The following is a 72,089-nucleotide window of genomic DNA, read 5'->3' as shown; positions in this document are numbered from 1 at the left end:
CTTTCAGGTTGACAAGTTATTACATGATGGGTGTCAGGGGTTCTTGGCTTTCATGGTGGATGAAACAAGGGAAGAGTTGGAGTTAGAAGAGATTCCTATTGTGAGAGAATATCCGGAGTGTTTTCCTGAAGATTTGTCTGGATTGCCATTCGAGCGGGAGGTAGAGTTTGCTATTGAGTCAGTCCCAGGCACAGAACCTCTTTCCAAAGCCCCTTATCGAATGGCACCATCAGAGTTAGCCGAGCTCAAAGAACAGTTGCAAGACTTATTAGACAAATGTTTCATCAGGCCCAGTGTGTCACCTTGGGGAGCTCCAGTTTTGTTTGTGAAGAAGAAGGATGAGACAATGAGAATGTGTATAGACTACAGGGAACTGAACCGAGTGACCATAAAGAATAAATATCCGCTACCCTGCATCGATGATTTATTCGATCAGTTGCAAAGTGCTCAGGTATTCTCCAAGATTGACCTCAGATCGGGTTATCATCAATTGAAGATCAAGGCAGAGGATGTGCCTAAGACAGCTTTCAGGATTAGGTACGACCATTATGAATTCTTGGTCATGCCTTTTGGCCTAACTAACGCCCCAGCAGTATTTATGGACTCGATGAATCGAGTATTTCATGAATTTTTGGATAAATTTGTAGTGGTGTTTATTGACGACATATTAATCTACTCCAAGAGCAAAGCTGAACATGAAGACCATCTAAGACAAGTACTGGGGACACTCAGGAATAAGAAATTATTTGATAAGTTGAAGAAATGTGAGTTTTGGCTCGAATCTATTGCATTTTTGGGACATGTAGTCTCAAAGGATGGTATTTCAGTAGACCCCGAGAAAATTGAAGCAATAGTTAACTGGACCCAACCAACCAGCGTGCACGAGGTTAGGAGTTTCTTGGGTTTGGCTGGTTATTACAGTCGTTTTATATACAATTTCTCAAAAATAGCAGTTCCTCTTACCGCCCTTACCAGAAAGAACATTAAGTATGAATGGACTGATAAATGTGAGAAAAGCTTCCAAGAATTGAAGAAGAGATTGGTGACAACTCCAGTTCTGACAGTCCTTAGCGAAAGAGGAGGATTTGTAATTTACAGTGACGCTTCACGATTGGGATTGGGGTGCGTATTGATGCAATATGGGAAAATAATAGCATATGCATCTCGACAATTGAAGACCTAAGATCAGAATTACCCCACACATGATTTGGAGTTAGCCACTGTTGTCTTTGCGCTTAGAATCTAGAGACATTTTTTATATGGTGAAAGGTGCGAAATCTACATAGATCATAAAAGTTTGAAGTATTTCTTCACTCAGAAGGAACTGAATATGAGACAGAGGAGATGGCTTGAACTAATCAAGGATTATGACTGCAATATTAACTACCATCCAGGCAAAGCTAATGTTGTAGCTGATGCACTTAGCAGGAAGCCAATGGGACCAGCAGTTGCTACTCTTACCTCTCAGCCCCACCTAATAATAGACTTAGAAAGAGCTGCTATTGAAGTTTTTACTGGTGACCAGTAGGCATTGATAGCCAGTTTAGCAGTTCAACCAGTTTTGATAGACAGAATTAAGCTTGCTCAAAAAGAAGATTCTGAGGTAGTGAGATTAATAGAAGAAGTAGAAAAAGGAAATAAACCCGAGTTCAGTGTTTCTAAAGATAGAGTGTTAAGGTTCGGAAATAGGTGTTATGTATAGGAAAATGATGAAATAAAAAGGCTTATCCTCGAAGAAGCGCATCGCTCTCCTTACACAGTTCATCCAGATAGTACAAAAATGTATCGGGATTTGAAGGGATCTTTTTGGTGGGATGGCATGACGAAGGAGATTGCCAAATTTGTGGCACAGTGTCTGACCTGCCAACAAGTGAAAATAGAACATCAGAGACCAGCAGGGTTATTGCAACCACTACAATTCTAGAATGGAAATGGGAGCATATTTTTATGGATTTTGTTACAAGCTTACCACGAACACTGACTGGACATGATGCAATATGGGTGATAGTGGACCGTTTGACGAAGATAGCTCACTTTGTACCTATCAAAGTTTCTTATAAGTTGGAGAAACTAGCCGAGCTATATATATAGGAAATAGTGAGATTGCATGGGGTACCCGTGTCCATTGTGTCGGATAGGGATCTTAGTTTCGCGTCAAAATTTTGGCGAAGCTTACAGGAGGCCATGGGCACTAAGTTAAATTTCAGCACTGCTTTTCACCCGCAGACAGATGGTCAATCAAAAGGACCATACAAATTTTGGAAGACATGTTGAGAGCGTGTATGTTGGATTTCAAGGGAACCTGGATACGACACTTACCTTTGGTCGAATTTGCTTACAATAACAGTTACCAGGCTAGCATTAAGATGGCACCTTATGAAGCACTTTACGGTAGGAAGTGTAGATCTCCTTTGTATTGGGACGAGGTGGGAGAAAGATAAATTTTGGGTCCAGAAATTATACAGAAGACAATAGATAAGATTGAGACCATTCAAGCTAGATTGAGAGCAGCTCAGAGTCGACAGAAAAGCTATGCCGATAACCGTCATCGCCATTTAGAATTTGAAGTCGGGATTAAGGTATTCTTGAGAATTGCACCCATGAGAGGGGTGATGAGGTTTGGAAAGAAGGGCAAGCTGAGCCCTAGATATGTCGGGCCTTTTGAGATCCTTGATCGGATTGGACCAGCGACTTACAGAGTAGCCCTACCACCAGCACTCGTAGGTGTACAAAACTTATTTCATGTATCTATGCTGAAGAAGTATATACCTGACCCCACCTACGTTATCGATTATGAGCCTTTTTAACATCAGGAAAATCTGACTTATACAGAAGAGCCGATACTGATTATAGAGAGAAAAGAACAAGTATTACGGAAACGGACTATTCCTTTGGTTAAAGTGGTTTGGAATAATCATACTATCAGTGAAGCCTTTTGGGAATTGGAAGAGGAAATGCAAGTCAAGTACCCATAGTTGTTCGTCAGTGATCTTGATAACTTGTGACAAATTCCGAGGACGGAATTTTTATAAGGGGGAGGATGTAACACTCGGGCTCTAAGCCCAGGTTCCGTTGAAGCCAGCCCGATTGCACGAAGCCCGACGCATGGTGATCACTTGAAGGGAGGCTCGAACGGCGTCGTTTGGTGAGTGCTTTTTCCCCTTTCTGCTGCACTGTTTCTCTTCTCCGTGAGATTTTATTTTCCTTTGCGGTGTAGTTCCGCAAACCTCCCATTCCGTGTGTCTCTTCCCACGTTTCTACGGTTTTTTTGCAATTTCTCACACGGAAATTTCCTCACCACATTTGAAACACTCAAACTCTCCCTTTACATAGATTTTTTTTGTTTAATCCTTGGTTGGTGCTGCATTCTCTCAGTGGGTCCTCAAAACCTCATTGCCGTTGGCTGGTTCCGCAACGGTGAGCCATATCTCTCTTCCTCCCTCTCTTTCTATTTCTCTTGCCTCTCCCACTGCTGCGTGACTTTCTTGGGTGTTTGCTCTGTATAGTCGACTCGTGGGTCTCAAGATTCTAGTGTTGCCGTTGAGTCTCGGACTAGAAGTGCTAGTTTTGGTAAAAAAAATCCTTCCTTCCACCGTCAGATTTCAGTCTTGATATTTTCATTTTACCCATTATTTATTTTCACGCACACCCTCTTTGTTCCAGTTCATTGTGCACACACTCAGTTTATTTTTTTCTCGTCTTCACAGATTGTTTTCCATAGAGCAATGCCCTTTGTGTCTATCAGTTGTTGTCATAGAATCCAATGCCGGTAAGCCACATTACTCTCTCCTTCTCTTTTATTCATCGCTTTGTAAAATGGAGATTTTTTTTTTTGTGATTTTAAGTTTGGTTATTTTAATTATTTATGTTAAAGTGTGGTGTTTTAGGTCGCTGTGTGTGGCGTATGGAAGTGATTGATGGCTACTCGGGGTGGTTTATTGACTGTGTGTGCAATGAGTGTTTGAGCTGGTTGTGTTGGGTGTATTATGAGTGGCGCAGATACCCAAGCCTTGAAATGTTGAATGATTAAAAAAATATATGATGGTTGCGTTGAAGTTTTACATTGAAGGTTGGAATTGACGTGTTGTTTATGTTATGTTTTAAACATAGGAGTTGTTGTAGTTGATTTTGGGAGATGTTTTATGGTTGGTTTGGTGTTGGTAAAAGGTGGCTGTATGGTTTGAGTTTGGCTATTGGGTGGAGATGTTAGTGGCTGTATTGGAGTTTAAATGCTAATGGTTTGAGGAGGGGACTATTCGGGTTTAATTTTATGAGAGTTATTGAGTTAAAAATGGGCTGTTTTGGATTATTACACAATAAATAGTATCTTTCTAGATTGGTTTATTAAATGTTGGATATATGTTTTGTTTAGGTGGTGTTACTACTAGAGTTCCGACTCAAGGCATTGATAATACACAGAAGTCAGGTAAGCGGGGTTCATATACTAGTTTTGTATAAAAGAAATGAAATGAGGTTGACTTTGAAAATAAGTATGTTTGTTTTGAAAAAAAATTTGAAAACGACCTTAGTTGTTTATTCTGCATATGCATAAATTCTATATCAAATAAAGCATTTCTGTCATGACTGATGTAGACATCAGCCAATTTTGTACATTTTGTTTCTGAACTATGCAAAAGAGCGAATATGAAAAATCTAAAGTTTTGTTATGAATAAATGAAAATATTTTAATTTTGTTTATTTCGAACATGTGAAATGACCTGAAGCTATTTAGTACTTTGTTTTGATATGATGTGTCATTTGAAAACCTTGGCATGAAGTTCTGATTATGTATATGAATGTGATCTGATTCCGATGATATTTCTTTCTGTTTTCTGTTAAGGCCTAGCTACGGGTATAATGGTGTTTTATAACCCTACCACGGGGGTGAAACATGAAATACGGCCCAACCACGGGTATAATAGTGGTTTATAACCCTATCACGGGGGTGAAACATGGTATATGACCCAGCCACAGGTATAATGGTGGTTTATAACCCTACCCTGAGGGTTAAACATGGTATTAGTCCCGATGTGATGCTATGAAATGATATAAATACAATGTTTCAGTTCGGATATGCCAATAGATTTTCTTTTTGGAGAATAAGTTTGTCTTTCTACAAATTTCGCTCTGATGTTTTGCATCAAGTTTTGGTTTATGCATTTTGAAAGTAAAATAGGTGTTTCTACATTCAAGAAGAAAATATTTTGTTTAGCATATCAACATTATAAATGTTCATGTTTATATGCTAGTATATGCTCTCTGCTTGTTGAGTTGTTGATAACTCACCCTTTACTCTTCATAATATTTTCAGATGACATTGATGGTTCAGCTGGGGATCAGTATTAGAGTCTGTGGGCAAGATCAGCTGTGAATAGTTTTGGGTATCTCGCAATATTAGTATTGTTGTTGGATGTTATTTATTTATTGTTGATTTCAATGGATTTAGACAGTTTATGAGACTTATGTCAATTTTTATTTTATTCTATTTTGTTATTTGAGACATGAAGAAAAATTGATATTTTATTTGGGTTGTGATATTGAAGATTTGATATGTGGGTATGTACGGTTTATTAAATTGAAGTATTTACATTTTTTTGAAGATTTTTGGAAAGATATATTCTTGGTTTTGGAAAGATATATTCTTGGTTTTGGAAAGATATTTACATTAGTATTGTTGGAGTTGTTATTCAGATTATGTGAGTTAACTCTCCGGATCCTCAGGATCGGGGCATTACTGACTTGAGGGATTTTACACAATGGATCTAATTCTAGTTAGGAAAGTATAGACGTGGATCCTGAATAAGGTTTATGTGGATGTTTAGTTTCCTGACCTTACGTCAATTAAATATAATGTTGTCAAAGTCGATTCTGTACGTTGTATATTATGAAGAGAGGATTGGTTTTCAATGGCTTCCCTTCGTGTCCCTACATAGCTCTTTTTCCTGTATTTGATTTTTGGGAGGGTTGCAACCACTCAGTAATTAACATCATAAGCTTTCTAATGTCAATATTTTCTGAATGATTTTATACTAAAGAAAGCTTTCTAAAGTCAATAGTTAAAAAACTAAAAAAAAAAAAAATACAGATGATTGTTGATTTACTTTTCGATCATCGGTATGACTAGATGACTTTCTCACCTTTTTACGTTGGTGTTTGGTGGGATAGAGATTGAAATATTCAATATAATAATTTACATGATTCACACTAAAGTGCTGTTAAAAATATTTTTAATCTATTTTATTTTATTTCATTTCATCGTTATAATTTTTTTAAATTTTTTTTATATAAAATATAATAAATAATTTAATTTTTTCAAATTTTAAAATAATAAAAATATTAAAAAATAATATTTTAACAATATTTTATTTAACTTATTAAAATTATTTCATTTTATCTTATCTCACTATCTAAACAACTCGAGAGGAAACCATAACTCTTTGTCAAGAGGGGCCAAAGATTGGATCGGACGGGTAATACGTTACCCGTTTCAAATTCAAAAATTAAAATAGTGGCTTACGCTTTTAGGCGAAAATAATTTTATGTTTTGACATGATATTGTTATCTTGCTACTCTTTATAACTTTATCAAATAAAAAAAAAAAAAAACTCGCATTTCATTAAAAAGAACATAAAATATGTATATATATATATATATATATATATTATTTGTTTGTTCTGTTATCTAAATCATCTCTCACCAATACCATATATATACACTCCATGAATCATAAGGAAACAACTCTACAACTCTCCAAAACTCCTTTAATAAAAATATACATACTTCCACAAAACTAATATTGACGAGATCCTTCAATACATTAAAATTTTAAAGAACTTCACAAGGTCTAACAACATTGGCAAAGTTTAAAAATACTAGAGACTTTACTAGGTCTAATAAATCGACAAGGTTCCAACAAAATAAATCAAAAAACCGGCAGTCTCAATAAAATATCATCCCAATAAACCAATCTATAGAATAACATCCAATCTAGTAAATAAAATCCTCCAATAATCGTAGTACCCTTAGGTCCTATGTCTACTATCCTCAGCTAATTTTGCACATGCTTTATATTTTTTATTTCCTGCTGAACTATCAAAATCATCTAAAAATATTGAATGTAATTGATTGAGTTATCAACAACTCAATAAGTATGGAACATATACTAGTATGTAAACATGAGCCAGTACAGGATGTAGAACAAAACAGATTATCAAATTATCAGAGTGAACTTCTGAAACAATTTATTTACAGCGCTAAAATCTACAAAATCTTTTGGCATAAACATAACTGAACAACATCATAACAAAATATAATCTAGGTTTAACCCTCGTGGTAGAGTTGTAAAAACCCCGATGGCCAACCGAGCAGAAATAAAATGTAAAATCTTCCCTTTATTATTCTCAAAGCCCTAAGTGTGCACGCAAGAAAGATCACGTAGAAAACCACTTTATTTCTAAAGTGCGTGCACCAAAAAAGAGATGTTGGTACTAACATTATAATAGAGGCCACAGTTTTATATTCGTGGAAAGGTCGGGACGGAAGCAGAAATAGAAATTATGTAAGAGGTTTTCAGATGCAACATCATATCATAACAAAATACTGAACAGAAATAGATAACCTTCATATAATTATGCACAAAATTTCAGATTTTCATAATCCCTATTTTTATACAAATGAGAACAGAATGCCAAGTATAGTTTATGTCTACACCAGTTATGATAGAAAATATTTTTCTCTTCTTATGTGGATATCGTGAATAATGCAGATAAAATGATTGACGTTGTTTTCAAGTGTTCATAACAAAAAAATGCATGTTTTCATAAGATCAACATCAGTTCATTCTTTTTATGCAAAATCTAGTACTTACTTGACTCTCGTAATTTATTAACTACGCTTCAAGCCCGTTCAATAGCAGTATCACAGCAACCTAAACATAAAGATATTTGCTAATGTATTAATAACCCACGCAAGTCAACTTCAATCTAATTAGCAAAATCCAATAATTCCAAGCTATATTTCAACAAATACAATTTCATCAACATGTCTCGGTTATTTGAAACCACACAACACGGCTTCCAAACAACAATACACCAATAGTTTATGCCATCCTCAAATTCATTTAATCATTCAAAATCTGCACATCAATCAAATGATCACACGGTCAAAAACACTTAGCCAGTCGCGAATTAGCAATTGTTTTGAGGTGGACCAACTTTTCTATCATGTGATACATTTATGTAAAATAAAAAGAGATTAAAAAATAAAAAATAACTATATATAAAATTAGGTCTCGATAATTTGCTTCATAAATGTAACAAAAATTCTAAAAATATAACTTAGTATATGTTTCTAATTTATGATGATAAATTTTTATTGAAAAATATTCATCTATTATTATTTTTGTAATTAAATATTTAGAATTTATTTATTTTCTTAGAAACCATCAAGTGATCTTTAGAATGCTATCTTTCATTCTAGTGTGTAGACTAGTTTTTTAAGCGTCATGTAAAATCTAGATATTTTTGTGTCACATTAAACATATAATGATATAACTGAGACCTTAACTAATTTTTTTATTGCTCAATGAAGTTTAGAGGATAAAATTTCTCAACTATTTTTCATATAGATCATCAATCGTAAATGATTTTTCTTGTATTTTCACTTTAGATTCCATATTAAGAAGCCAGCCTCATTTGTTTTCACAGTTCATCTCAACTCATTTAATCATTACAACTTTCTCAAATTCTCACGTAAAATAAAATAAACCATTCAACTTTTTCAAATTTCAAAATAAAAATAATATTAAAAAATATATTCTAATAATATTTTGTTCATCTTTTTAACTTTAATCTCAACTCATCTCATCTCATCTGCAAAAACAAATGAGACCTTTGTATAAGAAAAACTTTGAAATCCATATTAATAAATTTATTATATTTTCTAAACTTTGTTTAAATTAATGTTAGTGAGGTCACATCCTTAAAAGTAGATAATATATAGAAATTATACAAAATTTCAAGACTATAGAAAACAAATTGGAGACAAATATTTCTAGGTATATTGAAATTTTAGAGAATTTTAGAGAGCATATGGGGGTTATATATATATATATATATATATATATATTTTTTTTTTTGGGTGGATTCTCTATATTTATAGAAATATAAATAAAATTTAGGGGCATTTTGAAATTTTAAAAAACTTGGGTGGTGGAGGGGGGAAGACATGTCCCCTCCTAAGGTCTACATCCGCCACTGCACTTACCCCTGACTTTATCAAACCAATAACCAATCTACATTTGCCCGACACGTCAAATTGACATGTCCAACGAATGATCAACAACACATAAATCCCCGGATAACCACACATCAACCCAAACAGCCATACAACTCAACCCACACAACCCCACATCAACCCAACAACCACACATCAACCCAAACAACCACACAACTCAACCTACATCGTCACACATCAACCCTGTAGCCACACGTCAGCATACATTCAAGAGAAACTCCACATACCAACCCAACCATGCATTCACAATCTCTACAACCTCATACATAAACATAGACTATAAAACCTTCTAGTAGACACCAACAAACAAGTCACATAATAATGGTGCGATTACGAGGCTGTAACTCACCCAATTCACGTTCCGGTGACCTGTCAAACTCGAGAATGAAGGACGCTGCCTAGGGTGACTTAAATGCCCTATGTTAGAGAAAATATCAAACCGAATTCGTATGGTGGAGTATTACATAGTAGGGGCCATAAAGAAGTTAGACAACGAGGAAGAGGAATTACCTTAGCAGTGAGAGGCGTGCGTTGACTCTGGTGGCCTGAGTTAGTAGTGGATTAAAATTTAGAGAGAGAATGCCTCTGTGGGAGGAAAAAATTGAGGGTCTTGCTATGGGAAAATACACACAACGAGGAGAATGAATCAAAGAGGGAAATAAATATTGGGAGATACAAACACAAAGAGAACAACCATGGGCTTATTGGCTTGGTCACGCATGACGGAACACGATGGTTGAAACCCAACAAAGGGGAGGGAGCGAAAAGCCATGAAATTCACTACGGCACAATCATTATGGAAATTATGACAAATTGAAAAAATAGAGAATCAAAGGAGATAGAGAGAGATGGACAAGGGCAGTGAGGCTTACTGGTGTCGAAAATCACCAAAAATGGTGGAAGAGAGACGTGTTATGGTATTGTCACCAACTGAATAAAGAACGAGAGAGAGAAAGTGAGAACCTGTGAGGGTATGGAGAGACAGAGAAAAGGGAACAGAGGGTGTGTGAGGAGTGTACGAAAGCTTACCTGCGATGAGGGAAACCAATGGTGGCATTGACAATGCTACTGGGGCTCGTCAGCAACCAAAACCCTCAAATCAACGACAACGGCTAGCAGTACTAGCCCTAATCAACGCGAGAGAGAGAGAGAGAGAGAGAGAAATGGATGAAAACTAATATGGCATGGTTGAATAGGGGAGAGAGAGAGAGAGAGAGAGAGAGAGATGAATGAAAACTAATTGACATGGGTGAATGGGGGAGAGAAGAAAACCGAAGGGGGAGGGAGAAACTGTCGAGGAGAGGGGGGAGAAAAAGGAGAGAAGAAGAAAATATTAATATGACATCATTCTTCCTCAGGGCTGGGCTTTATCATGGGTATGGTTGTTACATCCATTTGGAACGCTCCAATGGAAGACTCAAACTATATGACCTATACTTCAAAAGAACTAGTTAATGATATAATTGGAACCTCATTGGAAACTTATAAAGAGTAAAAATTTCTCATTTCCAAGCAATGTGAGATCTCATATACCACCTACCCTTACACACAATATGGGGTATCACAATCTTCCCCATTAAATTTCCAACGTCCTTGTCGGGCCAATTCGGTCGTAAGTGACACATCTCAAGTTCCACATTTATGGTTATGGTAGGCTCTGATACCATTTGTAACGTCCAAATGGAAGTTTCAAACCACACGGTTTATACTCTAAAAAGACTAGTCAACGATTAAACTGGAGCATCATTGGAACCTTATAAACAATAAGAACTTCTTATTCCCAAGTAATATGGGATCACATACACCACATACCCTTACACATCATATGGGGTATCAAACACACACACACACACACACACACATATATATATATATATATATAAACCTATCAAGTCCAAAGTCATGATTAACACAAATTCAAAACCAACTCACTTCTAAAGAGTCTACATTCAATGGTATTAAGTAGCAATAATAACTTAACAATTCAATAGAACCAAAATTCATTTAAGAGTTTTAAATAAAGAAGAATACTATATACTAGATTGATTTTTTTACATAGTCTATTAAAATAAATAGACTCTAGGTTAGTTGTGTTGAATTTTTTTTTCCTTTTTTTTTTCCTTTTGGTATCAATTTATCAAGATGGTTTTTAATTTTGATTGGTAATATATATATATATGTAATAATTTTATTTAAATTAAAAAAATCAAGGGGGGCCATGGCCCTTGCGGGCTACCCTAGTTCCACCTTTGACGTTAAGACCTACATTCACGAGTCTTGAATGCCAAATCCACTATAAATAAGGTCAAATACAAGTTTTCATTCTCTCTAAACTTTAAAGTGGCTTAAAATGGAGGATCTTAGATTGAAGATGTTCGTCTTGCTCCTCTTCTTTTCCCCCAAGTCAAAACCCTCCTTTTTCCTTTCCCCCCTCCTTGTCTCTCTCTCTTTTTCTCTTTGCTTCATCAAACCTTGCATGTGGACTTATATCACCCCTAAACAATAATGAATCATGGCATGACGTAGGTGAAGACCTTCACATTCTGCATTATTCTCTAAGAACCATACAGATTTTGACCCTTTTTTACGAAAGCTACTAAATGTTCTTGATCTCGATAAGGTGGCAAATGTATCCTTCAATGTTTTTTAAGCATAGTTATAGAATTTAATTTAGAGGATAAAGATGAGTCATTAGGCTCCGTTTGGATACTAATAATATTTAGATAATTTGTGAATAGTAATAAATAGTTTATAAATATAAAGTAGTCTAAGAATATCTAATAACAGTTGTGTCCCCAAACAGACAATAGGAAAATTTCTTCTTGTTGTATCATGGGAATTGGTCTTGGACTCTTGGATGGTATTTGTTTTTTCATTGCGTGCGATCCTACTCAATTCTAGGGTGTCACACTGGTTTTTTTCCCATTCATTGTGAGTTTGAATGATTTGAAAGTCTATTATAATTTTCAAAAAATCTTAGGACTCAGAAGATGGGGGATAGGTTTGATAAGACCAGATCATGGATTCATGATGCTAGTTGTGGATATCTACCATACATACTTTTGGGTGTCTGCTAATTATATGTTACATTACTACCCTTTGAACTTCCTCTTTTCTTTTTCTTTTTCTTTTTTTTTTCAATGTTTTGATCTTGTACATATATCACATGTCAACTTCCTCAAGTTGATCTTTGGGTTGATTCACATTTCATACTCTACCTCATTCATCAAGGGCTAATAAAACCTACTTCAAAAGTATTTTAAGGCTGAAAACCGATAAAGCATGTGACATAGATCTTCGAGCGAAAGAGACTTCAAAGTGTTTCATCCTTGAAATATTATATATATATATAATAATTTTTTATTAGTATTAAATTTTGGGTAATTAAAATAAAGATACTACTAATTGGAAAACAAATGGCTACATTCTTTGATAAAAGGAAACAACTCTTAGAAAGTTGCAGATAGGCCAAGATGATATGCCGAGTCTTGGCCTATCTATATAAATGCATGTGTCTCGATCAATTACAACATTAACGTAAATAAATAGGCTGAAAATCTCTATCCAATACTCTCTATATAGAAATCTGTAAGAGTTCACAATCCAAAAATAATCAATTCATTCAGATACTTGATCAACGATGACCAGAAGTAAGTGTTCTAATGATTCTTTTATTATTAAATTATCTCCCAAACTTACAATAGTGGTATCAGAGCTAACTCTTGTTCCACATTATTTAGTATGGATATCGATTGTTATGTGGATTGTTTGTTGAAATAAATGTTTGGGTATCTGCGTATATTTTGTTTTGTGAGTTATTGTTAAAGTTCATCTTTGCGATTCAAAATTTTTTTAAATTCGTTTAAATCTTAAATATATCTTTTATTTCGACTTTATAGATCGAGACTTATGTGAATTTGTTAACGGTTAAGAGTGGATTTACATTTTGGGTTTACGATTCAAACTTTTAAACTGAGTTTACGTTCAACATTTGATCTATTATTTTGAGTGTCCATATATTTTTAAACAAATAAATTAAAAGTTTTTTTTGTTATTTGTCATTTTGTTATCTGTCACTAAATCTTTTGCCAAAGAAAGAAAAATGGTGAAGAAAACTAGAAGAGAAAACCTGCAGACCGGTCGAGCTTATTATTTGGAGATAACAGTCCACCAATAAGGTGGTGACACATAGGCGGTCTAGTGAATGAATTGTGTGATGGCCTGAGTGAGAACCGCTTGTTCCCCTATGTTTCTCCTTGCCCTCCAATTTTCCGAAATCCCCTCCCATTTTGGAACTCCCCTCCCTCTGGTTTTCCTTTCCCCCCAGTTTCCCCACTTCGCCTTTCTATCCCTTCCCATTTAGCACCAGGTTTGCCTCGACCACCCTCTCACCTCCATCGTTATGGGTATGGCAGATGGGTGTCATTGAATTAAACCGATTAAAAAATTATTAGCAAAAAACATCTGGTGGATGATACCACGAGTTGGAAAATCTAGTTGTGAAATTCCCATGGAAACGCAAATGCTTCTCTTGGAAGCAAGACAAGTATCTGTTCTGAACAATGAGACTTCTTCTTATCTAAATATTAATTTCTTCTTCTCTGACTTTGATTCAAATCTTAATCTCTTTCCCAAAAAAAAAATCCCAATCTCTTTCCCAAGTTTTAACTTTTAATAATTCACATCCTTACTATCAAAAGCAAGTTATGAGTGGTGGTGTTGTTTGGAGCTAAAAATGACGATCACAGCCACATCGAGCGTCAAGGATGGATGTCTCATGCTTGGGGGAAGGGTGGTGGAACTACGCTTGCGTAATGGGCGACGAACTCGTGGGTCGAAATTGGGAGAAATTGGGTTGGACGAAATCGGCCAAGGAGGACACTGGTGGCGGTTGCCTCTGGACGTGGAGGTGGACTGGTGGCGGTGGATGCTAGCGGTGGAGGTTTGCTCAGCGTTCTAGAAGCACATAGTCGCGAAGTCTGAAGGAAGCACAAACACGTATGTTGAGCTAAAGTGTTTATCCCTTTTTATCCCATGCACACGAGTCTATCGTGAGTTTACTATATTTGCTAAGATGTCAAGACCTAAGTGGTGGGCTGTTATTTAACTCTTATTGGACCAACCGCTTAGAAGTGATTCTGATACTAGAATTCTTCATTTTCGGCTATAGGTTAGGGATGAATTTTTACGCTTTTTGTCAAGCCCAGTTGCATCTCATGCACATGTAAAGAATATTATAACATTTGAATTTCTAACGGGCTGGGAGCCTGGAACATATGGGGCCGTTGAATTTCTTCTAGATGAAGTACTTTTTGCTCCTGAACCGTTTTTAATTAAGGATAATGATAGGCTTATTACTTCCTACCACTCTTTTATTATTTTTTTTTAATTTTTTTTTACTTAATAGTTAATGAAATGACTATTAGTAAAATTGTATATTTTTTTAAATTTTTTCTTAATAATTAAGGATTTTAAAAATAATATTTAAAATAAAATAATAAAAAAATAAAAATTTTAAATACACTATAAAATAATAAAATAGTAATAAGAGAGTAGTAAATCTATCATTGTCTTTTAATTAATTGCCATCAAATGATATTGTTTCAAATCGCGCCTTTCAATGCGTGTGCAGTGGTTTTAATTTTTGGAATAGTTAATAAAAACTAATTTTTGCCCTTTTAATGGGAGATTTGAACATCTAATGGTTTTTATTGAAAAGAAAACGATGACTCTTATTTATAAGTTATTATTTAAAAAAAAAATCATGAGTTTGTCTGACCATTGGGCTAGCAGAATTATCTACTATCTAGATTAATTTGTTTGGTTCAAAAACTTTGTACAGAACACAAAGACTCACAATTAGATTTATGTACAAAGACTGATTGGTAAGAATATATATATTTTGAATCATCTTGATCTTTGATTATTTGTTGATGTAATATCATCATGGATGGGTATGTTGTAGTGATTTTATTAATTAAAGAATATTCCATTTTAGAGTATAAATATACTTGTGTATTGAGAATAGCCACAACATCTTAAGACATAATATATTATCTTAATACATTTAATTGTATGATTTTATAATGGAATTTTATATTGCAATTAAAACATTACAGTAATTACTTAACCCTACAGGGAGGCAATTATTATTAAAAAATGATGATTTATTGCAACTACTATAACTTCTCTTTTAAATAGTGAATTTTCTAATATTCCAATTCTCAATGAGAATAATTTTTCGGATTGTAAATAAAAGGTTCTTTTAACATTAGGGTGCATGGACTTAGAGTTGGCACTTTGTGTGGACGAACCAACCCACTGAATCAAGTTCATTGGTAGATGAAAATACCTATGAAAGGTGGGAGCGGTTTAATCGGTTAAGTCTAATGCTCATCAAGTCACATGTGAGTAAGAGCATTAGAGGTTCAATCCCACAGTGTGATAAAGTTAAAGGATACATAAAGGCTATTGAAGAGTTAGTTCTGATAAGGCATTGGCTAGCGCCCTAATGAACAAATTATCAATTATGAAGTATGGCAAATCCAAAAGCATACATGAGCACATAATGGGAATGAGGGATATTGCAGTCCAACTAAAATCTTTAGAGATTGAGATCTCAAAGTAATTTCTTTTCCACTTCATACTTGACACTCTTCCTACAAAATATTGACCATTTAAGATTTCTTAAAACACACATAAGGAAAAATGATCAATTAATGAACTTTTAATCATGTATGTAGAAGAAGAAGAGAGATTGAAACATGAAAATATTGAGAGTGCTCATTTTGTTACTCAAAGGAAGGGACAATGGAAGAAAGACAAAAACGTCAGTATTAATAAGCGGAAGAAAGATGGAAAAGCACCATTCAAACAGTATAGAGACAATGATACATGCTTCTTCTGCAAGAAAAAGTGGCATAAAAAGAAAGATTGCATAAAGTATAAATCATGGCTTGAGAAGAAAGTAATATCAATTCTCTTGTGTGCTATGAGTCCAATTTTCTAGACTCGCATCATAATACATGGTGGATTGATTCGAGTACTTAAATTCATATTGTCAATATCATGTAGGAGTTTCTCAATCTAAGGAAACCGATGGAAAGTGAACAAGGTATATACTCAGGAATGGGATGCGTTCAAACATGGAGGCTGTAGGAATTTTTAGACTTGTTTAAATAATAGTTATATCTTGGACCTTGAAAAGACATTTTATATACCTTCATTTTCTAGAAACTTGGTCTCTATATCTAAATTAGTACTTTTGGGATTTGAATTTAATTTTGTGAATTCAAATGTTTATATATTTAAAATCTTCACATTTGTAGGCTCTAGGACCTTGATTAATGGTTTATATAAATTAAATTTAGATTCTTTTTATGAAAATAGTCTATTAACTCTGCACGATCATATTGGCATTAAACGTAATATTATTGATGAGTCCTCCTCTATATTATGGCATAGGAGATTATGACATATCTCCATAAAGGAAATTAAAAGATTAGTTAATGATGGAGTCTTAAAGACTTTAGACTTCTCAGATTTTGGTACTTGTGTAGATTGCATAAAGGGTAAGCAAACCAACAAAACCAGTAAAGGTGTAAAGAGGAGTGAGGAAATTCTTGAGATCATATACACGGACATCTGTGGACCATTTAGTACCCCTTATTTGAATGGTCAGAGATGTTTATCTCATTTATTGATGACTATTCTTGGTTTATGTATATTTACCTCATTTTTTTATAAATCTGAAGCACTAGATGATTTTAGAATATATAAAAAGGAAGCAAAGAGACAATTAGAAAAAAAAAAAAAAATCGTAAGATCTGACAGGGGTGGAGAATATTATAGTAGATACAGAGAGTTAGTGCAATGATCGGGTTCATTTGTAAGTTTTCTCAAGGAATAAGGCATTATTGCTCAGCATACAATGCCAGGTTCACCTCACCAGAATGGTGTTGCTAAAAGCCGAAGTTGTACCCTTATGGATATGGTAAGAAGTATGCTCAGTAATTGTAATCTTCCTCTATATTTATGGATTGAGGTCCTAAAAATTATTGTGTATATCTAATAGGGTAGGGTTCCATCTAAGGTTGTTTCCGAAACACCATTTGAATTATGGAAACGATGAAAACCTAGTTTAAGACATGCATATGGGGTTGTCAAGTTGAAGTTAGGGTTTATAATCTACGACTAAAGAAATTGGATCTGAGAGCATTCAATGGTTATTTCATTGGATATGCAAAAAATTCTAAGGGTAGCAGATTTTATTATTCCTCACATACACCTAGAATTGTAGGAGCCAAAAATGCAAAATTTATTGAGGATTTTGGAATAAATGGGAGTATAGTTCCCCGAAGGATAAAGTGAGAGGAAACATGAAATTCAGATATTACATCCGTGAATGAAAATTAAATAATTGTCATTCAAGGAAACCAATCTGATACCCTTGAAGATTAATCAATTTAAGAACCACCACCACCTCATGAGGAATATACTAAGTTTGACTCTACAGTCGAACATCCACATAATATGGATGAAATTGTAGAATTAAGAAGATTCTCTAGAATAAGGAAGCTTGCTATTTTTTTATGATTACTATGTGTACCTACTAGAGTCTAACTTTGATGTAGGACCTAAAGATGATCCCATATCATTTTCACATGCCATGAGTGGAGAAATTTCATGAAGTAGGACTTTGATGTATGGACTAAAACAAGTATCCTATCAATGGCATTTGAAATTTCAGGATGTTATTATTTCATTTGGTTTTATAGAGAACATTATGGATAACTGGATATACCATAAATTTAGCAGGAGTAAGTTGCTTTTCTTAGTCCTATATGTTGATGATATTTGCAACTAATAATTTGGTTCTACTACATGACACAAAAAAATTTCTATTCAAAAGCTTTGAAGTGAAGGATTTAGGTGTATCTTCTTATATTTTAGGTATAGAGATTCATCAAGACATGTCTAAAAGAATTTTAGGACTTTCTTATATAGGCTACATTGAAAATATGATGGAAAAATTTAGAATGAATGAATGTATATCCAATGCAGCACCCATATTAAAGGATAATAAATTTAGTTTAAATAAATGTCCGAAAAATGCTTTAGAAAAGAAAGAAGTAGAAAACATTTTATATGCATTTGCTAGTGGTAGTTTAATGCATGCACATGTTTGTATAAGACTTGATATTGTATATGCTATGAGAATGTTAGGAAGATGCCAAAACAATTCCAGAATAGAACATTGGAAGGCTGCTAAAAAGGTTTTGAGATTTTTACAAGGAAACAAGAATGATATGCTTGCTTATAAGCATGTTGATTGTTTGGATATTCAGACTCAAACTTTGCGGGTTGCCAAGACCAGAAAGTCCACTTCAGGGTATGTCTTCATGATAGTAAGAGGTGTCATATCGTGGAAGAGCACCAAACAAACAATCAATGTATCATCTACTATGGAGGCAGAGTTTATAACATGCTTTGAAGCAACTTCACAGGTGAAATTGTTGAGGAGTTTTATTTCAAGATTTTAGTTGTGGATTCGATATTTAAGCCTTTAAGAATTTACTTTGATAATTTGGCTGCGGTTTTGTAACGACCCGATCTTATATTTTTATTTTTAGGAATAAATTGCAGATAATTTTTTTGAAGCTCAATAAATAAGTTAAAGCCCATATGAGAATTATCAGATAATTTTTTTTTTTTTACACCTAGAGTTAAGGCTCCATTATTATTATTTTATTTTTTTAGTTTTTATTTTTTAATTTTTTTAACTCCAAGCGCATGAGTGTTAGAGTCCAAACACTATTACCATTCTTATTTCCTTTTCATAATAAAATTCCTCTCTACCGGATTTTCTTCTATGAATTTCAAACAGTCCACTCACATGCACATTCATGTCTCTTTTTATCTAGGGTTTTCTTTTGGGTTCTCAATCATATATATATATATGGTACACTCACCAAAACTGCAAGCCGCACTCCCTAAGTCCTCCAATGTGAGTCTTCCATTCACGCATCAAACCAATGCATGCACGGCTTCATCCGTTTCCCCCGCATGCACGTCACTATGTCTATTTATACACTTCATGCACAACCTTGCACATACTGCCTTTCATATATCCTAGGGTTTTCAGAACCGAAACTAGCCCCTCTCATCCCGAGACCATCACGTCGTTCTCCCTCCACCGTGAATACCAAAGACAGCCATGTTTTCTACTCAATCCTCTATCGACCATTAGAAGAGTTGGATCACCTCACTGCAGCCACCAGATAGCCGCCCAACAAACCACCTGCACGACAAAAACCTGTACGTTAGCACTTCCCAGCCCCACGTTTAGTTATGAAGCATGGCTACCCCACTGCACCACCTTGCCGAAGCCAAGCAAACCACGTCTCGGCTCCTCCCTCTGTCCACCTCGTTGCTCAGCTAGCAGAATCACTACACGACTGCCCTTGGAAAAGCCAACAAGCAGCTGCCATCCTCCCATGTTTTTAGCCCCTCGAAACAGAGTATTTATACCACACTGTGAGACAAAAATCACTGCACCTAGCCAGCCCCTCCACCTCGTCGCCACCTGCACAGAAAGGGCTGCCAGGCACCTCAAGCCACCCCAGACCGTCGCACGCCTCCTCTTCGTCTCACGGTAAGTTTCTATTTCCCTCACGCCATGTCCTCCCTCTCTTGTTCATCTCATCCCTGTCACTCTCTCTCTCTCTCTCTCTTAGTTGCATAACCGCCCACTCGCCGGAGTTGCCACCTTGCCCAGTCACGAGCCGCCATACCGTGCCGCTTCCCCTCAGTGAGTTTGTCCCCTGTAAACGCATGCCTCTCTTCCACTCTCCCGGTACCCTCTGTTTCTGTACAATTATAAGATGTATTTTAGGTTTCAGTAGGTTAATTGATACAATTATAAAAATGCCCCTTTGTATTGTTTTCCCAAAATGCTCGTGCCTAGTATGTTGTTTTTCCAAAAATACCCATGCCTATTTAGGATTAAAAGATGAGAATATTTTAGTGTTAGGAAGAATCTAGGTTTAGGAAATATAGACTATTTTAGTAGTTTAGGTTTTAAATAAAGTCACAGGTTTAATTAGAAATTTATGAAAAATTGTGTTTATTTTTTATAGGCGACCAACTACGTGCTGAAAATAGTAGATTAGCTTTGCAAGGTAAGTAGCATGATCATACCCTTACACGTATGTACGGTAAACTGCTTTTTTTTTTTTTTTTATAAAAATATTATGCATGTATGCCCTTCATTAGAAGCCCCTTTTTATGTACCTTAATCATGATTTTATGTGAGAGTTATTTCATAAAATTATTTATGAAATGCATGATTTTATGGAAGAGTTATGCATAAAATTATTTATGAAAAATCATGATTTTATGTGAGAGTTATGCATAAAATTATTTTATGTGAGAGTTATGCATAAAATTATCTATGAAAAGTCATGATTTTATGTGAGAGTTATGCATAAAATTATTTTATGTGAGAGTTATGCATAAAATTATCTATGAAAAGTCATGAATTTATGTGAAGAAATATGTATCACGATATTTATGAAATAATGTGATTTCATTTGAAATCTATAATACGATATGACAAGTATGTATATGATTTCTTTTGAAATCTATAAAATGACAAGTATGCAAGTATGATTATGATAAAATATGTAACAGCCTATGTTATGATATGAAACGGTACTTATGTTATGGGCATATTGCATTGTCAGGTTGTGCATGCTGGTAGTGCACCCAGTATGTCTTTCTTATGTATGGATTCCACAACCCGCGGCCATGGGCGGAATCAAAATCTATTTAGATTTGCTAACCCTAACTCACGGGGGTCAACAGTGGGTAACGGCCTATGATAAGTGAAAGATAAGTCCATGTTCATGTTAATTACATATGTATTTGTGAGTATTCACGTTTTCCAAGAGACCTTATGTTTATTATATTTACTGTATGATGTATTGCTGATTGAGTATTTGACTCATTTTTATATATTTTTATGTTTTTAAACCACCCAGGTGATGACATTTATGAGGATGAGATTGCAGGACAGGACTTGATCCCGGGAGGCAAGGCAGAGGCCTAGACAAATTATGTTGTGATTAGTTTTATGGTTTAAGGTTTAAATAAATTATTTTGATAAGCACATGAGACTTTCGTATTTTTTTTAAAATAAGTGTTTCCGTAGACTTTATTTTAGATTTTCAGTATTTATTGAAGTTTTTTTATTTATGGAAATCTTTTGCATCTAGCGCTTTGTTAAAAAGAAAAGCTTTTAAATTTAAGTTTAGTAGTAGCACACTGGCTTCCCGAAAATTCTAAAATGTCTTTTTAGGAAGTAGGGTGTTACAGGTTTTCTTTTCAAAGAATTAAAAAAGTGGGAGCAAAAACAAACATATTGATATAAAGTATCTTGTGTTAGAGAGAGTTAAGAACAAGAAGTCTCAATAGAGCATACAAGTACATCCTTTATGATTGCAAATCCCATGACAAAAGAGCTCTCAATAAAAGTGTTTTTGAAACATGTAGAGAGCATGAGGTTAATGAGCTCATTGTCAAGAATAATATTTTTGTTTGTGCACATAAAGTATTTACTCCTAATCTATGACATATGAATCCAAAATGACGTATAGGAAGTCATTCATAAACAGATATATCACATATGAAAATTTATTTAGGGAGACTAGTACAGTGTAACACATGGAAGGAAATGTTAATATAAAAACATAACCGCCATGATTAATGTATTAAATTTTTCTTCTAAATGTTATGGTTTAAGTAGTTTTAATTGTGGCCATATTTGGTTTTGGTAATCTGGATGACTTTAAATAATTGTCATGTAAGCCAAGTGAGAAAATGAAAGGACATGCCTCTTTATAGGAAACTTAAGGTGGCTTACGTGCCACATATTTTTAAATATTATATATATATATATTTATTTTAATAATATTTTATTAGTATTAAACTCTGAGTAATTAAAATAAAGATATTACCTATTGGAAAACGAACGGTTATATTCCTTAATGAAAGGAAACAACTTCTAGAAAGTTATAGATATGGGTCTTGGCCTATCTATATAACTGCCTGTGTTTACATCAGTCACAACATTAACGTAAATAAAAGATAGGCTAAAAACTTCTATCCAATACTTTCCATATAAAAATCTATGAGGGTTCACAATCTAGAAATAATCAATTCTTTACACTTAATCAACGATGGTCAGATGTAAGTGTTCTAACGATTCTTTTAGTATTAAATTTACTCCCAAATCTTATAGTTTCCTCTCTCTCTCTCTCTCCCCGCCCCCCTCTCTCTCCCCCCTTATGCTTTGCCTACTGATGTTGTAAATTGATTCTTCTTTGGAAAATAACTTATTTTTCAGAAGTCCTACATTTTTATGGGGTTTTGGCAAATAACTTGTTTTTCTTTAGCCAATAACTGGTTTATAAATACTAGTGAGATATTTGAGTTGAGATGAATTGTAAAACTTCTTAAAAGAATAAAGAGATCCATATATAGGATCTTTTACCTCTAGCCATTTGCGTTTGAGAACTGAAAAACCTACAAAAAATAAAAGAGATTTTCTGTAGAGTATGGACTTCTAATATTTTGCCTTATAACTTTTTGGGGTGAGTCTAATGGAAAACACAAGCCCCTTTATATTGGCAAGACTAGAGATCATTACTTATTACTCCTACAACCTTTGAGCTACCCCATTATTTCATCCATAAAAAAATAGCAAGGGTTAACCACTTTATTTATTAAGGGCAATAACCTATGCTTGATAGATGAAGTGAACCACCTTAGTGAAGAATGGTTTTCTAGAAAAATCAAGTCTAACATTCTCCCACTTGGTTGACTTAATAAGTAAAACTGAAATGACAAAAAATAATATCCTCAATTTTGTCAAGGTATCCTATACACGAACCATGGTGGTATTGCTCTCTATAGTGAGCATTTTCCCTCCATGCATCGCAATACGTAGTTTTCCTTAAAATACTTTATGAACAACTAATAAAAGTCATGCGGGTCCAACTTAATCACCTAATGGATATAACGAATTCGTTACTTTATTCGCAAAACTGAAACTGAATTCAACTTTATTCTTTTTGGAATATATAGCAACTTGAGAGAGATTACACTTTAGATATGCCCATGTGATTCACATGATCCTAAAGTTGTTTTATCGATAAACCTTTCGTCATTGGATCGGCTAGCATCAAATTTGTACTGTGTGCTCAATATACACCACTTTATGTTTGATGCTCTCTCTCACACTTAAATACTTTAGGTTGATATGCTTGCTTCTGCTTCTGCTTTTATTGTTCTTTGAGAATAACACTGCAGTGGTGTTATAAAAAATAATCTTTATTGGATTTTGAATGGAATTGAAAACTTTAAGACCAGAAATAAAATTCTTCAATGACATGGCTTGTGTCATTGCTTCATAGCATGCAATAAATTATGCGTCCATAGTAGATCTAGCAACTATAGATTGTTTCATACTTTTCCAAGATATAGCTCCTTCAGGAAGAAGAAAGATATCTAGAAGTAGACTTTGTTGTGTCTACACAACCGGCAAAATCTGAATCTAAATAGCCAATCACATACAAATTTTTTGTATGCCTATAGGTTAGCTTGTAATCCTTGGTTCCTTGCAAATACCGCATTACCTTCTTTGTAGCTATCCAATGGTGAAGACTTGGGTTACTTTGATAGCAACCCAGTAATCCAACTGCTAGACATATGGTTGGACGGGTGCAAAGTTGAGACCTTTATGAAATCTATCACCTTTAATTATCGGAGCTACAGAGGCTTTACAATCTTTCATATCGAATCTCTATAAAACTTTTTTCAATGTAGGCCTTTTGAGACAGTCCTAAGACTCTTTGTTTCCTGTCTCTATGAATCTCTATGCCAATGCATAAAAAGCTTCACCCATATCCTTCATTTCAAAGTTTGGGGAGAGAAATTGTTTAGTCTCATGTAATTAGCCCAAATCACTGCTTGCAAAAAGAATATTGTCTACATATAGGACTAGGAAAATGTATTTGCTCCCACTAACTTTAAGGTATATACATTGATCAACAAGATTCTCGATAAAACAATATGAGATAAAAATCTTGTAAAACTTTAAATACCATTGATGGGAGCCTGTTTTAGTCCATAAAGAGACTTCTTCAACTTACATACTTTCTGACTTTCATCACTGAAACCCTCAGGTTGTTTTATGTATACCACTTCATCAAGATCCCCACTAAGAAAAGTCGTTTTCACATCCATTTGATGTAGCTCTAAATCAAAATGAGCCACTAAGTCCATGATTATCCTCAAGAATCATTCTTAGAGATCGGAGAGAATGTTTCGTGATAATCTATGCCTTCATTCTGAGTGAATTCTTTAGCGAAAAGCCTAGCCTTATATCGTTCGGCATTACCAGAAGAATCTCGTTTGGTTTTATAAACCCATTTGCAGCCAACGGTTGCCACCCCTTCTGGTAATGCAACGAGATCCCAGACTTGGTTCTTATAAATGGATTCTAACTCATTCCTCATGGTATCCAACCAAAATGTAGATTTATCTCCACTCATTGCTTGTGTAAACGTAATTAGGTCTTATGGAAGTCCAACATCAAAATCAGATTCAGTTAGGTATACAATGTAATCATTTGGAATAGCAGGACTACGTATTCTTGAAATCTTCTTATAGCCACTACTTCGTCATTTGGTGATGACTCAATTGGCTCAGACTGTAAATGCGGAATAACTTCAGGTTGAACCTCATTGATGGTAACATGTTATTCTTGAATTGGTGTCACCGCATGATCTTGCTATCTATTTTGTCTTATGGCAACCATTCTTCCTCCGAAAGAAGGCAAAGTAGCATGTTAAGGTGTTTCCTCAAAAGTGATCTATTGAGGATTGACACTCCCACTATGTTCAACATCTTCAAGAAACCTTGCATTTTTAGATTCGAGAATTCTAAGGCTATGACTGGGACAATAAAATCTATATCCCTTGGAGTTACTTGGATACCCAATAAAGAAACCCCTAGTTGTCCTTGGGTCTAACTTATTTATCTTAGGATTATAAATCCTAACTTTAGCAAGACAACATCATATGTGTATATGATTTAAGCTAAGTTTCCACCCTTTCCACAACTCAAAATGTGTTTTAGAGACAGATTTGGATGGAATCCTATTCAATATATACACTACAGTTTTAAGAGCTTCACTTCACAAGGAAAGTTGCATGTTAGATGTACTAATCATGCTCCTTACCATATCCATTAGCATATGGTTCATTCTTTCTATAACATCATTTTGTTGTGGTGTGCCAGGCATTGAATATTGGGCAACAATGTCTCCCTCCTGAATGAAATTTGCAAATGAGCCCTTCATTTGTCCTTGTTCTGTGTACTTGCCATAATATTCTCCTCCTCTATCAAATCTTACAATCTTGATTTTCTTTTCACTTTGATTCTCTACTTATGCTTTATAGACTTTGAAAGCATCTAATGCTTGAGCCTTCTCATTCAGAAGATATAGATACATATACCTAGACTAGTCATCAATAAATGAGATAAAATATCTCTGACCATTTAGGTAATGGATAGGAAATGGTCTACAAATATGTGTGTATAATCTCAAGAACACTTGAGCTCCTTCTTAAATCTTTAGAATTATTGTTGGTCTTCTTGCCCTTTATGCAGTCCACACAATTCTTAAAGTTAGTAAAATCAAGATCTTGTAGGACCTTTTCTTTTATTAACCGTTTCATCCTTTCTATAGAGATGTGTCCCAATCTCTCATGCCATAGTAGAGAAGATTTTTCATTTAAAATGTTTCTCTTGATGCCAGCTGAATGCAAGGAGAGATAATTCTCCTCAAAATCGGGATATATATTTAATTTAAACAAGTTATCAACTAAAGTTTCAAAACCAACATGAATTTTATTCTTAAAAATAGTTATAGTATTCTCAAAAAGGAAAATGTAACCTTTGATAATAAGTCTGGAAATAGAAATTAAATTTCTACTAAATTTTGGAATATAAAAGGAATTATTTAAATCCAAAACATGTCCTGATTTAAGAATCACTCTAAAAACTTCAACTGCAACAACTTGTGAACGCCTTTTATTTCGGGTGAAAACTCAAAGTTCACTTGTTGTTGGTTTCCTTCTAGTGAGAAAACCCTACAATGTTTTCACAATATAAATTGAAGAACCAAAGTCAATCTACCATGAATTTTTAGGAGCATCAATGAAAAAAATATTCATGACACACAACACAGATAGAGCTACCTTTCTTTTCAAGTCACTCTTTATACTTGATGAAGCTCTTCTTTACATAGCCCTCTTTCTTGCAAAAGAAGCAAGTCACCTTTTTGCCATTAGATCCAGTGGATTTTGATGGCACGTTATGCTTTCTTTTCTTTTGAGGTCCACATTGGCCTTTCTCGGTCTTAACTTTATCATTCACGATCATATTTGCACTTTCAGGTCGATCATACTTCATCCTTTCCTCTTCTTGTACACACATGGTTAGAAGATTTGTAACTAGCCAGTTTTCCTTATGTGTTATAAGAGATCTTGAAAATCCCATACTCAGATGGCAGTGAGTCAAGAATAAAATGGACCAAGAACAACTCAAATTTCTCTATCTTTAAGCCCTTCAGTTAAGAAACAATGTCTCTCATTTCCGTAATATATGCACACATACCCTTAAAACTATTCAAAGCTTTAGTAGTGAATTGCCTGATAAGTGTGCTAGCTAAAACCTTGTTAGAGCCAACAAACTATTCCTCAATTGCCTACATTAATTCCTTAAATGTAGCGCAGTCATCAATAGAACCTCTAATGCTCTTACTCATACGAGACTTTATGAGCATTAGACTTAAACGATTAGATCGCTCCCACCATTGGCCACATTTTCGATGACTTCCTGTGTATCCGTATCCATGGCAGCAGGTGATTGCTCCACACGGAGTGCATGGTCAAGGTCCATATACCCCAAGGTAAAATGAACCGAATATTTCCCGTCAGAATAATTAGTGTCATCAAGCATTGGAATAAAATAAACACCATAAGCTAATGATTGTGGAACAACAGTTGCAAAAACCAAGCAAAACTTTAATGGTATGAATTCAAGTAAATTTTAACCTTCCTATAGGAAAAGTTGCACAATAGAATAAATTTACATATATTTATTTATAAGACAAATTATTCCGAATATTAACAAATAAAACTATCCACACTTGTAGGCAGAAGACTAATTTTATCGTCAATAGCGAAAATCATTTTCTTATACTAATTAAATCACTGAAATTAAAGATTCCTCTATAGGGATAAATCCTTCAAACTTATGATTTCGTTACAATAAGATTCTAAATTTATTTATGTATTCTTTTAAATAATAAGGATGTTGTAGCATTACCATCATTATTCAAAAGAAATACATCATGGCATCTACTAAAATAGGTAAAAACCTATTAATTATAAATTAGCCCAAAGGCCCATTAATACGTATAAAGCTTGAAATTAAGCCCAAAGTCAAAACATGACTTTGAAATCGATTAATATAGTTGTGAGTGCATAACCATCGAACATGAATTCAAAGACAAAAACTTAAAAGCCAAAAGTCAAGCCCATCTCCGAAATCATTAAAGACTCATTATATGAACAAAATTGAAATGCTAATAATTCAAGCACAAAGCTGAAATGTTTAGCTCTGATACCAACTTTAAAACTTCTTGAAAGAATAAAGAGATCCATATGCTCTTTTACCTCTAGCCATTTAGGTTACCTTAGAACTTTTTGGGGTGAGTCTATTGGAAAACACAAGCTTCTTTATATAGGCAAGACCAGGGACCTTTACTTATTACTCTTACAACCTTTGGGCTATCCACATTATTTCATCCATTATTTAAAAAAAAAAAAAAAAAAAAAAAAAGAAGCAAGGGTTAACCACTTTATTTATTAAGGAAAATTACCTATGCTTGATAGATGAAGTGAACCACCCTAGGGAAGACAAATGGTTTTCTAGGGAAACCCAAAATCTAACAAAGATGCGTTAGAAATTATTTGAGTTAAAATTTTTATGGGGTTTTGAAAAATGAGAGAGAAAAAATTGAATACAAATATTATAAAGTTAAAGCATTGCTAGAATATAATTTTTATTTTAGAATTTGAAAAAGTTGAATTATATTTTGTGTTTTTTTTTTAAGTTTATGAAAGTTGTAATAATTAGAATGATTAGATAATGATTAGATGAAAATTTTAAAAATTTGAAATTAAAAAGTCTTTATATTTGTAGTATTTGAATATTGAGATTATATTGGATAAGATTGAAGCTTCTCTCTATCCGAACCAAGCCTTAGATTTTTAAACCATGGTTCATAGAAGTTTTGGACCTTCGGTCCATTTCTTCATATAGTTTGGATGCTAACAGTATGGTTGACTTATCCACAGTAATATTTGAAGGATAGTGCGCTGCTTAGAGTGCTTATACATAACTTGAAATGAAAATAAAGTGAAGAAAATAGAAAAGGAGAGACACCAAGATTTATATAGTTCGACACTTAGACTTGCGTCCACAGGTTTTTTGGAAAAGAATTCCATTATGTTTAGTGATTTTACAAGCTCTTAGAACTTCACATATCTCTATTTTATATTACTAAACCGGGTGGAGAAGAAGGTTGGGGACGATGACCTGACCTTGAAGACCTATGCCAAAACATTAGAGGGGAAAAGAAAGAGAAGTAACATATAACACTAATGTAGAACCTCACAGTTCTCTCTTTCCCCGTATCTATATACAACCAAGATCTTAAATCTCTGAGAGGAAGCTACTCTATAGACTTTTGGTCACCTTTAGCTCTGCAGAAAGGAAATAAAAAATCCTAGACATATGATAAATCCATTCCTCAAGCTATACAAATATGACAAGTTCCGTAATAAATACAAATGTTGCATGATATTTCTGTCACGAACAAATCCTGGGCAATGATCTTGGATGACCATGTCTTGATACTCTAGATTTTATGACCTTAGCCATCTGAGTTTGCATTTTCCTACAAGCTTTCTCCAATTCCATAACCCTCCACTGCATTCCTTGCAATTGTGCTCTGAATTTCCCACAATCAGACGAAACATCAAGTTTCCCGTCATAAAGCACAACTTGTCCATTGGCTTCATCTTTCTTTCCCTTGCTTCTGACTTCAGTAGAAGTACAGAACCGATCAGTGTATGCTCTGCAATTGTTGGTACCATGAAGTAAGCTTTTGAGTTGGTATTGCTGAGAAATGAGAACTTGGACAACAGTTTGTGCTGGAAAGTTCATGTTCTGAGCAAGATGTATGCAAACGTCAGCTGACAGCTTCTCATAGTTTAATGCACAACATATCTTCAACTTCTCTTCTTCTGACAATCCTGCATGCACCTATGAAAATATTTACTTAGTCCAATCACACCAGATATAACAAAGCTTTAATTTTTAAAATGTTCAAAAGGTTTTGAAGCTGCAGAGATCTGACTATGGTATAACATTTATATATTCACTTACTACATTAACATTTATAATGAACATTTATAACAAATTTTGATTAAACACACTATACATTTTTTCAGTATTGATGTCGTCAAATATGCTGTACAAGGCTAAATAACTTGCAACTCAGGAAATGTTTACCTGTAGATACATGTCCACAGCACTATAAAGCTCATCATGAGAGTCCCTAGCAGAATCTGGCAGTGCCATGGCGAGTGCCTGGAACTTCGAAGGTTTTAAACAAGGATCTGGGGCTACTTCTGCTATATACAAATCCATCAAGCTAGCAACTTTCTTCAATGGGAGAGAAGATAACCCACGAAAAAACGCTTTCAAAAGCCTCAGAACAAGATTCACATCATATAAGTAGTTAGTTCCATATGCAGAAGGAACAAGCAGATTATCTAATGTTGATTGATCCAACCGTGAACCAATCATACTCTCCAACTTGTTCCTGGTACTTTTGTTTATGTTCATAGTCATGGAAAATCGAAGAATCTGAAATAAACTCTTGCAAGAAACAGAGTTCCCGTCAAGGGTATAAAGCGTTTCAATGACAGTTTCTATAATTTTGCGCCTCTCATGAGGTGTGGCAGCACAGAACTTTGACTTGTGGTAATACAAAAGGAACCTACTAATGATAACATGATCAAGTTTTTGTGCGACCATAGATTTTACCACAATTTCAACCAAAAAAGGACTCAAGATCAGAAGATCATCAAACCACCAGGTTGCTCGAGATAAACTGGTCTTTAAACTCTCAGTGCTCTTAGTATCACAAGAAAACCGAAACCCAGAGCTGTCTTGGGAAGAAGTGGATGGACATGGACTTGCTTCAGTAGCCAAAGCCAGCCTCCCGGCAAGGGAATCCAAGCATCTCTGAATTACACCTGAAGAGCTTTCAACGGTAAGTAAATCTTGCCATCTCTTCAAAGCGACCAAAAGCTCAGACCATGTCCAATAGCTGATCTCTTCAAGTGATTTCTCTGTTTGTTCTTGTAATTTATTGATTCCAGAGATAGAATTGTTCATTTCCATGAACTTGACGGGGCAATGTAGGAGGGACATGTTGGAAGGATTTATCCGAGTTTTACCGCTGTTATAACAGAACCTTGAAATAGCTCAAAAACCTCTGGTTCTCCTGGAAAGTCATGGAAAATCAGTTCAGGATTTCTTGTGCTAACTTTCGATTTACCAAATAATTTGCTCAATCCACCTAACTATGAAGCAATTACAAGCATAAATGCAGGAAGATTCAATAGAGTCCTTGAGTAAAAGACTACCAAACACTAATTCCTTCAAGAATTGATAGAAGCTTACAATATGGGGGAAATAAGAAAAGAATTACGGTATATTTATGACCAGAAAGGCTACTGGAAATTTAAACTAGAGCAGGTTCACGCAGACTAACAAGTAACTGCAGACAACCACCAGTCATTTAAAAATGGAAGCTTTCACTATATCTTAAATAAAAAAACGTGAGATTACATGGAGAATTCTCAATCAAAACCTGCAAAAGAGCTGGGAGAGGTCGTTACAGGTCATAAAAACGAGGGGCAAAAGATGTGTCTGCTAATCACCCCAGCAAAAGAAGGGCTAAAAAGAGTAACAAATGCCATGAAAGCAACTCTTTACTTTTTCTAGAAAACAGTGAATAAAACAAATAAAGGTATGAGCTTTCAGCTTCACAGCAATAGCATTAAATGATAAGAGAAGCAATACAGAATCCCTCGTTGCTAAATTGATAAGGAGCACAGCCAGAGTAGAGGTAGAAAAGCTATGCTCCACATCACTGCAATGTAGGTGCATATTAAATGTTTGCGGAAGACGTACGCTTACAAATTACAATCATAGAACCGCAACTCCATTCCCATAAAATAAATAAATCAATTTTTTTTTTTTAAGAACTTAAAATATAATATAATTTACGTGAAAAACCAAACCCAGAAGAAGTAACCAGAAAAAAAAAAAAAAAAAAAACCCAGATCAGAAAATATGTGGACAGCATTAAGAAGACGGTAGAAGTAGTTGCACGGAATAAACTCAGCCAATGTAGAGCTAAACAAATATCACAGACCACAATTTTGGAGGAAACACCAAAAAGATATTGAAAACAAAGACATGGAAGGTCAGAGCGCAGAAAAGTAGTGCCTCGTCCACCATGAAAGTCTCTTCCCCATTGACATCCTCTTCAAGGATATAGTAAACTTCATATCAGTCCAAACATAAAACACCAAAGAACCCACCTCTAATCAGCGTCTTCTTTTGGGAATTTGTATCGGAAAGAAAGAATAAAAGGAAAAGATTTATATTATCGATGACCCAGTGGAGGTTTAGAAATTAGGAGGAGCACAAGGACATATTCCGAGATGAGCAAGAAGACAAGCACAAGGGAGAAAAAGACTCAGATTGGTGGAGAAGCAATGTGGTTCTCTCGACAGAGGTACAAAGACAAGACTCGAAAAAGTGTTGAAAGGCAACGAGGTGGACAAGACAAGAAGATTGAGAAAATTGAAGAGCAAGGAGTGTGAAAACAGCAGTTGTCTGTGACCAGAGGCGACTGAGCTTTATTCGTTTGTAAAATAAAAGACTACTCGAGAAGTGATAGGTATATACGGTAAATTTACTGATTGATGTAAATCATGTAAATCGGATCTATTTTTAAACATAACATATTAAGTCACAATGACTTATAAATTTCATTGGGTAAGATTTATGTGAAAATAACAAGCTTAAACACTCAATATATGCATGAATTTTAAGATCAGTTGAAGTAAAAATCGAAGAGAGAGAGATATACACATAAACATTCATAACGTCCTGCTCCATTAAATTCAATCCGACAGACATGAATTAATCCACTCGGATAAAATCAATGGATCATGATGGAATTGTTGAGGGTAGTTAAATACTGAAACTGGGCTCACGTGATTCACATTAATTATCTAAAACCCTCTTTTACTCCAGGCAAATGGAATGAATTGAAAAATCTACCGGATAATGAATCATTTCGAAACGGGAAATGATATTCAGAGTAATAATGGATACAACTTAAAAGTGTATAAGAATTGCGTAATTTTTTTTGAAAAAGAGTATGATTAGTGTTAAAAAATTAATTTTTTATCACATGAATCTTATATTTATTATTTTTTTAAAAAAATTACGCGACGTTTCAAATTTTACGATTACAAATATTAATTTTTATTTTTTAATAATATATCTCACTATTTTTTTTAAAAAAAGAAGTTTTGCTTTTACAATCTATACTAATACTAAGAGCACTCACAATGGATGTTTTAAAATACATTTTTCTGTAAAATATGAAGAGTGTTAATCAAAATAAAGATCCAATAGATGTTGTAAATCATCTTTATTTTTCAAGTAAATATAGTACTCCCGCTATATTTATAGATTATTATTCATACATGTAAAACATTTTTAATTATTTCTCTCTCTCCTCTGAATTTCTTTTTTCCCTTTATTCTAATTTCGTTTCAGCCCATGTGTGATATTGGTCGGTCATAGTTACTTATCTCTTTGCATTTATCTGCCAGAGAATCCACTAAAGTGTATTGAAAAATAGAACTGGATTTCTCAATTTTTTCTATGTTTTTATATAAGTAATTTAAAATAAGACATAATTTTTTCTCTATTATTTTTTTTGTTATATTCTGAATCAATGTTTAGTTTGATTTAAAATGGAACATAATGAGATTGTATATGAAGAGATATTGTAAATATTAAAATATATGAAGATATTATTAATAGTTAGAGAAAATATCTTAAATGAATAAAAAATATTAAAAAATATAATATTTAATATATGGTATATTATAAAAATCAATACGTAAAATATAAAAAGTAGATTTTAATGATATATTTTAAAAGATAGAATGAATGATCTAATGCTCATAATAACCCAATCAACCTTTATAATCTTGTCATGATCATAATGAGGATGGATTAAAGATCCCTGTCCTAATACTTATAACCCAATCAACCTTTTTAACTCCCCAATTAGCTATCGGCAGGAAGCGACGTGGTTGTGTCTGACTCTCATACAGTACTGCTGAACATTCATTCTTGATGCTCCCTTGAGATTAGGGGAATAGTACTGAATAAAATTATCCTATAAACATAATTAATATTAATATCTATGACTTAATTAATTTCAGGCAACTGTAATTAAAAATATTTAAAAATAATATATATTTTACGTTTAGGGTAGACAAATTAGGGTTAAATTAAATGAATTATATCAGCATACGTACTTAAATAAAGTTCAACAAAGACAAACGGTTGGCAGACGGCGCAATCAAAATATGGTTTATTAGATGTAATGCTTTTGTAATTATGTTGATGTAACCTTCATTAATCAATGGATTAATGTAATTTGTAATTTAGTGATATCCAGACACATGACTGCTTGATATATATAATGGTATATTTTAAATTATTTTATAAGCAAATTATTTAAATAAAAAATTAATAAAATATCAGAACTAATTTGATTGAATATTATAAAATTTAGAATGATGAACGAATTTGTAATACAAATTACAAAGTTTTTTATTTTTGAAAAAATGGAAGCAAAGGTTTAGATATTTTAATTAATTTTTTAAAATAAATACCTTAGATTCTTAAATTAAATATCTTAGATTCTTAAAGAAAGAATAAAACTTAAAGGGAAAAAACAGCCTCTTTGGGAAAAAACTTGTTAGATGCTTAGATCCAATATACATGGCAGCTTATAATAAACTAAAAACGTTACAAAGCTATGAATATATAAAAAATTCAACTTATCAGTTACTATTTATGACCACCATCACACATCAGTACACACCCTATATATGAAAAAACTTTTATACCCTATGAAACACATTCACACATCCTATAAAAAAGTTATAGGTGTGGGGTGTGAGAGTGAATAGTAACTGATGCATAGTAAATTTTATGAATATATATATATATATGTATGTATATATATAGTGCACAAACACAAACGTACTAGATTATTTTGCATGTACCATTTTCCACACCGCATGTAGAAGCTGACTTTGACAGGTTAATTTACATAATTAATTTTTTGGTTTTTCTAAAATGTAAGTATTTGTATTGTAACTATATATTTAACATTGTTCAAATATCACATTTTGTCCTAAATTATATGTACGTACATACACCAACCATTCGTCGGATATCTATGTATAATGCTATATATTTTTTCAACGAACGATCATATATATAGACAAATATGAGCTGATTCATTTAAAGATATCCTAAACTGCATGAAAAGTGTAGTCACTATGAGAAATCAGACTTTTTTCAGCGCTTAAAATCGTCGCAAATATCCCTACTAATTCTTGCAATTGATTAATTGCAGCGATTTTTAATTCGATGCATGTTCAACGAAATTAAAGTGTCATTTTTTATCAATTTCAACGATAGGAAAAAATCGTCGCAAGAAACTACTATTTTTGGTGATATTTGTCCGCCACAACTGTCCCAAAATCGACAGAAATGGTCTTTCTACTTACCATTAAATCGTTGAAAAAAGTCAATTGAGGCGATATATCGTCGCAAAAAAGTGTTAAAATCACTACAATAGTATTTATATTTCCCAACGATTTCAGTTATTGTCGCCATAATTCATTTCCAGTAGGGTAATTGTCACCCAAAAAATCATTTCCAGTGAGTAAAGGTCGTCGCAAATAATTTTTTGTGACAAAATTATTTGCGGCGACCTTTACTCGCCTCAAATTCTATTCAGAAAATTAAAAAAAAATGCACAAAACATAATACATAAAAAATATAATACACATCTAAATTATATTCAGTGTGAAATTTCTGGATGGCCACACAAAGCTCAAGGTAATTGCAATTTAACATTTATATCAAACAATAATTAAGAACTTCTAAATAAAAAAAATTACCCAAACAAGAAAGAGAGTGAATGAGAGAATAAAAAGTACCTTGATTTAATATCCATACCACTGCTTTGCCGCTGCAATCCTGCAATGTGCCTGTAGTAATATCCTCAATTAGAGTTAGGCAACTTCTTACAACTCCACGGAAAAAAGTAACATTCTTGGAACCTGTAAATGATATCTATAGAGAAAAGTACTGAGATCAAGCAAAAGCAAAAACTTTCAGCTTGTGAGCCGCCAAACACAAGCTAGTAATTTAAGTTAAAGTCTAATGTGCAAGCAACCAATTAACTAACTAACTAACTAAGTACTATATATATATATAGTGTATATATATATATATATATATATATATATATATATAACATGACTAAACTCACGCCCCACAGACATGTTAATTAAGAAAGACCAATTAATTATTTGTTTAGTCTAATGTTTCAATTCTTATAATATGTCAAGCCTATGTAACTTCATTGGGAATGACTTCATCAACCCACCTGTAACACCCCGTATTTTAGTGTATTTTTACTGAAGGATTATTTTAATAATTCAAAAATTTATTCTCTTGTTTTAAAATTATCAGATATTTTTAAATGGTTTATTTTATGATCTTTAAACTGTGAAAATTAATTTTTTATGTTTTCTTAATATTTATTATTGTGATGCATTTAAATTGTTCTTTATTTTAAATTAATTGATTGTTGGATTTAATTATTTTATTTTCATTGTATCATTATGTTTAAATTATTTTATTGTACTTGTTATTTTGAAATCGTTTCCATTGGATCATTTTTGTGACCCAAGATGTGAGCACTGGACCTCATTTCTTTTCTTCCATTTTCTCTTTCTTCTCTTTTTTCTTTTTTTCTTTTCCTTTCTTTCTTTTTTCTTTCTTCCCCTGCTTCCCGCACGCGAACGTCCCTCTCCCTCTCTCTTCCCGTGCGTTTTTCTCCTCCACCCAGCCCGCAGCCGTGAGCCGCCCGTGACTGACACCACCCGCCGGCACAAGTTCCCCTCCCGCCGGCCATCATCCCCCACCAAGCTCGGCCCCTATCTCGCCGACGTTCTCCTCCACGCACGGCTTGAAGCCGCGACGTTCCTTGAGCCCACGCACCGCCGCCGCGCCACCTCCGGCCACCATCTTTTCACCATTTCATCCTCGACCTTATAGCAACCCAATGGACCCAACTCCAGCTCCGATCCGTCACCGGTGAAGCCTATCTATCTCCATTTCCGATTTGGACATTTTTTGTCTTCAACCACCCTTTGCGCCGCCACCCATGGCCAACCACCACCACCACTAGCTTCACTGACATCCCTAAGCCCTACCCTATCAATTTTGGGTCTTGGATTGTCTCCGTTAAAAAGTAAATTTTTGAGACCTATGGCCACAGTGCATTTTGCACTGTTCTGCAGCTATGTTCCCACTTCTTGCAGCTCCGTGATCATTCAAAAATCATTATATAGCACTGTAAGTATTTTTCCAAAGAACTATCGTGATTAAAATATATTTTTGCACTAACTCATATTATTGTGATCTGGTTGGACATGCCGCACTGAGTTCGAGGAGTTCGGGGGTCGGATTGATTGTGGATGGAGTTGTGTGTTTGGTTGGTATTGTGAAATGTTGGTTGTTGGTATGGTGTTGTTCATGTACAAGGCATATTGTAAACATGATCATGTTTGTAAAGGAAACTGGATTTTCGTATACATGCATTCATGTTCATAAATTTCATGAAAACTGGATTTTCATGTGTTAAAGGATTTTGGGTGCGTGTGTATCACGACCCCAAGCCGAGATGGGGCATTATCTCGGTAGAGCTCCTCTGGTCACTCGAGAGCGGAATATACCGAGTGACATCCCCTGGGTTGTTGCTGGGCGACAACAGGATCGGACGAGATGATCTCGTGCCGACTCTGTGGCCCCTCTGCTAGCGGGGGCTAGAGGATGCTTGGCCACGAACTCGCTGGGCGCGAAACTGAGCATCGCTACAAAGCCAGGACGTGCGGATGATCCCTAGGGGAGATCATGGTGCATTGGTTAATGGATTAAAGGGCTGTTTTCTGAAAAAATAGCGTGTGTTGATTAAAAGGATTTTATTTGATTCATTTTCTGGGAAAATGAGGTTTTATTAATTTGGGTTATTTTCTGGAAAAATGACGTATTATTATTTTTGTGCCAAAATGGGATTTTGGCGTGTGTTGGAAAATATCTATTTTCAAGGAAAATGATATTTTTGAATCTGATGCATATTTCATCATATGCATGTATGTTAGTTACACTAATATGTTTTTATCTCGTGGTTGTTTGGTTTATACTTACCTGTGGTACCGTTCTATGGTAACGCAGATTTTGATGCAGAGGAGGATGAGGGTGAGCCTGAGGATTCGGCTCCTCCCGAGGAGTGATTGGGATCACTCGTATTCTGGTTTGAGTAATGTATTTATTTTGGATGACTGTATAACTTTTTAAAGATGCTTTGTTTTGAATATTTGTATTAAAATTCTGGTACTTAGTTGACTTGTTAAATTTATCCGCTGCGTTGTTTATTATACACTGTTGCATGTACACACACTTGGCACTATCGTTGGGATGCGTGACCGTGTTGTCATCATCCTGACATCACGATTTCCATATTTTTTTTTTGTACGTGGGAGTCGGGGCGTCACACCACCTGCACAAATGAACAAGAAAATCTCACTGCCAAGAAATACACAATTCTCTCATCCATAAAACAAAGCCATTCGATGATACACTTAACACTACACACCATATATCAAACAAAAGCGTACTATCTATATACTTGGAATTGTATAGAAGGAAAATTCCAAGTAGCCATACATCTTTCTTTCAAAGTTTCACGAGTACTCAAATATAAACAATGGAGATGATTACTCCACATAAAAAAAAGTACCAATGTAGAAAAAACCTACTATGGACCATCGTTCTTTTCTGCTGGAATATAACCAATATTTCTATTCTGATTTCTTATGCAAGTACTATAACCTTATTCCACCAACTTTATCATAAAGTAAAAGGCTCTTACCGTGGCAAACCCAATGCACATAATACTAAAATCAGGGAAAGGAAACGGTGCTTCTTCAAATAGGAACAATGTTGGATGCCATGGCAAGAGAAATTGTCAATTTGAATTATTCTTATGCATAATAACATTATTTTTTCCAATTTAATCTTCCATATACCTGTTAAAGGAATAAATATTAATGGAGAAACAATGTTGGCTAAGGAACTTATGCCAGAAATACGTTTGTACAGCTCATGAGAAACAGTTAGAGCAAGGCACTTACGTTTGTACAACTCATGAAGAGACTGATGGAAAGCAACTTGCATAAATCTGGTTGAAGAAAGAATTTTCAAAGAGTATAATAAGCTTGAAGTCAATCTCTGGATAGAAGCTTCACTTGAAAGAATTTAGATCAAAATGTGGATCTCGAACCTATAAATGAGGATATTCTTGAAACTCACAAAGAAAAAATGGAAGTGAGTTAGACAAAAAGACAAGAAACTTAAAATCAGATTGAAAGTTGAGAGGTAGCAAATCAATTTTTTGTTGAAAGACATTCACCACACTAACCACATGATTGTTGGTAGACCAAGGCGAGTCAAGTGGTCCTTGTGTGCCCAGCGTAGAAAATAAAACATTATACTGCCAACATACTTATGAGTGTTTTCCTAATCTAAAAAAACTAAAAAAAGAACATAAAATTATGCTAGCATTAAAAAAAAAAAAAATCAACAAAACCAATCAAAATTGTGATACTATTATTGCAAGCCCACTTATTGACACCAAATGAATCATCTTGTGAGTCATCCCATTGTTGCAATCTACCAATTTAATCACTAAACATTATATATATACATTACATGGAAACAATTTCCAAACAAGAGAATCTGTCCAACAAGTATATATGCTTCATTATCTCATAAAACATCAATCCAAATGGAGCCACAAAAGCTTTAGCAGCCAAAACTGCAGATATATTGAATGAAAATGAATAGCCTTTCAAGTGCTTGAATATCACAGTTGGGATGAAGCCCTACGACTACCATGCCCTCAAAAAGCCTTGTTGGTTCCTTTAAAGACCTATGATTCTACACACTTAACAGAGACACAATCACATTCCTATATCAAACAACTATACCCAAGCTATATAATATATGTATATATAATTGTAAGATATAATTAAATCTACCAATAAAGTCATCACCTAAGGTTTAGTTTGTTAAAGGAGTAGTTACTGTAAGAGACAATACTGTGTCAGCAAGATGATGCTCCAATTTCTTCCATTGTTCTTAAATATCAGAATTCATTAGTATCTTGGAGGGTTTTTGTACATAGGACAACAATTTAAATTACTTGAACTAACAACCCAATAAACTATAAAGTATATAGAAGACCACATACAAGTAGCAGCTTAAGATTGAACTTAGTGTAAGTTGGATGCAGCTATAATTGAAAAGAAAATACAAAAATTAAGCAAACAGAACAAAGACTGAGATTCAGTTCTAATACATCACAATAATGACAGATGTGAATCTACGTTGGCAATAAATGAATTTAACTAACCTGGATAGTTGCATCTAAGCATGACCATGGGTTTAGCATCAAAATCACTATTAGTCTGCAAAAGCACAAACAAAAAATAAATCCTCAAAGTTACATTAGCTTTCAAAACTAGGGTCAACAGGGAGTTAGGAAAAGAAGAACACCTCCATTTCCAAAACCACAACCTCTAGTTTAAAAGATGATTATACAGAACCGATAAAATAGATAAATCTATTGTTATATAAATTATCTTTGTATAGTTCAAGAATATATTGTCAAAAGAAAAACAAAAGTTTAACAAAAAATAAAACCAAGTTTTCTAAAAAATAAGGTAAAAAAATTAGAGATAATACAAGAAACTTAACCATCAGAAGTATGGATAATCAACTTCCTACTTCATTTTCATTGGCCTAAAGACAATAAAAATGAAATAGCCATCAAGTGGTGAACTCATCAATGCTGCAGGGTAAAGTATTACATGCACAGAAAACAAATATCCTCACCAATACTTAAGTGCCTCGAGAATATAGGGCCCAAGCCTTATATTCTGAGTCTTTGGCTTCCATGACATCTCTGTAGATCTTATAAAATTCTAAGAACAGTGACATCATAACACTAAACAAACTAATATATATTACATCATCTGAGCAACCTGTAAAAATAATAGAATTGAATGTGCAAAACTTATTTATTTTTATGCAAAATTCAGTTGTAGCATCATATTGACACTACAGAACTAGAACCAACATTATGTAGGTGTTATAAAAGAAGATAACCGCATCTTGCAATTTGTGAAACACCATTTACCCATCTAAGAGATTTGGTGGTTTACTTACATTTAATTCTGACAAAAAAGCGCACACACTTATCCATTCAAATGTGATGATTGTAGAAAGATTTCTCTTGGTGCATTTAACAACTTTGGACAATACCCAATGGGCCTTTAACAAAGTATATCAAATTAATAGTATCTTTTTTTAAAGTAAAGATACCAATATCATTAGAAATGTGGACAAGGAAAAACAAAATGTGCAGATTCTCTAACCTTGAATCAGTAAATTCACGTCTATACATTTCCAAAATCAACTTTAACTCCATATCGCTTTCCTTCAAGGTTAACTCATCTGCCTTACTCCCCGTGCCTCCTCCTCATTTGGTGGCAGTGAGTTGCGAACAGAGCAAGGGAGAGAGGGAGGGCCTCGGGTTGCTCGACTAGGCGTGGAGGAGAAGGGGGCTCTGACTGAGGACTGGCGACGGCGTCGAGGTGTGGGTGGTGGCGAACGGCACCCCCAGCGGTGGCGATATAGAGAAATCTAAGAGAGAGAGAGAGAGAGAGAGGTGAGGCCAGATTCGGGAAAAGGAAAGAGATCGGTGTGGGGGTTGGGGGAGAAGGAGGCGGTGGCCGTTGAGGTGAGGCGGCAGCGGCATGGTGGGGTCGTTGGTGTCAGGCTGTGGGCGGCGGAGGCTTGAGGGAGAAGAGGGATTGGGGAGAGAGAGGGGGGAGGGGGGCAAGGGAGAGGGCTGGAGGGAAAGAAATGAGGGGAAATGGTAGGGTGCGGGTTTCAAATTTTATTAGCTTTTTCGGTGCCTTTCATTCGCCGCTAATAAGATTTAATTGCTACATATTTTTTTACGGCAATAATGGTCACTGCAAATAGGTTCAATTGCAGCGATGTTTCTAATCGATGGAACTATAATGCACTACAGTTAACAAATCTTTGTTGCGGCGACAAAAATTGCCGTTAAAGGTAGAAAAGTCGCCGCAAAAAGTAAAGTAGAAATTTTGCTCCTCTGTTTCCCACTTCGCACTTGAAATTAAGTAGCAACTTAAAAAATCACTGGAAATAAGGTATATTTGCGACGATTTTTTTTTCGACAATTTTAAAATTGCTTGAAAAGGCCTAATTTCTTGTTGTGAGTACTTTTGCATATTATGTATGGTGAATAGGACAATGCTAGGATACACACTAAATATGTCACCAATGTAAGTGATTTTTTTTTAAGCATTTTTTAAACATCCTTAATCATTAAGAAAAAATACAAATTCACTAATAGTGATCACTTCCTTAACCATTAAGAAAAAAATAAAAAAAATTAAAATATATGAGTGGCCACATTAGAGAGTTGATCATACTAGCATTTTTAATTGAATTATCCGATTAAGAGAGAAATAAACAAAAACACTAAATAATATATTCATGTTGGGTTAACCCCTATAGATTAACTCTAAGGGGTCAAAATGAATCAGTCCGTTTGATAGCTCGCCCAATATTCACTTGATTAAACTCGAATCGAACATGATTTGTGAGACAAAAAAAAAAAAAAAAACTCACTTGTGAAATTAGCATAAATCCACTCGATCGATTAGTAAACAACACATACCCAATTGAGCTCAACTCTACTCATTAGCTCGACTTGATTAAAATTCATTCATAATCGATTAATGCATATATATATATATATATATATATATATACACACACCCCTATATATATAATAATGTAATTAGCATAGCAACTAATTTTATATGCTATTTACTTAAGTACTTAAATCATTAAATTATAGTAACTATTTTATAATTTGTATAATAGTTGGTCTGCAGGACTTAATAATATAACATACTAATTATAGGGACCATATATGAAAATTTGATATATACTATTATATTATGTGTTTCGTATTAGTCATTTGTAAAAACATATAATATATGGTTATTATGAATAAATGTCAACTAGTTATATATGAATTATTTATAGACTTTTGTAGTTTTCTAATTTATAGAGGGTCCACTTGTTAGTTGTAAAAACTTCATTAAACTTGATTTTTATTTTAAGTTTTTCAAATTTCTTAATTATTAAATGTTATTAAAAAAAATAAACAACTCAAGTTGAGTAGGCTCGGCTCAAGTTTTATTTTGGCTTGAACTCGAGAAGGGAACTCCGCTTACTGAGATGAGCTCGAACAAAAATAAGATAAAAATCTTGAGCTTGATTATCGGAATCGAGCTTAGCAATCAAAAGACCGGCTCATCTTAGCTTCATTACAACCCTAGTTGGCTCAAGTGTTAAGGGTTTTGGTTTTTGATGGTATGCCACCGCTAGGTCTAAGATTTGAACCTTTGGGTGTAAACAATTTTTAGAGGTTATCAAATTGGGAAATTACCTCTTGAATTATCAGAAATGCACTTGCAGAAAATTTATCATTGAGAGCCTGTGTACACTCGAAATCAATTGAGACTTTGTTCCTAAACACACGGTGCCAATAAAAAAGAAAATGCATGTATTTTGGGTTTACACTATTTGGAACACAAAACTATAACATTAAATGTTATAAGACCTACATAATGTATTTATCTCTTGAATTGGGTAATTAAACAATGAGAAATGATGCTCTTCATTCTTTATTTTTTCATCTCAATCATACTGATTCTATGGCACATTAAAAGTATTTTATATTCAATCACTTAAATGAACAGCCACTTAAAATATATCTCCTCAATAAGTGTGAGTGAGGATCATAAAATCAAGAATGAAGAGTAGCATTACTCTTAAACAATTACTGAAACTCACAGAAACTCAATCTATGATAAAATTTTGGATTCGATCTCAAACTTTTCAGACACACTATCAACTATGAGGTTTTTCAATACTACTTAAATTACCTTATGTAAAACTATATATGAAAGGGCTAGCTAGTAAGTTACTTTCGACGTTTCATCATCTTCCTTGAAAAAAAAAAAAAACGAGAGAGAGAGAGAGAGAGAGAGAGAGAGGAACAAGAATCAACAGGCATGGGGAAACACAGTGATGAAGATTTTGTCTCTTACAGAGACAATTATATATGTACATGCAATTATCTATTTGCCTTTCATGTGACATATGTAGCTAGAGCTCCAGTACAAAGTGACTACACGGAAGCTTATTCTCAATAGGCCAGCTGCCCATTTTTTTTGTTGCCTGATGCCCATTAATGCAGCCTTTTGCCGAAGAGAAAAAAAAAAAATTAAAGCAACAAGTTTTGTCACTTCTTACGGCCTGGACCCCCCAAGAAAATCCCAACTCCCATAATTCCAAGACACGTCCAATTAACCGATTTTATGTGCAGTAATTTCAATACACTTTTTCAAGTCCACTCCCTTTTAGTCCTCCAACCCATTTGGAACCCAAGTAGTGGCAAAGACTGAGTTGTGACCCTTCCATGTCAGCACCAACATATCTTCTTCCCTCTTCATGCCCCATCCGCCAGCATGTTCATCAAGCAAGGCCCCGACTTCCTTTACTGTCTCTTCACAGAACGGAATGCTGGTACAACCGGCGTTCTTCCATCTCTGGGACAACTTAATGCAGGATTCTAACCTCTCTATTCTTTGAAACCCTTCATAACTAATGATGTTTTCAATTTTATGGCCAATATCCGATTCATATTCGATCCTTTGGCTGCTATCTTTGGGCAAGAAAGTTTCCAAGGCATCAAAGGGTATCCATAGGTAATTAAAGCAAGTTGTGATTCTGGATGTGAGACTTGATGCACTCAGATCAGAATCTTCATCTACAACCACTATAATTTGAGGGTTAAGGGCTTTAATTGTATTGATGAAGATGTCTCGCAATGAAGCACCTTGAGGACTCCCTTTTTCCTCATCAGACAGATAGTGTAGCCATTGTTGGCAATTTATTACCAAAGCTTCATCATCCCTAAGGTTCAGCATGGAAGGATTCAAGTGCCCCAACAGTGAATCGAAGTGAAAGCTAGGTGCTCCTTTACACAGAATTTCATCAGGTACCGTACATGAAGGTGAGTTATCAAAGACATGGAATTCAAAAGGAACATCACTAGACTTGGCGAAATTCCCCAAACGGAGGCCAACTTCTTCGGTTGAAACGTTAAGCAAGGGAGGGACTGGTGGCCTAGAAGAAGGCACTGTGATTCGAAGCGTAGGAGGGCCTTCAGGCCTTTTGGACAATGCGTCTATGAGAGTAGGCCACTGCATGCAATGAGTGATGCTAAAATCTAAGATGTGAACCCTTGGTACTCCTTGAATTGCCTTCAAAATGGCACTGTTCGATGCACAAAATCCGAACCGGTGCCAAGGGATTAGATCGACGTACCCGGCTAGCTCAGTCACTGACATTAACCTTTTTTGAATGGTGCTGCTTCCATCGATATTCATCGCAGTGGGGCAAACCCTAGAGGCTCTTGAGATTAGTGCTCTCAACAACCAAGAAGTGAGCCTTTGATTAGGATCTCCAACGAAAGAAGCGACATTATTTAGCACCCACATCACTTGCTGAGCCAAAGTAACATCGTTGCTCTCCAAGGCACTCGCACAGTGAAGTAAAAGCTTCTCCAAACACCCTCCATCGAGGCTCCTGAGACGTAGACGTATTTCCTCTGAGTTCATCTTTCATGGCTTTGACAATCAATTATAGGAAAAAGTGAAGGAAAAAACTAGGATTTTGTTGCCTCGACGTGCATGGTGGTCCGGGAAGAGAGCGGATCAAGAGAGGCCAGCTGGGAAATGGGTGCTCTTCATCTCACGCGTGAGATCTTGGTGGGTGGGATTGACGAGAGGTAGGGTTTTATCTAGCTAATTGATGTGAATTTGCAGGCAAGGAATATGAGGTCTTGGGAGCTGGAAATCTATTTGCATCGTGCGTTCTGTGTTTTTGAGCGAGAGAGGCAAAGAATCAAGACGTCCCAGTTTATCTTCTAGCTACTTGAACCGTATATATACTAGAGAAAGATCGCTGTTGAATGATTATCAAGATGGTATGAAGCCAAAAATATTTAGTTAAATGGACCTCGATCGATCGTACTAACTTTACCACATGATCATTTCCCTGGAGTTATTACATTAGTGTTTTGTTGGAGATAATTTTCTTTTTGGGCCGATCTAATATGACCAAGTCTTATAGCAAAAGATAATTATTTGCTGTACAAATTATGCCAAAATTCAAAGACTGATGTGAACTTAGATATTCTGTGATCACAAATAGTGATGTGATCTCAAAATTCAAAGATTGATGTGATGATTGATGGTTATCATGATCCTAAAGATTAAAGTTGCGTTTAGATATTGATATCATCTCAAGTATTTTGTGAATAGTAATAAAAAAATAATTATAAAATATTAAATAATAATAAAAAATAATAAAAAATAAATAAAAAATAATGATAAAACAATAAATAATAATAAAATATTCTCACTCCACTCCACTCCAGTACCCAAAACAGAGCACACTCCACTCCACTAGCAGCAAAAATTAGGATTTTTTTTTCTAAGTTGATCCTTACAAATTGCACACAATATAATTAATGCATGAAAATAAAACAAAACCTAACACAGTTTAATTGGGATAGCGCTAGAGTTCTTTCAACGCTAATTTGGCATATTGCTAATAATTACCTACGTGTATTGGATCAATTTTCGCTATATATGCTACTGATTCTGGCAACTCTTTGGTAATAATGATGAGTAAGTCAGGAAAGCCGTCTCAGCCAGCCGGCCAATCTTTTGTCGAGTTTGTGCATATATACCTAATATTATTTGGGACGAAACAAATATCATTACTACTTTTAATAATTAATCTCATCTTTTCAAGGTGTTTTATTACTTATAGTGATTGATGGCTACCCCTATTGCCATATATATATATATATATATATATATATATATATATATATATATATATATATATACTGGACGTGATATATAATATGAGAAAAAGACGACTTGGCTGCTTGTGCTATGTGATGCCACAATGTAAGACAATTTAGACATCCCCACGCCTTGACAAATTAGCTACTTATTTCATTAGAATGTCGTGATTCCCATGTGTTGAATAAAGACCACACAATATATATATATATATATATATATATATATATATAATTGCATATTTCAAATATTGCCTCCGGCCCTACCTTCATCATCAATATCTTCCCATTAGACATCTTTTGGCGAAATGGAATGGAATATTACGAGAAGTTTTACGTACATGAGAGGTCTAAATAGAGTTTTAAAGAGGTACTTGAACAATTTTAACCTGTATTTAGATATTGAGGTGATCTTAGATGATTTGATTAATCTGTAAATAATAGTATTTTATGGATCTCATTAAAATTTGTTTTAAATTTTATGAAAAATTAAAAAAGTAATGAATTTTATCAATGATTAATTTGATATGGGTTGAGGCGAGCTTGATATTCAAACATTACCTTATTCTCCTCTTTTTTATGTACTGGTACTACATAATTATATTTTAGAATATTTTTTATAATTATTAAATATTTTCAAAATATGATTATATATATATATATATTACTCATATTTTATTACAAGATGCTATTTTCAATCAAAATCGGTGCCTCTAATATATATTGGTAACATATTATTGAAATAACAAGAAAGAAAAAGATCATATACAAGAAAGAAAAGAATGGAGTTTCCATTCAGCTGATTTGAACCATCATCGGTCTTGGTAACGTTTGTTTCAAATCATTTGTCACTGCAGAGCTGTGCGCTCTGCTGCATGCGAAGACATGTCGCAGTCGATCACTTTGGCAAGACACATATATATACCGACGAAAATCTTGTGATTTAGATTGTACAATCCGGCCCTTTGCAGGTGAAAAGAAGTTTTTCTATCTTCATGCTACTACTGTCTTGTCTCCATGATCGTACACTCATACAGAATTTCAAGTATGATTAGAATTGTTTGGAGGTGAAATATATTAACGAAATAGTAAGAAAAAGATATTTTATTGAGTTTTAAAAAAATTAGAAAGAAAAAAAAGTTAGAATACAATTATTATAAAATTATTCGAATATATTTTTTTAAATAATTTTTGTTTAGATGTTTGTAAAAGTTGTATTAATTTTTGTGTTTGAATAATTATTAAATTAAAAAATTAAAAATCTAAAATTGAAAATTATTTTGTGTTTTAATAATATTTGAGAATGAAATTATAAAAAATTTTAAAAATTATGTATCTAATCTCTATATTCAAACAAACCCTTACATGCAACCTCGGCATCTTCATTCAGCGGTTCAGCCATTTTTAAGTCTTTTTTTATATTATATTTAAGCTTTTAATTTTTCTTGCCACGTGTCTAATTATTATATATAGCTTATAAGTCTGATTTTGGTGAGATTTTAAACATAATTATGATAGAAGGTCTTAATTGAAATAAATTTCAAGTTCGATGATCGAATGTGTACAAGTAGTAACTCAGAACTCTATCATTTTTCTTTTTATACATTTTTCTCTAAAAGAATTGTAATTATGATGCTCTTATGCTACGTTTGGATGTTGAACTGAGTTGAGTTGAGTTGAGATGATAAAATATTGTTAAAATATTATTATTATTATTTTAAGATTTGAAAAAGTTGAATTGTTTATTATATTTTGTGTTGGAATTTAAAAAAATTGTAATGATGAGTTGGAGTGGTTTGGATTCAAAAATGAGTCGAGATTAGTTGAGATGGTTTGTGAATAGTAGAATAAAAGTTGAATTATTTATTATATTTTGTGTAAAAATTTAGGAAAGTTATTTTAAGATTTAAAAAAGTTGAATTATTTATTATATTTTGTGTGAAAATTTAAAAAAATTATAATAATAAGATAAAATAAATTAAGATGAATTGATATAAATTTTAAATGCAAGCGAGACTTGTTACTCAACTTTCTTAAGTTCTTTGATTGCAAGTTTGATCTTTTCTTTTTGGCTGGGCTACATTAATGGTAATGTTTAAAGAGGCCCATTCACATATACAATTCTATTGTGGAAAGGCCCAGTCATTATAAGCCACCCTGTTGAAAACGTGCCCATGTAATCAGTGCTTAATAATAGTAATAATGCCAAGAATATAATAAATAATTAAATTTTTTTAAATTTTAAAATAATAATAATATTAAAAAATAATATTTTATTAAACTTTTAACTTTTATTTCAACCCATCTTATTTCAACTCATTATTTAAACCTCACCTTAATTAATGCATGCATTATCCTTGAGGCTAATTTCACCGGATTGATATTGTCTCCAAGAAAAATGTTAAATATACTTAAAAAGAATTTTATAAAAAAATTTACATATATATATATATATACATGTATTTTTTTATCATTTTTTTTATGTTTCATTTTTTTAATAAAAATGATATACAGATGAAAAAGCACGTAGATATACAAGTTTTTTTTTATAATTACAGTTAGCATCGTCCGAAGAGTGAAATCATAATGATACTGGAAGATAAGTTAAAAAAGCAGAAAAAAAAAAGAAGAAGAAGAAGAAGCAGTTTGGCATTAAATGATGGGTGAATTAATACATATAATCAGTACTTGTTTTGGGCGTATATATGTCATATGGCATCTTGGATAGTTGAGTCTTGACTCTTAACTAAACCATGGGTTAAAATGCAATGACTGGATGGGTTCCTTGCATCACATCAATCCATCTTCCGAACTTCCAATATAAAGTCTAGTTTGTCGGTATAATTATTTTTATCTCATCTCGTTATTACAATTTTTTTAAATTTTTATATAAAATAAAATAAATAATTTAATTTTTTTAAATTTTAAAATAAAAATAATATTAAAAAAATATATTCTAACACTATTTTATTTAATTTTTAACTTTTATCTTAATTCATAAAAACAAAAAAATTTACCTCTAAATAGAGCCCTTCCAAAAATACCCTTCCAAAAATAAGAACAACCAAAAGACTTGAGCGCATAGAAAGCAACTCAACATTCGAACAGCTTCAACCTAGCTCACGACGTTTTGTCCCACATTCAATTAACTATTCAACTTCCAATCTATGGTTGGCACTGATTTTGGGACAATGCTACAGTCCTCGCTGGAGCTTCCATTGGAGTGTAGTATTGTTTTACATGTACTTTTTTTAAGATATTTTTTATATAGATTTTTTAATACTTTTTAATATTTTAAAAAAATAAAATAAATTTAGAACATCATTAAAAAAATATTTCCTTAATCAGAAAGTAAAAAAAAAAAATTATTAAAAAATACTTTCTTAATCACAAAGTAAAATAAAAAATCATAAAAATATGTTTTTATGAATTTTTATTTTACTTCGTGATTAAGAAAATATTTTTTTAATAATATTATGATATTTTTTATTTTTTTTAAATATTTAAAATTGTTAAAAAAATTTATATAAAAAAAAACTTAAAAAAAAACACATAAAAATACACTTGCTAGACTCCAGCAGGAGATCTAGCATTTTCCCTGATTTTGAGACTCCATCACATGAAAAATTATTAGGTGGAGGTGTGTGGTGTGTGGTGTAAGTGAACTTCTATGTAGAACTTTTCTTAAATAAATATTGTTTCTTTCATATTTTTATTACAGAATGTTATTCTATAAAAATTGCTTACATAAATTATATATATATTTTTTAATAACTTAATTATCATCTCGTGAAAGTACATTAATACTACGTATATGTACGTACTAAAATTATTTAATAATTACTATTAAAAATTAAAGCTTATTTGATCTGCAAAGTGCAAACAATTAACTTCTTTTGCATTTTTGATAGCGCATGCATGCAGATCATGACACTTATTTTGGGAATGGGCGGGAAAATAATATCCAATAATATCGCGCAATTCATTGGCTACCTTGATAGTTGTGTTTTGGACGTTTAGCTTTCATTGTTTCAAGAATTCTGTGGGAAATTAGACAAAAAGCCAGAGTGCAAAATTGTGACGGATCAGACATGAATTCCCTCTTGTTGCACGTATCTACTTTTGTGGTCGAGATGGATGTATTGGCTTCCCTCAGCGGTGCGTCGTATTTAATTCATCAACGACTTTCTTCTCCTTTTTGTCATTTTGTTCCCTTAATCTAGATTTTTTCTATTCATGTGATCGATTGGCATTAGATGGTTTGCTTTCACAAATTTTTTAAATTATTTCATCTAATCTCATCTCAACATCTACACACCATTTAAATTCAAATATTTTCCAATTTTAAATTTTCTGATTTTTCATCTAATCATTATAACTTTTCTAAACTTTTAAACAAAAAATAGAATATAACTCAAAATTTTCAAATCTCAAAATAAAAATAATATGAAAAAAATTATATTCTAACTCTTTTTTAACTTTATAATTTTTTATTTAATATTTTCTCTCTCATTTTTTAAAATCCCATCAAAATCTTAACTCAAATAATTTATATACTATTTATAAATTTATCATCTTATCTTATCTCATCTGTATAATCAAACGAGATCTAAATAAACAAATAACCCAAAAAACCGTTAATACGGCGTATGAAATTATTAAAATGAGTGGCTATATATGGGGATTTCTTAAATTACATATATTGAGGGATATGTCTTTACTATTCTTAATATTTCTTGAATACATAATATATATTCTTATTTATAGGTGAATGGGGTTGGAGAAAGAATATAAATACAATAAATCAATAATAATAATCGATACTGATTGATTTATATAATAAACTAATTGATATTGATTGATTGGGTTTGCAAACGTCGACCTTTTTTTAATACAATTTCGATGATCTCGATAGTTGTTGTAATATTATATATATATATATATATATATATATATATTTATATTATTTTGTAAAACTAGCAAGAAGCACTTGAAAGTAATTCTAGTTCAATAATAAATATTTTCAATACAACAAGATAGTTCTCTAAACATTAAATCTCAGGGCTCGATTGTTTTCAGAGATGAGATGAAATGAGTTGAGATTAAAGTTAAAAAATTGAATAAAATATTTTTAAAATATATTTTTTAATATTATTTTTATTTTGAGATTTGAAAAAGTTGAATTGCTTATTTTATTTTGTATGGAGATTTGAAAAAGTTGTAATGATGAGATGAGATGAAATGAGATGAGATATTTCCTGAAAATTATTAGATAATTCTGGAATACGGATGATGCGGTATTCTTATCTTATCACAACATGTTATATATGCATGTAATTAAAAATATTTATATAAATACCAATTTTAATTGACATGGCATTTTATGATGAAAAATTCTATTTGCAGTCTTCTCTTAAAAATTATATGTGTAGATCCTTTATTAAATGAGAAAAAGAATCATTTTAAGAGAGATATTTTTTTAATTTCAAAAAATTATTAAAAATAAAATTACTTAAATTTATATTACAATTTTTAAAATAGAGACGGTACGTAACATTACTCTAAATAAAAATAAACTTTTATTAGGAACTCGGAAGTCAACTAGTGAACTCATTCTTAATTTATATATAGAACCGGTATTAGTGTATGCCCTGTTTGTGTGAAGTACTTATTTTTTCATATGAATTTCATATTTATTTATTTTTTTTAAAGTGATTGCATGGTATTTGTACACTCACGACTGTAAATATAATTTCTATAAAATAAAAAGATCCTCCTACGTCTATCGAAAAATCCCATTGAGGCTTTCTACGGACAGTGCAATTTTTTTTTTAAAATAATTTTTTAAACCTTCATAAACATTTTTTAAAAAAAATAAATCATAAATTTATTACAACATACTAGGATTTATCGGTGGAAATATCATTTCCCAATTACAAAAGGTGGCACATTCACTAATTCATACTTCAACCAAAAAACTAACATTTTACACCTTTTGTTATGGTGTTAATAATTAAGATCGTACTATATATATATATATATATATATATATATATATATATATATATATTATATCGTGCTTTTCATTCATTTTAACAGAAAATTAGAATTTAACAGACGGTGTAAAATGTTAGTTTTTATAATTATTTAAAGGGTGTAATGTGTCAATTTTATTAATTTAAAATGCAAAATATAAAATCCAACCAAGAAAACAGAATTGAAAAGCTAATAATCATTTATAAAACTTACATTTCACATTAATAATCATTTATTCGATCTAGCAAATCCATAAACAAGAAAACAGAATTGAAAAGCTAAAACTAGCTTTGTAAGAATTGATGGTCATGATGAGGTCAATCGTATGGACCTGCATTGAGCTAATATTCCTATCGCAGGATGAGAAACAATGAAAATTAGTGGAAAGTTAATGGACAAATCCAGCTTGGCCATGAACTCCTTAAATTGATGCTGCTCATGTATTTATTGATTAAAAGGTTTGTAAATTATTTCTTTTAATATTCTAGCAAACCCACATGCAAGCTAGGAAACAAATCCGCAGGATATAAAAGCTTTTAAGAGTTCAGGTCAATGGTACGGACTCCTGTTAAGCTAATCCCAGTGTATGAAATGGCTAATAAAATTTGAAAGGTAAGTATAATCGAACAGATTAATGCTATATATATATAGTTATGACTTATGGAGCGCATTTTATTTTAAAAAGAATATGATCTATTTTAAAAAAGAAAAATACACTAACCATAAATAAATTACACAAAAAAAAAAAAAAAAAAAATCGAACTCACAAGGCTTGTGTATAATTGATCTATATATGAAACCAAATATCATTCGTCAATAGATTAAAGTTGCATTTGGATAGTGAGGTATTTTGAGGTCGTATTATGTGAATAGTATTGAAAAAATAATGACAGAATATTGAATAGTAGTGAATAATATATACTAATAAAAAATAATAATAAAATAATAAATACTAGTGAGGTAGCTGCGTTTGGTTCTCAAACTCAGCTGAATTCAGTCTAATTTTAAACTGAGTCTAATATCCAAACACCCAACTCTTAAATTACTAAATTCATCCTAACTCAAAACCTTCTTATACGTGGAACCCACAACGTTTTTCAACTTAAAACATTTTTATACGTGAGACCCGCAACTTTTTTTAATTTCTCATAAAAAGTACTGAACTCATCTTAACATCTAAACACACTTTAAACTTAGTTTAAATGGATCCCACATAACTCACTCTATTACTCAACTCATTACTATTCATAAAGAGCTCAACTCAGCTCAACTCAACATTCAAATACAGTCTAATTTGTCGCCGATGGATAAACAAACCCTAGTGTAGTTGAGAAAGCAATATATGGAAAATAAACTATCCAAGAACGCACGGTGGCACGGCAACCATCGACAATTACTATCAAGGAATTCTTTTGATACGTGTATTTTTATAATTTTTTATATGTATTTTTTTAATTATTTTAAATATTTCTTTTTAAAAAAAATCACAACATCTTTAAAATTTAGTTTCTTAATCACTAAATAAAAAAAGAAAACAAGTACTGTCGAAACCATGTCGGACCCATCGTCGGATACCTATCATTTTCGATCCAAGGAACACCACAAACGTAAATCACGTAGAAGATTCCACTTTAGACAGACATACGGCCCACTGATTCACACATGCAACAAAAATACAAGCACAATTACATACATACATGCGCATCCATCCATCCATGCATCCATATACACACTTATATATACAGCTGTCTCCGAAGTCCCAAAACGTTTCCACCCGTCTGTTTTTTCTCGACCTCTAATCAATAACATATGAAGTTCTTCAGGTCATGCTACCGTCCGGGTGGAACCCCTGCGCCTTCGCAGGAGGAGGAAGACAACACCAAAACTATGTCGCGGACGGTGCCTTCTTCTTCTTCAAGGCGCAGGAGGCTGACTACCGCAGGACGTTCCAAGACTGCATCTGCTAAGAATTGGAGGCCGGCGCTTTCCATGATATCCGAGGACAAAGCCGTCGACGAGAGCGGCCGTGGACGTTGGGTTTCGGAAAAGCAATCGTACGTGTCTTGTAAATCAAGATCAATATCGTCGGCCAAGTCTCCCTGCCTCACTCACAGCAATGACGAGTCCAGGTACGTATATACGTGTGATTTGGATTCTTTAGTATTTTGGGTTCTTACAGTACCACTCCCTCCCTTGCTCCACGATCGAACTGACTTTTACAATTGGATTACTTTCATAATCTTGCTGAATTATTTGGTTAATTCTGTTCTGGTTTGTTTCCTGCAGGGACAATTCCATGTCGATGATCTTTCTGGCAATCTCACCAACTCCATTTATGTTTTGAATTCCATTAATTACAGTACTGTTCGCTAGCTGATAGCAGCTCTTTCTTTTGCTTTTGTTGTTTTCATCCAAAACTTGTATATTGGTCTGTATGGTACTGGATGGAAGGATTGAAACAGAGAGAATCAAGGTTATAACTATTGTTTAATTTCTTGGGTATTAATCATGTATTGATTGGGCAAATATATATAAGTAATGGGATTTTTCGGATTAATGATTATTTTTCTGCTAGTTTTGCATATTTCTTGAACGCTGAGTATTACATGACAGGTCCAGGAGATTATATTGCTCCTTGAGACGGTAAAATTGCCGTATGTGAACACGAAGCATGCATTCATCATGAGTCAATCTCCTAAATTCTTTATAATGGAAGCTGGCGGATGTGTATATATATATATATATATATATATATATAGGAAATAAGTTTTCTTCTTTCTTCCTTTCAGTCCTTCTCCTCGACATAGGAAAATTCGATGATGCAAGCTGGTTAATGTTAAATTCATAGTGATGATGATGCAGGTATACTTTGATTGAAAAAAACCAAAAAACCGGTTCAAAATTTGTAGGCGATCTGTTGTTTGTAATTAACGTTGAGTAGTATATATCAGAATTGTGCGTATAACCCCCGATCCAGAAAGTTTTTCTCCATGCACACATCATGGTCATTGCATGCAATTTTAGATGTTTTATATATGCATTTTTGGAGAAAACATTTATTTAGGGCTAGTTTGGATAATATAACTCACTGCTATTTATTATTTTATTATTACTTTTCATCTACTTTTCACTATTGTTTACTATTATTCAATATTTTATTATTACTTTATCATTACTATTCATATAATATTAGAAATCACCTTACTACCTAAACACAACTTTAGTTTCTCTTCATTGGGAAATTAAATTTAGAAATCGGCCAAAATTATGCTTTTGGGCAATTGGACAAAACTTCCATATTAATGATTTTGCTTTAGCTAAATAAGGTGGCTTGTGGGGGTAGTTTCATCGTTTGTTTTCACAACACATCACGTCTTATTTCATCTAATCAATACAAACTGCTAGTTCTCTAAACATTAAATTCCAATTGTTTTATATATTTCTTTATTTAGGAAAATTATTAGATAATTCTAGAGTATGGATGATGCGGTATTCTTATCTTATCACAATATGCTATGCACGGATTTAAAAATATTTATATAAATACCAATTTTGATTGACAGGGCATCTTGTGATAGGATGCAAATACCAGGTATGATCTATAGTGGGAGTATCTAATAATTTAATGTAAGATATATTGATGATGATGATGATGATGTCCTAGGTTCAAAAGTCGGAAAAGGAAGAACAAAAACAGCTTGTATTTTGAGATGAAATCCCATGACTTGCAACGTGCATTTAAAGAAAAATAAACTTTTATTAGGAACTCGGAAGTCAACTTGTGAACTCATTCTTAATGTATATATAGAACCGGTATCAGTGTATGCCCTGTGTGTGTGTGTGTGTGAAGTACTTATTTTAGGCCATGATAATTGCCTTTGCCAGTTGGTAGGTCGATAAAGTCAAGTTTAGTTACTTAAATCACACAAACGTGCAATATTAAATGAGAGCTAATATTAGTACGTACTAATATACAAAAAGTTACCGGATAATTAATTAGTATAGTACTCTACATGACTCTCAAATTATCAAGACTTTTCACTTTATATATTAAAATAAAGAGTAATATTATATATCATCGTAGAGTGTACAAGTGACTTGCATTTTTTTTGAAAAAAAGTGAGATTTATAATTAAAAAATTAATTTCTTTTCATGTGAATATTGTATTTATTCATTTTTTTCAAAGTGATTGCACGATGTTTACTCACTCATGACTACAACTATCATTTCTCTAAAATAAAAGGATCCGCCTACGTCTATCGAAAAATCCCATTGAGGGTTTCTACCGACAGTGCAAATTTTTTTAAAAATAATTTTTTAAACCTTCTAGAACATTTTTTTTTAAAAAAAAAAATCATAAATTTATTAAAACATACTTCCTTAACCATTAAATAAATTTTGGTCCATGAAAACCAATATCAACCATCCCATTTGTTTCCATGTAGGCTCTCAGTCTATTTAAGTTAGAAGAGCAAGCAAATGGTCGACCTCCTCGTTTTTCAAACTGGTTGAGGACATCATTAAAATCACCAATACTAAGGATAGGACCATTAAAACTATTAGTAATTCTCTCAAGATTGTTCCAAAAAATCCCTTTTTTTTATTATAATTCGCAAGACAATAAACAAGATTTAAAAGCCACGATGAATGAACAGGATTCGAGTACACAAACATAGTCATTACATTACTATTCATATAAACAGGTTCTACATCCATGCCATTTTTCCACATACACAAAAGTCCACCCCATTTACTGTCTGATGGGATATTTACATACAAGTTGAAACCTATTCTATTAACAATAGTACTAGTATTCACAACATTCAAAATTGTCTCCGATAGGAAGACGATATCAAGTTTTAGAGACCTGATATTTGCCCTCAAGCTTCTAATTGCACGGGGACGGGTAAGGCTCCTGCAATTCCAACACATGATCCTCATTTTTCATCTGGTGGCAGTATTGGCCTTGCCACATTGGCTTTAGAATCCAATGAAAATAAATTCAAGATTTGAGTCTAAGACATGTTACCCAAGTGCCGTGGTTCCCTTCGATATGGAGAAAATCTTGGTTTTTTTGTTTACTTTTTTGAGATGTTGCATTTTTTCCCTTTTGCATACTGGAAAAATTTGCAATCGGGATCCTCTCCATTTCCTCAGAGTCTGAGAGTATTTGATGTACTTGCTTTTGCTTGCTTCATTTACTACAAGAATCCTCTCCCAATGAGGCCGTCTCTCCCTGCCCTTCATGAGTCTGCCTTTTCTTTGAACCAAGTTCAATTTTTTCAGTGATTATTTGGCTAGAAGTTTTCAGTTTATGTGATTCTGTTTCGGAGGAGGGAGAGGATTGTGAATGGATTTATTTATTTATTTTTTTCTTCTGGGTGGACAAGATTGTAGAGGGTATATCGGCTGGGTAGAGAATATTTCATGTGTGCAGGCAGTGTTTTCTTTCAGGACGTTGCTGTTTGGCTGGCCAGAGATGTTTGACTGCTTGGACTGAGCTGAATTTATGGGCTGAGCTGAGTTTATGGGCCATTTCAAAGGGGCTGGGTCAGGTTGTGAGGGGTTAAAAACCAGATTGTTTGAGGATTGAGTTGAGCTGTGTTGTATGAGATGGGTTCGGTTTTATTGCAAAGCATGACCGGCCAAATGGGCTCACTGGCAGTGATAAGGAATGGGCCTTTGGAGTGAGTTCTATTGGGCTCTTGAGCTGTTCAAATTGTGCTATGATGTTCTTGAAATCAAGTTGAGTTCTTACATTGGATGATCTGTTTGTTTGGTTTGCTTGCCAAAGAAAGTGGGTGAAGTGATGGGAATTAATGGTTGTTGGCTGTAATTAAAGAAGTTGGCGCATCTCTTACCCGTTGATCGCAGTTATTGTGATGAATGGAGTGGATGTTCTTGGCCTTTGTGAGGGGGGGGGGGGGGGGGGGGGGGGGGGGGGGGGGGGGGGGGGAGGGACATATTTGACTATTTTTGTTCTGCTAGAGGGATTGCTAATTCTTCTTGGCTTAACCTTTTTCCAGATGCTACCCTTCAACACCTCCCCATTAGCTCTTCTGATCATTCTCCAATTATTTTGGACACCATAGGAAGCAATCATCATAGATATCCCTTCAAATTTGAAGAATTTTGGATAAGGGACCAACCTGCCAGATAATGGTACAAAGAGCTTGGAATACCTCTCATGTTAGAACCCATAACTTTATTTTATCCAAAAAACTGAAAGAGATAAAAAAAGCTTTAAAAACTTGGAATAAAAATCACTTTGGAAACATTCAGAATTCCATAAAAATTTTGAAACAAACTCTTTCAAACATTCAAAGCAATGATCTTACCTCTCAAGACATGGAGTCTGAAGCTGAGATCAAGGCACTCCTTGATGAACAACTTAAAAGGGAGGAAATCCTTTGGAGACAAAAGTCAAGAGTTCAATGGTTGACAATGACTGATCTCAACACAAAATTCTTTCACTTGTCAACAACAATCAAGAGAAGAGCAAATTCCATTGAGAGTTTAAAGCTGAATCCTAATCACTGGACGACTGGTCAAAATGTCATTCAAAACACATTTCTGGATCATTTCAAATGCATATACACTTCTTCCAATCCCAATCCAAACATTGACTTAGAAGGTTTGTTCCCTGACAAGATCTCAAACATGGAAAACAACTTTCTCTGTGAAATTCCTACTGATGATGAAATCATTAGTGCCATTAAACAAACACCTTCAAAGAAAGCTCCTGGTCCTGATGGTTTCACTGGTTTGTTTTACAAGCAGTATTGGGATATCATAAAAACTGACTTCATAGCAGCCATAAAAAATTTCTTCATTCATGGTAAGCTGCTTAAGGAATTGAATCACACCCATATTGCCCTCATCCCAAAAACAAATTGTCCAAATACTATACATCAATATAGACCAATCAACCTCTCGAATGTTTGCTACAAAATTGTAGCCAAAATCCTTGCAAACAGGCTAAAGAAGATTCTTCCAATAATTATCTCTCCTCATCAAATAGCGTTTGTCTCAGGTAGAGTCATCCAAGAAAATACCATTCTTGCCCAAGAGATCTTTCATCATCTTAAAAAGAAAAGAGAGATGGAGGGTATTATGGCAGTCAAGATAGACATGGAAAAGGCCTTTGATATGATGGAGTGGAATTTCATTTTGAACATTATGATTGTGTTAGGTTTCAGCAGGATTTGGATTAACTGTATTAAAGAGTGCATTACCACTATTTCTTACTCAGTGATTATAAATGGGAACCCCTGTGGATATTTCCATCCTTCCCGTGGGCTTAGGCAAAGAGATCCTCTTTTCCCCTTTTCTGTTCATCTTAGGTACAGAAGTTTTAACGAGACTCATTACTAGGGAAAAAAATTTGGGGCTTCTAAAAGGGGTAAAAATTTGTAGAAATAGCCCCCCAATTTCTCATTTGCTTTTTGTTGATGATCTAATTATTTTTGGTAAAGCCACTCAACATAATGCTCAAATGTTCAAAAAGTGTTTGGAAAAATACTATTCTTGGTCGGGCCAAAAAATTCATTCTAGCAAATCATCCATTCAATTCAGCTGGAATACCCGTCCTCAAAAGAAAATTGAGGTTAAGAATCTCTTTGGTTATTCAAAGGACTCTTCAAAACTAAAATACCTAGGACTTCCTCTCTCTTTTAAAGCTTAAAAAAAAATTCATTTTGAAGATCTACAAGAAAGAATTTTTGAAAAACTAGCATGATGGAAGGCAAAAGTTCTCTCTCAAGCCAGTAGAACAACTTTAATTCGATCTGTTGCTAGCTCAATCCCTTGTTATGCCATGTCCACTATCTTGATCCCAAAATCAGTCACAAAAAAAAATTGACAAAGCCTTCTCAAAGTTTTGGTGGGGATTGCCAATTGAAAAATCAAAAAATTTCACACCCAAATCTTTGAAGTCAATATGCAAACCTAAATCCATTGGAGGGCTTGGCTTAAGACTGATCTCAAATTTCAATAAAGCCCTCTTGTGTAAAATTGGTTGGAACATTTCAAATGAAAGCAATGCCACTTAGAAAACTATCTTGTCTAGAAAATACTTAGAAAATTCAAATTTCTTTGACACTTTTCCAAAAGCTTCAGATTCTTGGATCTGGAAATGCATTTTAAAGCAAAGAGATTTCTTGAAACACAGTGTGTGCTCTCAAATCAATAATGGCACAAGCACAAATGTGTGGTCTGATCCATGGACCCCACTCAGCTGAATTTCAAGCCAATTCCAAAGAACAGCTCCATCACCTTAGATAGGAACCTAGTTGTCTCTAAACTTACAATGGAAGAACCTAGAAGATGGAACATTCTACTGTTACAAGCCCTTTTCCATCCTGATACTATGACTGAAATTCTGAAAATTCCTTTAGTTCAAACAGATTTTCACAGATAGGAGGATAAACTCATATGGCTGCACCATTCTTCTGGAAAATTCTCAGTGAAATTTGTTTATGATGCCATCACTATGAATTTCAATCCACCACAGGTCCAAACAAATATCTGAAAAAATCTTTGGAAGATTAAAATTCAAGACAGATTAAAATTGTTTTGCTAGAAAATTCTGAATAACATAATTCCAACAAAATCCTTGGTGAAAAGGTTTGCACCACTAACAGAGGAGGAAGCAAAGTGTCCCCCATATGCAACAATGAGGAAGAGACTCAAGCTCATTTGTTCGTTACTTGTCCTTTCACCAGAATCCTTTGGAGGCAATCACCATAGCCCTTGGATATTACATGTTTTGTTAATCATGAAATTTGTGATTGGATTGAATGCATCATTTCCCCCACAAAAAAGTTGAACATTTTGGATAGAGAGTAGGAAGACTTTCAAATATTTGCTATCAATGCTATGGACTGTATTTGGTTTTTAAGAAATAAAATTGTTCACGAGTCTTTAATTCCAAATCTTGATAATTTTATTTCTGGCACTTTGAGAACTTATAAGGAACACTGTAATGCGTGAGACATTAAAAAAGTAAATGACAGCTATGACTGGAGAGCTACACCAAACTGGCATTACACTCTATTCTTTGATGTAGCAGTTAGACAAACAGGTAGCACAGCAGCAACGCTATGCAGATCAGAAGAGGGCTACCCAATCTTTGTCATTACAAAGCATATTGATAGCCATAACCCAAATCTAGGTGAAGCCACTGCGATGAACATTGGATTAGAGGAGGCTAGACGCAACAATATAAAAAAACTAGTCATTGCAGGGGATTCACTAGTGGCTTTGCAAGGGGCAAATGATCCTGACAAAATAGCAGATTGGATCATTCAGCCTGTAGTCAATGACATCTAATCTTTGTTGAATTCATTCGACAGCTGGCACACCAGAAAGATACATCGAGATTAGAATCGATGCACGCATTCCATTGCGCAGTGGGCAGCTTCCAAGAATTTATATGAATGCATACCCATTTATTTCACCTTGCATGTTGGATTTCCATAGCGGAAAAGACCCTCTTTTTTTTTACACTAGCTGATGATGTACAATTTAATTTAGTTTGTCTTAATCTTGTAAGAACGATTTTTATTTATGAATGAATCTATCTTGTTAATAAATAAATAAAAAAAGTAAAAAAAAAAAAAAAAAGGGTAGAAATCCTCGATCGGTAAGATTTATTGGTGGAAATATCATTTCCCAATTATAAAAGGTGACACATGCACTAATTCATACTTCAACCAAAAAACTAACATTTTACACCTTTTGTTATGGTGTTAATAATTAAGATCATACTATATATATATATATATTAATTATATCGTGCTTTTCATTCATTTTAACAGAAAATGAGAATTTAACAAACAGTGTAGAATGTTAGTTTTTATAATTATTTAAAGGGTGTAATGTGTCAATTTTATTAATTAAAAATGAAAAATATAAAATCCATGATAATTTGAGTGTGCAAAAACTTACATTTCACATTAATAATCATTTATTCGATCTAGCAAATCCATATACAAGAAAACAGAATTGGGAAGTTAGAACTAGCTTTGTAAGAATTGATGGTCATGATGAGGTCAATCGTATGGACCTCATGCATTAAGCTAATATTCCTATTGCAGGATGAGAAACAATAAAAATTAGTGGAAAAATAATGGATAAATCCAGGTTGGTCATGAACTCCTTAAATTGATGCTAGTCATGTATTTGTTGAATAAGAGGTTTGTAAAAAGCTTTTAATATTCTAGCAAACCCAATAGATTAATGTGAAGTTTGGATAGTGAGAAGATATAAGATAGTTTTAGATGAAAGTTAAATAAAATATTATTAAAATATTATTTTTTAATATTATTATTTTAAAATTTAAAAAAATTAAATTATTTATTATATTTTGTATTAAAATTTAAAAAAACTATAATAATAAAATAAGATGAGATAAAATACTTTCGCTTTAATTATATCATCATTTGTTTTCAAAGTTAGCTAGCAGTTATCACGATAATTGAGTTTGGTCAACTACTTAACATGTTGGAAAAGTAAATGATCTATACAATCACGTTTGATTGCTGCTTTAAAGGGATTTGAAGGTCGGTATTTTGGTAAACCTGATGTCAACCTGTCTCCTCCTGTATATGCATGTCTACTTTTTTTCAGGATGCATGTATATGCATCGGTACTTTACCAAACTATCTTGTTGTACTGTTGATCAAAGATATATATATGTAGTTCTATTTATAAGCTAATTGATTGAGTTGGTAATTAATTATATGCTTTTAATTATTGGCTTAAAGTATTAAATAACTCCAATGAAAATTTATAAATCCATAGTGTAAAAAAACATTATTTAGGATTTAATTACAAGTTAAAATGAAGTAGAAGAAATCCTCGTTTTAATTTCTATAAAAATTTCTAGCATTATAAAATTTTTTTATAAAAAATAAATTTATAAATTGACGAGAAAGGTTATTAATTAGGTACTCTTATTGTATAATAATTTGTCGCAGATGGATAAAAACAAACCCTAATGTAGTTGAGAAAGCAATATATGGAAAATAAACTATCCAAGAAGGGTGGCACTACAGCCATCGAGAATTACTACCGAAGAATTCTTTTGATGTGTATTTTCTTTATTTTTTTCTTTTTTACATGTATTTTTTTCATTTTTTTAATTATTTATTTTTTTTAAAATCACAATACCATTAAAAAAATACTTTCTTAATAACTAAATAAAAAGGAAAAAAAAAAAAAAAAAACTGTCGAAACCATCTAGGACCCATCATCAGCATCCCTATCATTTTCCATCCAAGAAACACCACAAACGTAAATCACGTAGAAGATGCCAGTTTCGACAGACACACGGCCACTGATTCGCACATGCAACAAAAACACAAGCACAATTGCATACATACATGCATCCATGCATCCATATACACACGTATATATACAGCTGTCTCCGAAGTCCCAAAACGTTTCCACCAGTCTGTTTTTTCTCGACCTCTAATCAATAATATATGAAGTTCTTCAGGTCATGTTACCGTCCCGGTGGAACCGGCCCTGCGCCTTCGCAGGAGGAGGAAGACAACACTAAAACTATGTCACGGACGGCACCTTCTTCTTCAAGGCGCAAGAGGCTGACTACTGCAGGACGTTCCAAGACTGCATCTGCTAAGAATTGGAGGCCGGCGCTATCCATGATATCCGAGGACAAAGCCGTCGACGAGAGCGGCCGTGGACGTTGGGTTTCGGGAAAGCAATCGTACGTGTCTTGTAAATCAAAATCAATATCGTCGGCCAAGTCTCCCTGCCTCACTCACACCAATGACGAGTCCAGGTACGTACATACGTGTGATTTGGATTCTTTAGTATTTTGGGTTCTTACAGTACACTCCCTCCCTTGCTCCACGATGGAACTGACTTTTACAAGGATTATTTCCATAATCTTGCCTAATTATTTGGTTAATTCTGTTCTGGTTTGTTTCCTGCAGGGACAATTCCATGTCGATGATCTTTCTGGCAATCTCACCAACTCCATTTATGTTTTGAATTCCATCAATTACAGTACTGTTCGCTAGCTGATAGCAGCTCTTTCTTTTGTTTTTGTTGTTTTCATCCAAAACTTGTATATTGGTCTGTATGGTACTGGATGGAAGGATTGATACAGAGAAAGATCAAGTTTTATAACTATTGTTTAATTTCTTGGGTATTTATCATGTATTGATTGGGCAAATATATATAAGTAATGGGATTCTTCAGATTAATGATTATTTTTCTGCTAGTTTTGCATATTTCTTGAAACCTGAGTATTACATGACAGGTCCAGATGATTCTATTGCTCCGTGAGACGGTAAAATTGCCGTGAACACGAAGCATGCACTCATCATGAGTCAATCTCCTAAATTCTTTATAATGGGAGCTGGCGGATGTATATATATAGGAAATAAGTTTTCTTCTTTCTTCCTTTTTGTCCTTACTCCTCGACATAGGAAAATTCGATGATGCAAGCTGGTTAATGATGATCATGTTGCAGGAATACTTTGATTTGGGGGGGGGGGGGGGGCGGGGGCGGGGGGTGGGGAAGGTTCAAATTTGGTAGTATTTTGGTTGTAATTAACTTTGATTATGTATATCAGAATTGTGCGTATAACCCTCGATTCAGAAAATCTTTCTCCATGCATGCACACATGCATCATGGTCATTGCAACATGTATATGCTGAGCGTCGTTTCGAACCATAAACCAGTCAGTTTCTCTTCCAAATTGACAATTTTAGATGTTTTATATAGGGGTGATATCGGTCCGGTCTTAGGTAGTTTTGTGGACCACACTGGACCTATTCGGTCCAGGGATTTTCCACCTTAGACTGGACCAAGTATATATAGGACCGGTCTGGTCTGGTCTTGGGTCGGTTCATTCGGTCTGGACATGCTCCAAATGGGCTATTCAGCCCATCTAAATCTGGTTTTTTTTTTTTTTTTTTTTTTTTTTTGCCTAATTTCAATTATTTTTGGCCCACTTCAAGTTTTGTATATTTTTTAGCTAAAAATACTAAAAAAAAACTCGATCTTGAAAAATAAAATGATAAAAGAAAACAATAAATTTGCAATATGATTAATAAATAATTGTATTAGCCTATAAGCCTATTAGGTATATATAGTTATAACTTATAGTGATATTAATACTATACTATTATACATATATACATTATGCTATAATCCTGTAACTCTTATGATACATTAATATATACTAATACTATATATTATATAATAATACATTGATATAAATTATTACTAATACTATTATTACTATATACTATATTAATAATTTAATAGTGATATTAATACTATATAATAATATATGGTCATAGTCTCATAGACTCATAGTGATATGGTTATTAGTAATAAACTCATAGTGATATTAATAATTTAACACCATATATAGACAGTAGACTTATAGATTTATAGTGATTTAGTTATAATTTATAATTATAGTTATAGGTTATAGACTATAGTGATTTAGTTTAGTTATAATTATATTGACGATGTTAATTATTACTTTATTACTAACTTAAAGTATGTTAATGCATAATGAGCCATTGAATTTGAGCCATATACAACTTTTAACATTTTGTATATGAAGCAATAAGTATAAATAATTATCCATACATATTACATCCATAATTGAGAAAAATACATATTTAACATACTATTATAAATAAGCATAAAATATTTAATTATACATACTATTATAAATTTATGAATTATACATATATTATAATAATTTATACTATAACTTTTAATACTTAATAGTATTAGTAATATATTAAAGAATATATTAATATATTCATACTAAATAATAAATATATATATAGTTATAGACTTATAGTGATTAGTTATTATGAATCATGATTAGTATAACTATATAATAGTATTAGTATAAAGTTTAGACTGTTAGTAATATAGTATAGCTATATATTAGTAATATTAGTATAAGTATAACTGTATAATTATAGTCTATACTTAATTTATAATTATAATATAGTATAATTATATATTAGTTAGTGATATGATTAGGTTAGATGAAATTATATAATTAATTATATATATAAATTATAAAATATATATATATTATTTACATTTTGTCCAGTCCGGTCCGAAAAACTCCTAGATCGTGGACTAGACCGAATGAACTCGATCCTATAAAATTCAGACCGAGACCGACTGGGACCAGCCTTGGTCCAGTCAGGTCCAGTCGATTTTTTCGGTCCGGACTGCTCGATGCTCACCCCTAATTTTATAAATACATTTTTGGAGAAAACATTGATTTAGGTTCTCTTTAGTGGGAAATTAAATTTAGAATTCGGCCAAAATTTTGATTTTGGGCGCAATTGGGCAAAACTTCCATATTAATGATTTTGCTTTAGCTAAATAAGGTGGCTCGTGGGGTAGCTTCCTCGTTTGTTTTCACAATATATCACATCTTATCTCATATAATCATTATGATTTTTCTAAATTTTCACATAAAATAAAATAAACGATTCAACTTTTTTAAATCTCAAAACAATAATAATATTAAAAAAATAATATTCTATTCTATTTTCAACTTTTATTTCAACTCATCTCATCTCATCTGCGAAAATAAACGAGACTCTATATATGTCATTTTGAATTTGAGTGACATATATAGAGGGACTCATCAATATTTCGAAGTTATTTATCTATATATGTTGTTTAAGTTCTCTCATTAATATATAGCTTTTTCTAATCCCTTCATAGCTTAGTCATGTAAGAAAATATTTCATGACTTCCGCCCTCTATCCACTGCAAGAAATTTGATCTTTAGAGATAAAATCTTTTAGGGATGAATTAAATTTTGTCCCTAAAAGTACATATTTGGGACGAAAATTAAATTTCATCTCAAAACATTGATGGGGTTTTTTATGCGTTCGAACAGAAAAATATCTGTTCGAACTAGACTTTCTAGAACGAAATATAGTGTCTAAAAAAAATCCTTCGAACATTCACAAACACGTTCGAACAGTATTCTAATTCAGGTTTGAATGGTTACATAACTATTCAAATAATAGTCGTGGCGGGAAAATATATACAATTGTGCCGGGAGAAAGGTTGGAACAGTTTGAACGAGATGTTTAATTATTGGAACTAATTTTTTTGTAGAAAGTTATAAATAAATTTGGTAGTGATGGTTGTTATATTGTTCAAACGTTCCCATACACGTTTGAACAGTATTTTAATTCACGTTCGAATGTTGACATAACTGTTCGAATAATAGTCGTGGCGGGAACGTATACACAATTGTGCCTGGGGAAAGTGAGAACCCGTTCAAACGCTATATTTAATCATTCGAACAATTTTTTTGGTGGAAAGTTATAAATAAATCTGGCGGGGTTGGTTGCTATATCGTTTGAACAGTACTTTTATGTTCGAATGGAGTTATAAACCGTTTGAATTCTCATAAGAGGTGTTCGAACGGTGGCGTAGACAATCAAAATAAGTTCAATTATAGAAATTTATTGAAAGACATTCAAATATTTTAAAAATAAATATTATTTTAGTCTATTAATTATCATGTTCAAAAGATAAAAAAGCTAACTATACGGATTTATTATTATTTATGGTAAATTAAAATATATCATATATGTGGTTCTAGGAATTTTATATAATTAATTTAAAAATTAATTAATGACTTTTGTTATGGTAAATAAGAATTTGTAATTAAAAAAACATTACCTTACAAGGAATGTCATTTTTTATATTATCATGATCTGGTAAGTAAAATAAGGAAAATGATTTTTGGTAAGAAACAAACTTGTTATATATAACAAATAAAAACAATATAGTAATTAAATCGACAACGTTCGCTACAAAATAAAAAGTCAAATAAAAAATATAACTACTGTGTAAGACTATTCAGGTCCTTCTGTCTGACATTAATGCATCCATCAATCTCTTACAGTTGAACCATGATGGGTGCAGTGATTCTCTCCATGATCCTCTCCTTGTCCTAGATCAAAAGTGTGCGAAGCTCATCGAGCAAGGATCACATCTACGTGGTAGTAGCCCATACAGCCTGTCTATCAACACTGACATCAGTAGAAGCTGGATCACACTCCTTGCTACTATCTTGTGCCACTGGAACATTAATGTGAGCCTTCCACAAGTGGCCCTAGCTCTTACTAAAGGTGATCTTGTTAAGGGACTTGATCTGTGGTTGTCTCGGCTCTGTCATTAGCACATCAACCTCCATTTGAATACCGTGACTCAGAATGGATGCAAATGAGGAAGTATAAAGGTAGATCAATTGGCTCTCCTCATGCTATCCATAATAAATCGAGCACATTCGATGCCAAAGTTAGTATTGTGTTTCCTCGAATCATTATTATGAGAAACAATCAAATTCAACATTCAAAAAAATGCGGTACAATCAACATGTTTGATCACCATACTGCCATCATATGGAGGAGTCGAATCGTCATGCATCGATTGACGAATCTCATTGTGTGTGGGACCGTCATCTACTGGAGCCTCATTCTCAATGGCATCCTTACCATCTCTCCCTGCAGTCGATTGTTGTACAGGGTATGCACCAAGCTCAAGGGGGATCCTAAGAAAATCAACAATAATGTTTGCCGAGATAGTAATAATCACTGCCCAAATAACAAACAAAAATGACTCCTCATTAGCCTTCATCTGGCCCATGGCCGGATAAAACTCACTAACCATGTCAAGATAGGCCACCCCTCTCTGCTGACAAATCGGGCCCCATCCTATATTGCTGATAATAGAAACCAAGCTCTGTCCATCTCAGACAAAATCGGGGAAGTCTTCAATAATGATCTCTCGCTCTACCAATATCGGCCTCCTTATCTCACTAGCTTCATCGTTAGGTTGGCTCTCTCTCCCACGTTTTCTTCCAATGTACGCCATTAGTTCATTGTTCATAAAACAAATACACAACAAATATAAATAAAATGGAAAGTTCTAATTATATTATATACTGGGATGTTTGAATAGAAACAACTACGTTCGAACAAGAATTACTTTGTTTGAACTAACAGGTATTTAATTCAAATGCTAAATAATACCGTTCGATCAATATCGATCCATATTTGAACGATTTATACCTATTCGAAAAATATGGAACCTGTTTGAACGGTTACTACGGATTCGAACGGATAAATATGCAATTTGAACAATATAAATCCTATGGCTATCGAACAACATAAATGTTCCATTTGAATGGAGAGCAAAAACTATTCGAACGGTTCGTCAGCTTAGTTTTTAACATTTGAACGTGTTGTTTCATGTTTGAAGACTAAAATGTCTGTTTGGAAAATGCTCATTCGAACAACTCTGAAGCCGTTTGAACGAGATCATCCATGAAGATACATGGCTAAGCCAACTCAGAACCGAATATGGAAACCAATAATTCATCAAGAATCGTTGGTTTTAAGCCAAACAATTAACATAGAGTGAGCCTAGACTTCACTTCATAATTTCTACCACCAAATATTGTGTGTGGTGGCCAAAAAACACCAAAAAGGGGTCGGATTGGAGTCGAAATCCAATCCTCATTTCAACTAATTTTATCCAAATTTCAAGCACATAGAGATATTGTGTGATGGGCCATACCTCTTAGATGGCAGCAAACAGTCAATATACGGCAAAGTTGGTAGCGGGTGGTGGCATACGATGGAGAAGGGGCTTCGAACGGCGGTTTGTGTGAATGTGAACTGTTCAACATTTGAACTGGGTATTTTGTATAGAGCAGTCACGTTTGAACGTGTGTTTTCTAGTTTGAACGAGATATATATTTTAATTTACTTGTTTGAACATAAATTTGAACGTTCGAACAGAGGTTTTAGTTGTTCGAACTATGTACGACCCCGTTCGAACACGTGGATTCGTGAAACTTCCAAAATAAAATATGAAGATTGATTTGTGTCCATGATCACAGTCTATTCGAATAGGCCTATACTCTGTTCGATTGCCTATATAAGTATACTGCATAATATAATATTTAACTATATACACTACTACTATATACTACAATAGTATAGTATATACTATACTACCATTAAACATATATATATATATATATTAGTATATTATTTATATAGTATAATATATAGTACTAGTAGTATATAGTATAATTAAATATTATACTATATAGTATATATAGTATAGTATATAGTACTAGTAGTATATAGTATATACTATAGAATATACCAAAGACGTATATCCTAGGTAATACATAGGTAATAATAAAAGTATAATATTATTAAGAATAATAGGCGGTAAAACCGGCCATATGCATGATAGCAGATAGAGCAGGCGGTATAACCGACCATATGCATGAGGAAGTAAATAATATATAAAAGAGATATGAAATAAACTTCTTCATTAAAAACATAATACTTACAAGGAGACTAATTCTCAATCAAGAGAGTACATACCTTTCCAGGCAGTGTGACAGTTTTTTCACTTCCAATGCATGCAATCAATGCTTCCGAGCATCCTTGGGAATCCATGTTGTTCACCAATCGCGAGCAATTGAGTAATATCATTAGCAATTGAAGGCCACAAATATTCATTAGGAAAGACATTTACCATAGTCTTTACAAATTTTTTTAGGCTTTCCATTGCGGTGCTTTCTTCAATCCGTATGTATTCATCCATAAAATACCAGTTACTCCATCAACAAACATTCTAATGGCAATGCTTATCTTTTGCATAGAAGATAAACTGAGTCTTTCAGCATTATCTCTTCTTTGAATAAAGTAAGGCTCGTGTCACAACCCTGTCCTGGGAAGGGCAAGATCGTGACGTACATGCTTGTCATTTTCTTTTGCTTTTCTTTTTCTGTTTCTAATAACATGCAATCAACATAGACATGACACATGGGTATTCTAAATTTATGATTTAATAAAGGGAACACTTGATAGACATTCTATTCGAACATTCATCCATAAAAGACTCTCAGAGTCCATCATACATTTATAAAAACATAACTGTTTTACTTAGAAAGAGACTCCGTCTCAACAAAA

The 72,089-nt window shown here is 33.4% G+C and overlaps 4 protein-coding genes across 7 annotated transcripts; 2 read left to right on the top strand and 2 right to left on the bottom strand.

Moving 5' to 3' along the window:
* Positions 1 to 29,075: 29,075 nt before the first annotated feature.
* On the bottom strand, positions 29,076 to 32,251 carry LOC121253656 (BTB/POZ domain-containing protein At3g22104-like). Of its 4 annotated transcripts, none has more exons than XM_041153649.1 (3): positions 32,014 to 32,251; positions 30,004 to 31,003; positions 29,076 to 29,754 (listed from the first exon to the last, which is right to left on the bottom strand). In XM_041153649.1, exons 2-3 carry the CDS (start codon positions 30,928 to 30,930, stop codon positions 29,299 to 29,301), a joined length of 1,383 nt encoding a protein of 460 aa, XP_041009583.1. In that variant the 5' UTR covers positions 30,931 to 31,003; positions 32,014 to 32,251; the 3' UTR covers positions 29,076 to 29,298. The 4 variants fall into 4 exon arrangements, with proteins under 4 accessions (XP_041009583.1, XP_041009586.1, XP_041009584.1 ...); XM_041153652.1 differs by lacking the exon at positions 32,014 to 32,251 and adding an exon at positions 31,585 to 31,790; XM_041153650.1 differs by lacking the exon at positions 32,014 to 32,251 and adding an exon at positions 31,274 to 31,578.
* An 11,910-nt stretch (positions 32,252 to 44,161) lies between these two features.
* LOC121251445 (scarecrow-like protein 32) lies at positions 44,162 to 46,114 on the bottom strand. Its single transcript, XM_041150707.1, has one exon. The coding sequence runs from the start codon at positions 45,756 to 45,758 to the stop codon at positions 44,496 to 44,498; it is 1,263 nt and encodes a 420-aa protein (XP_041006641.1). The 5' UTR covers positions 45,759 to 46,114; the 3' UTR covers positions 44,162 to 44,495.
* An 8,697-nt stretch (positions 46,115 to 54,811) lies between these two features.
* On the top strand, positions 54,812 to 55,607 carry LOC121251464. Its single transcript, XM_041150724.1, has 2 exons — positions 54,812 to 55,179; positions 55,337 to 55,607. Exons 1-2 carry the CDS (start codon positions 54,860 to 54,862, stop codon positions 55,392 to 55,394), a joined length of 378 nt encoding a protein of 125 aa, XP_041006658.1. The 5' UTR covers positions 54,812 to 54,859; the 3' UTR covers positions 55,395 to 55,607.
* Positions 55,608 to 64,472: 8,865 nt separating this feature from the next.
* LOC121251409 lies at positions 64,473 to 65,284 on the top strand. The gene is made up of 2 exons (XM_041150661.1): positions 64,473 to 64,857; positions 65,012 to 65,284. Exons 1-2 carry the CDS (start codon positions 64,538 to 64,540, stop codon positions 65,067 to 65,069), a joined length of 378 nt encoding a protein of 125 aa, XP_041006595.1. The 5' UTR covers positions 64,473 to 64,537; the 3' UTR covers positions 65,070 to 65,284.
* Positions 65,285 to 72,089: the final 6,805 nt, after the last annotated feature.

The sequence above is a fragment of the Juglans microcarpa x Juglans regia genome, chromosome 2S (genome assembly GCF_004785595.1).
Source record: "Juglans microcarpa x Juglans regia isolate MS1-56 chromosome 2S, Jm3101_v1.0, whole genome shotgun sequence".
NCBI lineage: Eukaryota > Viridiplantae > Streptophyta > Magnoliopsida > Fagales > Juglandaceae > Juglans > Juglans microcarpa x Juglans regia.
Note: the sequence above shows the minus strand (reverse complement) of the source record. Positions and strands in the feature narration are given on the sequence as shown.

Bases quoted from the DNA above. Each gene is read 5' to 3' on its own strand.
- LOC121251464 (XM_041150724.1), top strand. From the start codon at position 54,860: ATGAAGTTCTTCAGGTCATGCTACCGTCCGGGTGGAACCCCTGCGCCT. The intron at 55,180-55,336 runs GTACGTATATAC...TGTTTCCTGCAG, and splicing joins CACAGCAATGACGAGTCCAG to GGACAATTCCATGTCGATGA.
- LOC121253656 (XM_041153649.1), bottom strand. From the start codon at position 30,930: ATGTCCCTCCTACATTGCCCCGTCAAGTTCATGGAAATGAACAATTCT. The intron at 29,755-30,003 runs GTAAACATTTCC...ATATTTTCATAG, and splicing joins CTGTGGACATGTATCTACAG to GTGCATGCAGGATTGTCAGA.
- LOC121251409 (XM_041150661.1), top strand. From the start codon at position 64,538: ATGAAGTTCTTCAGGTCATGTTACCGTCCCGGTGGAACCGGCCCTGCG. The intron at 64,858-65,011 runs GTACGTACATAC...TGTTTCCTGCAG, and splicing joins CACACCAATGACGAGTCCAG to GGACAATTCCATGTCGATGA.
- LOC121251445 (XM_041150707.1), bottom strand. From the start codon at position 45,758: ATGAACTCAGAGGAAATACGTCTACGTCTCAGGAGCCTCGATGGAGGG.